Source organism: Stegodyphus dumicola, chromosome 4 (genome assembly GCF_044657685.1).
Source record: "Stegodyphus dumicola isolate Sdum_Otavi_A_Nest chromosome 4, ASM4465768v1".
In the NCBI taxonomy this organism is placed as follows: domain Eukaryota; kingdom Metazoa; phylum Arthropoda; class Arachnida; order Araneae; family Eresidae; genus Stegodyphus; species Stegodyphus dumicola.
Genome location: NC_140771.1, coordinates 212406292 through 212478380, shown reverse-complemented (window position 1 = coordinate 212478380; position 72089 = coordinate 212406292). Strand labels below are relative to the sequence as shown.

General features: G+C 32.3%; 1 protein-coding gene across 1 annotated transcript; it reads right to left on the bottom strand.

Annotated features, from left to right (window-relative positions):
- Positions 1–12981: 12981 nt before the first annotated feature.
- Rsph9 (Radial spoke head protein 9) lies at positions 12982–69339 on the bottom strand. The gene is made up of 6 exons (XM_035360089.2): positions 69203–69339; positions 61409–61654; positions 53814–53970; positions 26454–26583; positions 20356–20511; positions 12982–13668 (listed from the first exon to the last, which is right to left on the bottom strand). Exons 2-6 carry the CDS (start codon positions 61633–61635, stop codon positions 13508–13510), a joined length of 831 nt encoding a protein of 276 aa, XP_035215980.1. The 5' UTR covers positions 61636–61654; positions 69203–69339; the 3' UTR covers positions 12982–13507.
- Between the last annotated feature and the right edge of the window lie 2750 nt (positions 69340–72089).

The following is a 72089-nucleotide window of genomic DNA, read 5'->3' as shown; positions in this document are numbered from 1 at the left end:
AAGATATGAAGTATACAGAAGAATAAGAGGAAATACAGTTTCAGATTGTTGTATTTCTTGCGCTTTATGGATGATGAAACTAAAAATGCTATTGCCATCTAAAGAGAATTAATACCAAATAAACTAATTTTGTACTGAATACGATAGTACCGTTTAAGAATATAAAGCACAGGTTCTGACTGCTTTGTCGACAGCAAATCAAAATTATACAACATCGTAAATTAAAAGTTTATTTTTGAGAAGTAGGATAGGAAAATATTTAATACTATTTAGATCTAAAGGTGCGAATCCACATTAAGAGGAATGAATCTCTTATCTTCCAGATTCACCTGATCTAGTTCGCCTAGATTACTGTTTACTGGATCATTAAAATTATGTCTGCCATCTCTGGAGTATTTACATTTTTTCATGCAAATGTTATGCTTTAATGCAAATTTTCTTACTCCAGGTTTATCGCGTCTTATTCTACGCATTACTTTCTTCCAAAACGACAACTTTTACGCATTGCAAATATCGCTTGCTTCCGTAAGTTATTCAGATATAGAAAATGGTAAGTGCAAGATGTTATAAATTAATTTGTGACTGAATTAATATAATTTTATACGTTTCATGTAATTACGATAAAATGCGTAACTACGAAAACTGTGAATATTATGTAATTGTAACCGAAATAGTCATTACATTTTGTGCATTGTTTTGAATATAGAATATATATAGTGTATAGTTTTCAATACAGAACTTCCTCAATCATAGGAAAACCAAGCATTTTTAAAGATATTTTACAAACGAAGAAAGTAGCTCACATTTTAAGACTTCCTCTCTCGTTATTTTGTTGTTTATTTTGTCGATACAGCAATACAATCACAGAATATTAAGAGACCGATGTTTTCGTGAAGGACATCTTTAACGTCTTTAATGGAAACTGGCTTGTATTCACGTTATATATAGGAAGACTTCACGTTACATATAGAGAAGACCCTATATATAGGGACTGACTGTCGTCAGTTTTAGTCAGTACCAGAGTTCAGTGGTTACACTCGGAAAATGGAGAAGCGAATATCTTGTATATATGAACTTTGTATGCATGCTGAAATGCTCTACGGTAGACGTTAAATAAACGGCCTAAATAGCACTTGTTGCAGAAAAACTAAGTAAATGTAATTTTTCTAATATAAATTTTAATAATAAATGATAACTCATCTTACTTTTTATTAACTGATTGAAAATTATGAAAGCAATTTTTTTAATATTGATCCTAGAAATGTACTTTCAGTTTTGAAGTATCTCAAAAATAAAGTGAAAAGCTTTATAAAAACCGTCTCAGCAATGTGGGTAGAATTGTTTTTAAAATCAAAATTTAATATTTCATATAATCTTATAGAGAAAAACTTTTACATCAGTTATTAAACTATTTATTATACCTTATAAAAAATTTATGTACCTTTTGCTTACAAATTTCGTTAAGATATTATAACACATACTTACTTAAATCATCTTTGAAAACATATTTTCGAATAAAATTAAATATATCTTAAATTTTCCATGAATTTAAAAGAAAAGGTACAAAATAAAATTAACACATTTTAGTAATTAATGGTTTTTGTTTAGCAAAATAGCGCAATAATTATTGCACTAGCTACTAATGCTCCTGCCTCTAAAAATATCAATTATTTATATCTCATTTAATTTTATAAGTCAAATTTTGAAACTACTTAATTTTGGGGGAATGTGAAATATCTTAATAACGGCCTTTTTTCTTGCAACAGAAATAAACAAGAATTAAAATTTTATATTTTAAAATAGTTTTGTTCTCAGAAAATGTCCTCACAAAATTGTATAGTATATTTTGAGAAAATTTGTTGCTGGTAATATATGTCTAGCATCCATGTTTAAGAAACTAAAGTCTATGGCCATCTTTTATGAAACGCCTGCATATTTTTTTTATATTAGGCTATGCATGTGAACTAGATATGAATTTCAGAAAAGCAATTCAAGAAAAATCATTTCGTCTATTTGAAATATTATAATTGGTAAAAGTCCTGTAGAAGTCTTCGTGGGTACAAATATAAAATCGCGTTGCATTATGGTGAAATCAAATATGTCATGCAAAATCTTGAATTCAGAATTTCTTGTCACAATGGTTTCTTTGCTGTTGTTATAATGATAATTCCCTTAACCTCAATAAACTATCAAAACTTTCAGACATTTATTTCAAAAGACTTTTCTTCACTCTCTTAAGGTGCACATGTAAGGCTTAAAAGTTTCAATATGTTAACGTTAGTAATTCGTTTACTGACATATTCAAACCTTTTGGATTTTCAGAATTAATATTTCTCGGATTACATATTCCCATGAAAATTTTAGAGTTTTTTTTATGAATTCTCTTTTTAAAATATTCAAAATACAATTTTTAAGAATTCGCGTTTCTCAGATTACATATCGTTATGAAAAATTTCGAGTTTCCTTAGAATACATTACGTTCATTTGTGATTTCGAGAACTGCAAAGTTCATTACAATTCGAAAGTGGACATATGCAAAATATTCGAGATTAGCATTCAGGAAAAAAAACAAAAAAGTGTATTTCTGACAAAACAGTAACCTGCACATCTCCAAACTTTTCGTATAATTTTGTATCATAAAGATGACTCAATATAGAAGTATTTTTGAAAATAGTGTAATAAAAATATGTTGATGATGATTATATGTTACATGATTGAAGATGCTTATATGTTATTCCTGGAAAATGAACATGACTAACTGGTGTATGTATCTGAATATGCTTTAAAATGAAAAGGCAGCATAAACATTGTATAATTCCAGAGCTTTTACTCAATATGAAATTAAGACACTTTGGTGCTGTAAATATATAGCTACAATGTTTATATCTGTATTATGTGATAAATGTTTCGAAGTGATATTCGTGAAATGCTGTAAATATAACTGTCTGTGGGTTTTATTTATGAATGTATTTACTGTAATATGAGCTTTTACTAAATGTCTTCCCTTGTTGTATTATGCTTAGAATAAATTGTGAACTGAAATATGTTTTACATAATTAAGAAACACACAGACTCGGATAGACAACTTCTGATTTTTCTGAAGAAACAAGTATTTAATCAAATGTACACATAAAATCTGCACCTTTGAAATACTTATTTACTAATGCTTTTTTTAACTAAAAAAGTATTATTCTAATTTGTTTTTATTTTAAGCAATTATATTTCCTAAAACTTTTGATTTAATTTTAGGATATCTGTGGAGAACTTTTGAGAAATTAAACATTTACAGAAGCATTTCTCCTAATTCTCGGACTCTTGATATCATTTTAGGCTGCTTTTGAACGAAAAACCTTAAGCAGTTTAGGACTTTCTGAAACATTTTCTAAATTGATAGAATTTGTAATAATTTTGGTTCAAATTCGGATTTGCAAATGGGGACGTTTTAGCAATGAAATGATTTCTGCATTTGCAATATTTTTTTATATTTTATTTTAAGATATCTAAGAATTAGTTTCTAGCTTCTAAAGGTTTGTAGAAGCCTTTTCCAATGATACAAAACAAATTATATTATATCAAGAATAAAAGTGAATGATTATTGTGTTCATTTCTGTTCGAAAACAAAACAGAGCTTTTCTTTTTTACTTTTTCCGTTTCCAAATAAAAATGTTAGTTTTCACTTTGAAACAAATAAGGAAAATTAATTTCGTTTCTGTTTTATTTTTAATTTAAAATTATGTTGACTTTTGAAAGCTTAAATCCCCATTTCCTTTAGACATAAGTGAATAATCTGCATGGGCTAAAAACCAGGCGCATGTTTAATATTTTAAAGAATAGATTAGGCCTTTGAGCTATTGAGCTTTGAGTATTTCGAGCTATTGTACGATCGTTGGGGAGAAGGAAATTTCAATTATATTTCCATTATTATCATACAAATATAATTTTTGCACTTTGATTTAGCTAAAGTACAATTTTTCATCCCAAAGTTATGTTAAATATCCTTCGTTTTACAAAGCCTAACCCATTTCTTAAAATATTAAATACTTGCTTTTATTTTAACATGCACGAATATCCAAAAATCTCCTATGTCTTTACCTTAAAAAATCTAATCTCTTCGAGCATCCATGACTCAGCTTACCTCTGCTGTTATACTATGAATCGATCAAACAATGCTTTACATTATAAAAATTTATGATACCGAAATGTTACAAAATTATTTTATTCCTTTCGGTTTGGAACGTAGAATAAGCCTCAAACATATTGGAAGTTCCTTCAATGAACGTAAAAGTGAGTATCTAAAGGAACATTCTGATTCAAATCATATTACTAGAGCTGTTCCTTAGTATCATATCTCTTACTATGATGGCCAACTAGTCTTATAATAATATGAGATACGTTTTTGCCATCAGAATACTTAAATCTTAATTTAAACAAATAGCAAAACATATAAGTAACATTTATTAAAATATCTGTCGGTAATTTATAGCCCCTAATTGCATCCCCAAAATTTTACATGATGTAGACTGAGAGACACAGTAATAACCACAGGTCATGAAATATCAAATTAACAAATTTCCAACTCCTTGTCTTTGAAGATTATTCTGATTTAATTGAATCTTACCAAAACCTTCATCTACCGGATTTAATGAAACCCTAATCGGTTAGGTGAACAGAGGACACGCAAACGTTTGAGGGAAGTTATACTAATTTCAATAATTTCTTAATTCCTTTGCTTCCCTTTTTCTATGCTCATCAAGTAATTTGCGTTCTTCTAAAGGGAAGAATGTGATTCTGGAAACGAAGAATACTAAACTACGAAGAAAAACTGGATAAAGAAGCCTGTTTCTTTGATCAAAAATATGTCGTTTCTTTGCTCAGAAACAGTTGATCAGAAACATATAATTTCTTTGTTCAGAAACAGTTGATCAGAAACATATAATTTCTTTGATCAGAAACATATCTCCTATATGCCATAACGATCATTTTTGTTAGATTATTTTTCACCATCTAACACCACTGTTCTCTTTTATTTAAATAATCTTGACCATATTGTAATTTGAACTTGCTTCAAAGGTGACTAAATAATAATTTTTTTATATCTGAAATGGAATCACTTTGCAAATTTTTGAATGTGTCAGTATTAAAAACTGATATTCTAAAAAACGACAATACGACCAATTAATTTATAACAAATAAAAAATTTCCTAAATCAGAAATGTTGGTTTGAAACATCATAATAAAAGAATAACATCTTAAAATCTTTTCTGGACTGTTGTTTTCTCCATAATAATAAACCTTTCTTAAAATTATAGGTTTTTATGTTTATCAACCAATTGTCTTATTATTTCTTCTGTATTTGCCTTTCTACTTTCGTCAGCTACTACTAGGATTCAAATTAGTTAATGTATTTAAGCACATAAATCTTGAGTTCGAGAGAGAAAAATATAAAGCAGCTTATTACAAAAGGAAACCGCCTACGTAGGGATGAAAACAGAGTTAAAAAGCGTCAGCAAGATGATTAAAACCAAAATCAAGAAATTCCGTGATAAAAAGTGGGAAGAAAAAAATTGCAGCTGTAGAGCTAATACATTGGTACTAGAAGTCATCGCTCTGAAAGAAAAAGCGGATCGAATCAAATACTTTACTTTACTGGCAAATCCTTAGCCCCTGGGTTGTTAGCTTGCATTAATTTTAAATATCCTCTAAGGCAGTAGAAATCATGAATAGATGATATACAGTGCAGCGCTAGAGCGAAATTCTCTGTCACTGATGGCTACATTCCTTCAAAGTCCCAAATGTAAACAGTCAAAAAAACTGGAGAGGAGATGCTAAAAATGGGCACCCACCAGCTGAGAGTTATGGGAAATCGTTCTAGATCTCCTGAAAATTTCAATACATCGCAGATCATACTTTGCTTCTGATACTTTCTAAAGTTCAACAGCCCATTCTTTTGAAGAATTGGTGAGAAATGGTTAAAATGTAGCTATCCTTAAACTGTTCAATCACTTCTGTTGCCTCTTCTTTTGTAATACTTATGCATTTTTTAATGGTCCTATTTAAACAACTTTTCGGTATTCGCAATAAAGTGGGGCGAATGGATTTCAAAAACTAATTGGCTTTTCTGAAAAAGAATGAATTTTATTCCTTTATAATTAAAAGATAAAAACTATGCAGTAAATGCATTTTCGCTTTCGCCAAATGAAATAAGCAAAAAAAGACCAAGTTGTACAGAAGAATAATTGAAAAAGATTGAGGATTTGCAAAATGGAACGCAATAAGAAGAGAGATTTGCTATGTGGATTACGAAGATGATATAATTGTGTTTTCTTCATATAAATTATTCTTTTGAAGTGATTAAAACCTTCAGATATTGCAAATTAGAAAAAGTTTCATCTATCAGATAATTCTTGAGCAAAGCGTCTTTAAAGCTCTGTTTTGTATAATCATCATGATACAAAATCGATCGTTTGTTTCTTAAATTCTGTTTCTATGCAATTTAAAGCATTGAGCATTGCTAGATCTACTGCATCGTTCGAACTTATCTTTTTTCTTAACTTATTTTATTTATAGGACACTGATTTTATAGCAGACCTTCATAAATGCATCTTACGTTTTCTTTCAAATTTGTTATATGAGTTATAGCTAAAGAAAGAATGACTTTATAGAATGCTTTTCTTGGGGACGCGTAAAATGCTGTGGTAATGCAGTGTCAACGTTGTTATGCAGGCGTTTGAGCACAAATGGGTCTTTTTTTATAGCAACAGAAAATTTCTTCCAATATCGATAGTCCTATTGCTTAATGTTGAAGGAAAGCCCTCACATTTCCACTCCGAATTTATTCGTCCACTCTCTGTCGAAAACGATTATAAATAGATCGTTTTCGACAGAGAGTTAACGAAACGATTATAAATAGATCGTTTTTGAAGTTCCATTTCTTCTCGTGTGGGAGATCACCAAAGTGATAAATCCACGTGAGCCGGAAAACATTGTACATGCTGCACGATATTTCCAGCACAAACAGCGGAACTTGGAACTTTTTGCCTCTCTTATTTCCTTGTCCTTACCCTCGCACGCGTGAATGAAGGCTGCAAGAATCGTCTGGTAACTTTTTGTCCCAGGCCGATTCGGTGATACAATTTTCTCAAGCAAGTCCTAGTGCGTCTTCGTATAATGATTAATTTTCGTACTTGTGAACGAGATCGAGCAAAGTGAGTATTTTGTTGAAAGGCAGTTGACATTTTTCTTTCCTATTTAAGTTCTGTAATATTCTGAAAGCATGACCTCGAAATTTAATTAGTGCCTTTGGCAATATTTCAAGATTTCACTTCGATACTCTATTGTTCTACGACAAACCCTCGAATGTCTTAGGCGACTAGTGTTATCTAGGTTGTGATCAAATATATATCTATGTAACATATTAATGTTATGAATAAGTGCTTATTTCACAGATAAGCTATTACGCGTTCTTTTTTTGATGTAGTACATGGGATCAACATTTATCTTTTCCACAATTTTTGGTTATTAAGACACATCAGAATCAAATCTTAATATTCTTTTCTATTCGGGTTATTTTTTGTCTCAACGCTAACATTGTAAAAATCAGATTTAATTATCTCTTCTTTTTGGCTTATTGCCAGTACAATTTTATTACATTTAGTACAGTGACTCGTAAAATTTACAACAAATAGCAAAAATGTTATGCAAAATGTTTTTAAATTTCTCGTCACAAATTCGGATGGATCTGTCTTTAATTTTACATAAGCATTTTAATTCGCTTTAAAGGGAATTTCTGGAAAGGAAACTATTGAAGATTTCACTTTCTGTAACGTCTAGAAAACCTTCAATACGTACACCATTTTTGGCGACACAAATATCCAGGTATCCAGGCCAGTATCACTCTGCATTGCTTCATGTATGTTTATTATGACTATAGCCACATCACCTATTATATAAGCTTTTAGGTGCTAAAAATCATTGATCTTGATCTTGAAGGCAATGCTTATGAAGTAAGTCAGGAAACCAAAAGACTGCGTGAGTTAAAGTTCTTAAAAAAAGACTTCATGATCAAAAGCTTTAGTTGTTTGACATTCTAAGAAGTTCTGCGAGAACTTCGTCAGTCTGTGAGAAACTTTCCAAGCCTCAGTTTATTGCCCGAAAACGAGTGCTCTTATTTACTGAAAGTTGTTTCCATGCATTCATCCCAACAGCAGTAACAACACACAACACTTAGACTAAATGCATTACGTTGGTAAATTTAATGTATTAACATTGTTGCGAAGTATTGACTTTTCCTATTATACTGTCCTATACTTATATTTTTATGGAGCTCCCTATGGTAATGGACATGTAGTAGGTAACTCAGTTGCATTGGATAATTTGTGTTAGGGACACGGCAAAAAAAAATAAAAATTTCCATTTGCGATGGCCCTAAGGGAAATCACTTTGAGACAAAATTTCATTGTTTTAAGTACTTTCGCCCTGGCATTCTTTAATGTCGAACAACTAAAGCTTTTGTGAAACTTTTGGTTATCAAGTCCTATTTTTAAGAAATTTGTTTTCTTGGCTTTTAAAATTTCGCATATCTGAGTTCAATCAATAACTCTATTCTTGATTGGCATTCCAGTATCCTTCATAATTTTTTATTTTTGACTTTAGTATTTCAAACTTATATTTCAGTACTATTTCTAATTTTTTTAATCAAGAAAAAATTTAGAACTCGAGTTTTTGATTATCTGATTGCTTATTTCTAAAACCATTTTAATCAAAATGATTTAATAAAATTAATAAATAAATTGTCTTTAATTTAATACTGAGCCATATTTGAACGACCGAAGCATGTTCTGAATATGGCACATTATGTGGATTTCCATTCTTGATTCGCTGCTACATTGTGATTTAAATTCCATGTAAAATACGAATATCTTTTACATAAAAGTGTCTTTTGAGAATAGGCATGAAATGAATTATAATGAGTTTTAAATACATGCATTTGAAATTAATAAAACATATACAAGTTACATAAGTTCATAAAAAAAGCCAAAAGTATTTTAAACAGATACAACAGCTACATTTCCCAATAAAAACATACCTGAAAGTATTCTGTAATATGGTATTTTTAATTTATTTTTATTTATCAGCTGCACATGAGTGGTTAGTTACTTGAAATATTTGTTTTTAATAACTTGAAATATTTGTTTTTTTCCACGACTTGACATACATTGATCAAAAGTATAACTCTGAGATTAATTATTTCATTCTTTTGTTATTTTCAGCAATCTGCAGTCTTGAATACTGAAGATTTGGTAACGTTTAATAACAAACAATTTTTACTAAATGTTTTAAGCTTTGTCTTCAAAAACTTATCATTTGCCCTTTGAATTTACTGCAGCATATTGTCAATACTCTCTTTTTCAGTGCAAGATGAAATGTGATTTGGAAAATATTTTTTCGTAAAAACTTTCTCAGTAGCATTCCTGACGTTATGTAAAAAGTCTCATCTAGCTAATTAGAATAGTCATTTAGCTAATTAGAACCCGGAGAAAAAATAACTATCCATAGTCCCCTTAGTCGCTGATGAGCGATAACAAAGCAAAATGGAACGAATGTGTTACTGACTGCAGTTATGTGACGGCTTTTCCTTTCCCTTTTCTTCTGAATACAGCATACCTAGATAATGTATACCTAGACTACATTTTAATACAGCGCAGCTTTTATTAATGCATATGCAACGTGTAAGTACACTGATGCATAGCACTATAAAAAATAGAGTGATCGTAATTTCATCAATACAAATCAGATTAGCAAATTTGCCTTTTCAGTTTAAGTATATTTTATTTGAAATATCCTAGTCATGAAAACAATTGTAAAGTCTATGTCTCTTTGGAAATATACAATGTAGACTTTAAAAGGACTATTTAAGACTTATCTTCTAACTTTGTGAAACAAAATAGAAATCAGACGAAGGGTGTATTAGGCCTTTTTATTCAAACATAAAATTAACAAATGACCCAACTTGGATTACAAGAAGCCATGCACTTCTGGCTTAACAGAATAACGTAACAACTAATAATTTCAAGGTGCAGTAGATTAGCCTAACGGCTCACAGAATACATTAACGCGCAGTAAGAGCTCTGGTTTGTAGCAAACCGCCGAGACAAATAGCTAGAACAATCAAAGCCGCTAACGCAAGTCGCTAATAATCACAGCACAACGTGTCCTGGAATAGGGTGACACACTCTACAACTAACTTCTGAAACTCTTGCTTAATAGCACTTCATTCTTCTTTAATCTGAATAAATTCTCGCTATCTCATTTACATTCTGGTATGAAAAGCGTGGGTGAAAAGAGAGTAATAGGAAAATGTGTTTGAAAATGTCTTTGAATTTATTATCAGTTAAAAAGGTCTTCGAACTTATTATTAGTTAAAAATAAATAGATAAACCTCACACAGTCAGTCCAAATTTTATTTCCACAACTGTTTATTCAATAATACATAAATTAAAGCTTTTCAAACTGTAGTTGTTATTAATTCCTGCGTCAAATATATCATATACACTGGTGTGCAAAACTTAAGCAACAGGTGTTCTTTTGCCATAACTCCACGAGAAATCATCTGAGAGACATGAAATTCAGAAATATGAGACAGCAGTTTGTATTTAAACGATGACGAAACCATGGGTGCACAAAAATGAATACAATGCAAACAGTATGGAATCAAACAAAAAAGGCTTTATTGAACTCATAGTATCGTTATACATGACTGTGTGTACAAGAGGAAGAACAACAAGCAGATATTCCTTAGCATGGGGTATGCCCTCCCATTATTGCAATGGTTGCTTCGCACCGTCTCTCCATACTTAGCACCAGACTGGCCAACAGATCTTGAGGTAAGAGTGCTCATTCCTCAATCACCATCTGTTTCAGTTGTTCGGTTTTCCCGGAGAATGTAATCTTGCCGCAAGCCATCTCCACAAATTATGCCACACATGTTCTATTGGATTTAAATCAAGGGAGTACGCTGGCCAATCCTTTCGAGTGATATCTTCACTTTTCGGTAGCTTCTGAGCAGCATTAGTACGGTGCAGCCGTGCATTGTCATCCAAAAAATCAGTCTGCTCCAATGGCACCACAGAACAGATGCGTGTGGGGAAGGATCACCTTCTGACAATAGCGATCTCCGGTTACAGAAACGCTGTCTTAAATAGGGAGCTCTGTGCGCCCGTTCAGCATAATGCCTTCCTGAATGAAACTATCCTGGAATGAAACCATTACTGGGATGAAACCGACCTCTCTCCAAATCAGCTGGCGTTGAAAATTGCTTGTGGCACTCATCCATAAAGAGGACACTACTCCATTGATGAGATGCAGAGTTTTCGTGCTTCTTGCACCGTTCTAAACGGTCTCATCGATGGCAACTTTCAAAGGGTGCAGCATTAAGGATGGCGGGCGAATAGGCTACCTTTGTGAGGGCGTCTCGCCACAATAAACCGCGACACTTGTCACCCCGTTGCTGTATACAGTTGTTGAGCTATGGCGCTTGCTGACTAGTTTCGGACTCTTTTTACCTGAAGGACGATATATCGGTCATCCACTGCAGTTGTTTTCCTGGGACGGCCACCACCAATCTTTCTAACAGCTGTTCTTATGATTTGGAAGGTTTTCCAAGCGCGCGAAACGACACTTTTGTTCAACCCGAACTCTTTAGCTACACTGGTCACACTACGCCCCTCCTGCAGGTTTTCCATCATTCTTCCAGGTGTGAAGTCATCCATGTGATTTCTTCTAGCCATATTTCACGAAAGGACCCACCTGTATTTGCAGTGAATGTCTTTAATTGCGTCTACGTCCTTCCTTTTATTGTAGACTTGAGTTGAGCCCGCCGACCGCACGTGTTTTGCATATGCTTGCTTCGGTTGTGACATTTTGTTCCTGACATTTGCATACGTATGAACTTTCAACTGAATTGCGTGTTCATTGTACTTATCGCAAGAACCTCTTTTCTGCAACTTCATGGCTATATGATTAAAATTTATATTGTTGCTTAAGTTTTGCACACCAGTGTATACATTACTAGCGGAAGTACCCGATGCCAGTTAAGTTAGATTGAGAGTAATGTATCTAACAACAGAGAGATACCGCTGTAATCTTTTTCTATTCACGATGCAAAAATTCATAGTCATATATTTTTTAGCCTGATGCGATATGGAACCAACATAAAAAATTTCCATAGAAAAATAAACTAATTCACTCTTATGAAATCAGCAACGATGGCACGCAGTTTTTAACGATTTTCGTCTCTCTAATCAAATGGTCGTAAAAGCTCAAGTTCCAACCAATACTTCACCTAGATTCAATTTTAGTCGATTAAATGTGGCCAAAAAAATGTATCATAATTGATCAGAAATCAATAACGCGAACAAATAGACATTCTTCTTTATAAATATAGATATTGTAAAACTTACAAAATTTTGATTAATAAACTCTACGATTTGAAAGCGAGCAGTAGCAACACTTTTGGAAATAAAGCATTTTTATCTCCAACGCGCGAAACTGTTGCCACTTGGGAAAATGAGTACGAAAATTAGCGCTTTCAGAAGTTTTAATTAATACTTCGGCTGATTAAAGTCGTAGGAAGATGGGAATAGTCGAAATGGCTTCCCACGAACTTTTGGAATCGAGAATAATGTATTTAGTGTTTGGCAATGCTATTTTTATTTTATCGTAAAACTTAGAAATTTTTTATTAACAAACTCTAGGATTTGAGAGCGAGCAGGTGCAACAACTTTCGAAATAAAGCAGATTTTCATCTCCAGCTTGCGAGACTGTTGGCACAAAATGAGGACGAAAATGATCGTTTTTCCGAGTTTTTAATTAATATCTCGGATTTTAGCTACTTGTTTGGGGGAGAAGTGAACGTCGATCTTTTAGAGGACGCAGAAAAGAATTGTAGAAAGTTTGGTGACAATAGCTGTAGTAGTTACTGAGTTATTATCGAACAAACAAATAGACTTTCTTCTTTATATATATAGATTACAGACACAAGAATATCTAAAATATAATATTCATAATGTATTTTATAATTTAGGAATTGAGCAATAATGTGCTGCTAAAAATATTAAATACTGCTGGTGAAATCAAAATTAGTATTTCGAATCATGCAAGCTCATTATTTTCACTCCTGTATCACTGCATTACTAGAAGACAATAAAAACTGCTCTGCGTGTATAAGATAATGAAAATTAACCAGGTGCAAAATTACAGTAATTAAGTTAAGTGTCCATAACAGACAAATTTAAATGTATATTTGGATTTAGAAGTTGCCAACTTATATTACAAATGTCATTTGTCCGAAACTGACAATAAAAGCTTTTTTTCAGGCTAAAGTTTTAATTTCAAACTGACGAAACTAAATTGCCAAATAATATACAAAATCTATTTGAAAAAACTACATTATTCGAAGAAAAACATCACGAAGTGTCTGTTTAAACAGGTTAATAAATTCCTTTAGTCTTCACAACATGAAAGGCAAATCATCATTGCGCTCTCCATACCCTATGTAGATAGCGTTATATTCTTTGGTTTCGGGCTTGTGATAGAACGTATATCCAGGCCACCATAGGTTGCGTAGAGTAATCACTTCCATGAGAGGATCACCTTGTAGAATCCAACAGCCTAGCGTGAAAGAGGATAAAAATAACATTTATTAGTCGAAATCTGCTCATAATCCAAGTCTTACTCAAAGTAAGATTAAAAGAAAGAATTCCCTATGCAATTTTCATATGAATGTGGTATTTGAAATACAAAGGATTACTAGAATATGGAAGTTGAAAAGGTGCAAGCATGACCGGTTGTAAGATCTAGTCTTCTTTTCTATCATACAGTTAGAGTGATCTTAGAAAGAAGGCGACTAGTGAATAATACCAGCACAGAATAAGAGTAAAACAAACCCTTTATTATTCGTCAAACGCTTAACACAAATGCACTTACTTCGTGCTTATAATAACACCGACTACTTGCGGTGGGAACTTAAGAATACTTTAACAAAATTCAGAGATAAATAGTGGTGCTGGACTAACAATTAAGATGATTACTAGGCTGATTAACAACCTACCCGGCGATAGACTTATTAAATGGCCAAAAAGCGTATCAGCAACTCAACGTAACAGCAGCAAGGACAAAATAGCAACGTGCGCTAGACTAGTTAAAATCACGCTTTTAATAAACTTTTAACTTCGTCTGTTTTTATACTTTTTTCTCTTAACTTTAAATTTGCATCTTGGAGAGGAAATGCAAGGTTCAGTAAAGATATTAACCTTAAAATAACTTTTTATGCAAACTAAGGGGAACCCTACACAGTAATAATCTAAAAGAATATAATATAATATAGAATATATAATTGTCACATGAAGACAGATGGAAGATAGTTTAAAAGCATTAACTTGTATACTTTGTGGACCAAAAACAAAATTAATTAAGAGACTTTTTAAAACTTTATGCATTGTAAATTTACCCCTATATACATTTCGCTGCTGTTGAATACCTCTAATAAACGTTTCATGTGTTTTCATACAGCATATATAAGTTTTTAAAACCAAATAAACTCTTTGCTTTATTTTATGCTGCAACGACATTTGAATAAAAAAGAAAGAAGAGGCAATAAGTACTTATGAAATTTAAATTCTATATAAGATGTATTATATTGTATTAAAAACTCTATCATTTACACCAGTGATTAATATTTAAAGTAAAATTACGTATGAATTTGACGGGTAGGTAGTACCGTAAAAAATATTTATAAATATTACAAGTATTGGAGTAAGACAACTTCTTAAATATGTAATAGTAGCAGCTTCGCTGCCAGCCTTCTGTCTGGCTTTTAAATGTACCGAAAAAATGGCTGAAGGGAACACCAAACGTTAAATTTAAAAACTTCTTAGAATTTTACTCTGCAGAACAACTTCATAAAAAAGTGTTATTACGTATAACAAAATTACAATGAAATAAGCAATATCCCTTAATACAAATATTAATTTTCATAATAAATAAATTAACCAACTTCTCTTTGCAAAATCTTAAGTATTCAAATGGTATAAAGGAGGTTGTTTCCTAAAAAATTCACTTAAAACTTTTCAATATCTTAAAAACAGTGAAATGAGCAATAAATAACATAAAATACAAAAAACAAAAAATTCTGAAAATCAAAGTATAATTAATGATATTTTATCTTATATTTTCAAGAGAAAAAAATTACAATGAAATAAGTTATATCTCTTAATGCAAATATTAATTATCCTAATAAAAAAATTAACCAACTTTCCGTTGAAGAAAAACAAATCATGCAAAACTTTTCAATATCTTACAAACAGTGAAATAAGCAAAAAATAACATGAAAGCAACTAAAAAAAAAAAAAAAAATTCCGGGCAGAATTTTACTCTGCAGAACAATTTTATCAAAACAAAAAGTAAATAAATAAATAAAAATAAAAATGCATTATATATATAGTATAAAAAAAGACAATGAAGTATGCCAATCTCTTAAAAAACAGTGACATAAGGGAAATGCAATAAAAAATTGTTGCCAAACCCATATTTCTAAAAGAATGAAACTATTCAAAATGATGCGATTTCATCAAAAATCTATTAACAACAATACGAAAGGAAAATTGTTGCCAAAAGATGTGAGATGTGAGAAGTGTACTTGGAAGCTTCATTTAAAAATTTTTTTAAATACAAAATATTATCATTTTTCCAAAATTAGTTTTTTAAAAGCAGTCGCAAGGATGAAAGTTTAACGTGTCCAAAACTCAAAGAAAAATAAACTGTACATTTTTTTTAATTTAGAAAAAATCCCGTTGAAAAGGTTAAGCTCACTTTGTTAAATAAATTCGTATTTAATCGATTTATTGAAACACGAAATTTATTTTGAGTTCGTAAAATAGCTAAGTGCCTACGTTTCATGACGATGTGAAAATGGACTGTGTAGAGTAAAATCTCGCTTTCCTATAGCCCATTATGTCTCAAAATGACGCATTTCGTCACAAAACATAAAACTAAAAAAATTCGAATTCGAATTTCGAAAAAATTACTTCGAGGTGCACTGGCTCTTGTCTAGATGCACCTATGTACCAAATTTCGTAGCCGTGGGTCTATTAGCTTACGCGGGGCGCGAACGAAAGACACACACACAGACAAACTCTTTCTTTTATTATATGTAGAGATTCCTCACTTCTTTGTCTATGATAAAATGTCAAGGAACCTACTGAACTAAGCACCAACTTATCGCTGAATTCAAACACTTACTACGTAGACTCGAGAAGAGTTAAATTATCCTTTCATTGACTCAAAAAAATAATAACAAAGTCACTTCTCGTATTCACAGGAAAGCCTTAACTCAGGCTTTTAAATCCGGAAAACAAAATAAGAAACTATTCTAATACTAACTAAAATAAACTTAGCCGAAACTAGACGCAAGTACCTAACGTAGTTAGTCCTTAATTTACACTAGGAGGCAAATATCAACAGGCACGTACAATACGGCCAAACTGAATAGATTCAAGAACGAAGTAACCAGAATGCAAACACGCGCCTCTAAGGACACCTACGCACTCTCTTTCGAAGTAAGTTGAACTTCCTTTAAATACTTCTTCTAGTTCATTTGCATCCAATGCGATTCTAAAAATTCATTCTGCTAGGGAGTTGTAAGTTGAAAACAAGAATTGAAAGGAAAGCGTTTAAAAATTTAAAATAACTGTTATAAAATTAACATACACCTTACAAAGGATCATAGACGTATAGAGATGGGAAAATTTTAATTCTCTTAAACGTGTATTAATGTTTAAGAAATTATTTATTCTGCCACTTTACATTTTTACAATTGGGTACTGACTACGTTTTTTTGGCAGTTCTTGAAAAGACAGCATTTCCCTGTAAGAATTATGTTAATTTTATTAACAGTTAAATTTTAAGTTCCTTTCCTGTCAAATTCTTAACTTCAACTTACTACTTCCGGCCAGAACGTAGCCTTGGAATCTTGCTGAATATTTAATGAGGAGGAGCGGTATTTAAACCACGAACTTACAGAGTGAGAGAGAATCACAGTTTCTGATTTACGTGCGTCTGCCTTTTTGGCCACTCACTCTCTCAATGCTGTTATTACGCTCGGCCGTACTCAGGCCCTTGAAGCTTCGTAGTCAAATAAGTTAAGGGGTCAACGCGATTTGAATCTTGATAGCTTCGGCTATATTTGTATAGTTAATCTTAGTTTTAGTTTAATTCTTAGTCTCTTAAGTTCGAGCCCAAGTGTCGGCTTTGTTTGTACACTCCCAGGCGGAGTTTTGTTAAATCTTATTGGAATAATAAAGGGTTAGTTACCCTTCTATCTTGTTGTTTCTTGTCACCGGAACTTAAGCGATTATTCGCTATCTAGTTCTTAAGACTCGTCACTTTCTACCGTAACTGAGATTTACACAGTGAAAGTCTTACATCCCTAAAGAATGTTAAAGTTAAATTCAAGTTTTGTGTAATACCTTGAGATAATTATTTCGCTATTGATCAGAGTCTTCTGTTACCCTTGAATAACTTGGTCAATGATACCGTAATTACTCAGATTAATTTATAGTATCTTTTACACAGTCTAAGAGATCAAAATACCGTAATTCGAATCTTCTACTCAGTTTAGTTAATTAATTCTGCCCTGCTAAGTTCACTACACTAAATTCATCAATTTAAAATTTATGAAAGCTAATTTAAAAGACTTCAATTTATTTTCTTTTTTATTTTAAGAGTTTCCGATAGGAATGCTTCAGTGAAATATTCTTGACCATTCGCAAATTCATATCATCTTACAGGGCAACAATGCACTATTTTATCAACTGACTGAGACATATGAAAGAAAACAATGTTTGTTGGGAAATTATAGTTGATCTTCATGGAATCAGAGCGCTCTTCGAAATTGTTTCGGGAAAATCGAAATTACCTCTAAAAATATTCCTAATGCCAAAAGAGCGTTCCTTGGATACCAGCGCTTTAACCAAGCCAAATGAGGGAAAAGGAATAAAATGTCTGAAATAAGAATAAAGTTTTTTTAACGATTGTCCCATCACACGCTATTTCTGGGATAAAACGACACTTGGTGAAGACATCATCATTTCTTTACATCCTCCTTTGCAGTGATATACGCAGCATTTAATTGCTTTCACATCAGTTAGTATTTCCAAAGGGATATTTTGAGCTCTTTCTTAAACCGGACATTTCAGCAGTATCAAGAGAAAAAAATTATGACACATTTAATTCCGTTTTCCAATTCATTTTCCTGTTACAGATAACGAAGAAGAAACTCACATTTAAGAATTTCTCTTTAGAAATTTTGGGTGAGAATATCAAGTTAAATTTATTATCCTTTGCACTAGCATCATTGCACTGCAATTTTCACGCCTAAATAATAAGGAAAGTAATTTTAAAATGAAAGAAATATTAGTCAAAAATTTCATTGAAGTAAACTATTTTCGGTTGTAATGATCTAGACCACAGTTTTTCACACACTTCGGTATTTTTAGAGACCCAATTTTAGAACTGCAATTTATTGTAACCCACATGCAGATAGTTGCTTGAAGACAGGAGAAAGAGAATGAAAGTTTTTGGATATGAATTTTAATTAAGAAATAAATTAAGCGATTAAATATACTGTTGATAATGTCCTAAAATTTTAAGTTAATAAGTAATTATAAATAAATATAGTCGGTTCTTATATAACGAAATTTTAAAAAATTCTTGACCTGCCAAGAGATGGCTACAAACTCACTACTAATTTCAGCCCATAATTGGGAAACCACTAGTGTATAAGAAATAGAGTATTTCTTTGAATTTAGTGTAATAAACCTCTATATGTGCTGGAAAAATGTGGAAGAATGCCGTGAAGTCAAAATCAGAATTTCATGTCATCAAGCTGGAAGGAAAACTACACAGAAAAAAAAAAATCTGATGTGGCGAACGCATGATGTGCTGACAATTCCGTAACAGCAATGTTCTTTGGTAAAGCGTCATTCCAGGTTGATCTTTAGTAAAAGTTTAACTTATTTTTTTTTTCAATAACTACAAAGGTCTGGAGAAATTTTGGAATGTATTTTGTTCGGTATAGTTGGTTATATGTAAAAATTGGCTTTTCTAAATTTATGCCAACATAAATAAATACTTGCAGTTTTTTTAATAAATAAATACTACATAACAGTAGCTTACGTGAACTAATTTGGGGAACTTACAAAATAATTGATTTAGTTTCGTATTAAAGTTTTAGAAATTTATAACAGACAGGATGCCACGTAGAGTTGTGGAAAAATTGAGGATCCTTAACATGAAAATTATTAATTCCTGAAGAACTTTACATTTTTAAGATGTTACATTAAGAAAAGTATCAGCATCAGTCTATCCAGACAGGGAAGCGGACAGCGAATGTAACACTGCCAAAATGAAATCCGTTAAGATTTTGGTTTAGATTAAATTTGATTGATTAAGTTTCCGAAACTATATAAAGTATCTCTTCCGCTTTCTTAGCGTGTCTTGGTAGTGGTCTACACGCTGGGCGCCTATTCCAGAGGTCTGCGGTTCGATTCCCGGCGAAGGCTTTGCTCAGTTTTCATCCCTTCTGCTTTAAAAATAACTTAATGTCTCTACAACTATCATCAATTGAAGCAATATGCAAGTTTCGAGGGTCATTCATATATATTACTTTCCCAATCTCTTGGAAATTTTTTGGGATTTTCCAATCCCAAGTGAGCAGGACAACTGGATTTCAGATTCTTTCAATGAAAATTTCTTTGAATCAGCCTCAAAATTATCATTATCTGAAAAAAAAGAGCAACTTACTGATTATATTTGTTTACCTTATTCATTGCAGCTTATTAAATTTGTTGTAATAGAATAATATAATATTAAGATAATTTTTAGGAAACTAGACGAAGGTGGAGGTTCGTAGGTTATGAGGAGGGAGGTCAAGAATACTCAGATTATAAAGCTTTATTAATGGCTACGCGAAAGAAGTAACCGCTGTTTTAAAGGACCGTAATTAATGAGTTTAACGAATTGTTGTCTGAAACGAGTTAAATGCTGTCACAAACTAAATGCTGGTAATTCTTTAGGCCAATGAAAAAAACTGGTTGAAATAGACTTTTTTTTTTTTTTTTTTTTTTTTTATTCTGCCCATGCATAAAATAAGGACAGGTTAGCTTTATTTACATAAAGGCATCTCTTCTAAAACTGGTATATCCGAAGCGCTACATGCAGCTTAGTTGCTTCCAGTTCTGGTTATAAACCGAAATTTCATTACCAGACAATCACTAAGGATATTCAGCTAAACTTACTTACCTGGTGGATAATCGTGGCTAATAGGTTCCAAGAACTGCAGAGCTTTATCCACACCCGAAGGACAGATTTGTATCGTTGGAGCGAAGCTTACATCACTGTCAGGAAGACGGAAATGGAGATAAGAGCTAAGTTCTATGGCGTCAGTCTTAGATAAACCTGTAACGTATGTGTACAGTGAAAAGCCTTTAGGTTACAAAATGAAACAATTAAGCAAATTAATTTGCTTACTTGTTTTTTGTTTATTTCACAACAATTTTCAATACTTTAGATTTTTTTCAGTGCTAGGAGTCTGTCAAAATTTGGATGCTTTTATGTTACATACTGTTTATCATTCCAGTGCCCTGAAAATTTTATAATTATACGAGGTACAGTATCTTTAACTTAATTTCAAACCAATGTGAAAATCAGTCATTTTCCAGGTTGCTGCCATTCAATGTAATATAAGAGCATTAATTTGCCATAACTGCCTAACAGGCTGAGCGGTTTAAAAGCAATAAAATCATTTCTTGACAATTTTAATCTTTATTTTTTTAATAATGTTTAATAATATATGTAAATTAAAGTACGTTTAACCTATAAGGTATTTTCTCCCTCTTTCCCGCATACCACCATGGTGTAAAATAGCACTCTCGGCGAATATTCGAGAAGTCCAGGTTCGAGTCCAGGTCCAGGTTTAGCCCAGAATGTTCTCGAACACAGGCCGAAAGCTATATAAACCCTGCTGGTCCGCAGTCAGAGAGTAGGCGTGCTTCATCGAGAGGGCGAGTGAGTGTGCCTCGTCTAGTCAGTATCGTGTTGGCGTCTCGTCTAAAGAGTCAATCCCTGCGGAGTCGATCGAGTTGACAGCCGGGCAGCGAGTGCGGAGTGGGTCGTCGAGTGCACCACAAGAGTCCCGTAGTATATCGCGGTTGGTGCATCGTCGCGAGAGCGTGTTGAGCTCCGGGAACGACTGAACCGAAGAGTCGAGAGCTGTGCTCGTGTGTCCTCGAGTGCATCGCGATTTATAGCGTGGAGAGTCTTGAGAGTACGCGAAGTTCCGAGAACGACCGAGCAGAGTCGGCAGCTTTTCAGTGAAGCTGTTTCCACCGTTATTGCCTGACAGTGTGAAGGCTGTGTAGCTGATTGTTCCAACGTGTTTATAGAAGATCTTCGACGACTGTAAAAAGTGTTATTGGAGGCGGTCTTGATTAATACCGGCCAATAAAGTGTGTTTCGATACTTCATCATGTGTCGTCGTTATTCACTCCAAATCCACACGAGCCCCGTACGAACGTGAAGGAAGAAAATAACGTAACAACTGGTGTCAGAAGAAGAGAAAAACGCAACAATATTATTGTAATTAACAAAACGTGTTTACTAGTTCTACAAATTATGAACTTCATAATTCCCTCCTTCCCCCTTATGTCAAAAATATTTATAGGTAGGCTTTCCTTTTTGTTATATTATGAATATGTACCAACGAATTTATTATCTACACGGTCTGACAAAGGGCTATTCTCAGGAGACTGCCATTCTGCGTTCTGTAGGGTCCTTAAAATATGTTTCAAATTAAAGCATTACAGTGCTTAACTAGCTGAGCGATTAAAAAACAAATATACGTATACTTAATAATTCATATCTTAATCTAACTTTTAAAAATATCTTTAAATAATGAAATTTATAATGCATCTACCTATGTAATTTATATTAAATATATTTTAAACTTTTGTAAGCATTTTCACAGCTACGTATATAATAGAATAGTTTTTTTAGTCCAAAGGGATTTGAATCCCGAAGGACTATTAGTTTCGTTTTGGCATTTTGCGTCGGACGGATAAATGTCGGTTCACTTTTCAAACTGTTGCCATAAAATGTTAGAGTCCTGCATTATATTTGAAGAAATTAAATAATGAAAATCTGCGTAAATGTATGTATATTTCTCACATTGTCATAAAATAACGGTACATAGAGTCATCGAATTTTGAATAACGTAATCCTCCAACGAATATGAGCATGTGGAAGACCAAATTTGAAATTTGAAATTTGTTTTATGATCGATTTCCTATTTTTTAAAACTTTGACGAATTTTTGATTAACAAACTCAAGGATTTCAAAGCGAGCAATGGCAACGTTGTGCAGAAAAAACATTTTTATCTCCAGCGCGTGAGTCTCTGTATCGGAAATTCTAAAGATATGCTCGTTTTAAAACTATTTTGCGATATTGCTGTTGCACTGGATCTTATGGTTTAAGTGCGAGGAACATGATATTTAATAAAGAAAGGTAACACACAAAATGTTAAAAAACGCCCCTTTGGACGTAATTTAAAATCTGAAACATTTCAGATTTTTTTTATCCTTTTAAATTATGTATCTCGTGCAGAATAAGCTCGGAGATACTGCTTAAATATCAATTTTAACAACTTATACATAAACATAGAAGCATAAAAAAGGTAAATGTGCAAAAATGATTTAACTTCCAAAATCAGAATGTTGCTTAGAGATTTATTTCTTATAGCTTATTTTGGAAATAAAATAAAGTATCTCATCCAAATAAAATTCAAAGCACAGATAGCCACATGCCACAGTATAAATTCTCATTTACTCCTCTAACGTTATGACATTATTATTCAAGTTTAAACGTAAATAATTTTCAGAGCACAGTTTTAACCCCCCTTTCTTTCTATGAGTATGAGCGCACCATATGCTCCGCATTTTAAAAAGAACGAAATTTAAGGCGGCAAATAAACATTTTGCGGCAAAAAAAAAAAAAAAAAAATGTGGATCATTGCAAAAAATTGTCGATGGCCATAAGAAGCTGCTTTTCTGAAACTAAAAATTCTGGATGGTTACGGCTAAAGAGAATCTTCATCATAATTAATTAGCAAGGATGATTCAAGATCTAATGTGCACGTGCAGCCTTGCGAATAGAAGCGATAAAGAACGATCAAGATCCGTGTTTTTTCTTTATCCTATGAAAGGTAATTTTGGCGTAACGATAAAATTATATATTTATTTATTCAAGAAATTAGTAAATTCAGAGTGTAGCTTCTCAAAACTAAATTTAACATAATGCGCAAAAGTATGTTTCTCGTGTGTTCTGAAGCTAAGAAATGGCACTATGCAGGTAAGGTAACATGTTTTAATATTATTGAATGTTACAGTCGACAATCCCGGTATTTTAGCAGTTGGATTATTGCTTTTGCTTTTTATTTGTAGTTGGAATACATTGGCTTATTGGGCACATTCCATAAAATTAAGTAATTATTCTTAGAAGCGGTATGTTATATGTTAAATTTAACTTTTGCCATAACCTTTGACCTACCGTCACAACACGAGAACAGGACCCTCTCTCAATTCCAGCAATAGAGATAGAAGAAAGGCTGAAAGAGAAAAGTTGGTAAGAAATTTCGTTGATTTATTTGATGAGGAACAGGTTTAACGCCAACTGTAAACCACAGCATTGACATAGGAAATAGCCCACCCCTGTCGAGCAAAGCCCTACCTCTAATATAAAGTTAAGGGAGAAATGATTGAAAAACACATTCAAGAGGTGATAAGTAATAAGATTCTGCTACTTCCCATAAGCAGCCCTTACGCTAGCCCGGTAGTACTACATCGTAAGAAAAATAATTTTCCACCGACGACCCATAAAGCATGGCGTTTTCCAATTGATTATAAAATATTAAGTAGTATAACTGAACATCCAGTTTATTCATTTCCTATAATTGAAGAAATAACTAAGAAGGTAAAATCAAAAAATTATATGACAATGCTAGATCTTATGTCTAGATATTTTTAAATATGTTTAAAACCACAGATTGTGTTAAAAACCGCATTTATTACTAAGTCAAGCGTTTATGCCTTTCTGAGAATGCCACTTGACTTATGCTGATCACCAACCACGTTTCAGAAGGCTGTGAATGTTATATAAAAACATGTCCTCGAAAAATCTACGTTTATTTGTTAATTATATAGTTAAATTATATAGTTACAACCAGCGAGACTATAGACGAACAAATTCGAAATTTACAAGTAGTGTTTCACTTCTAATACAAAGAGGATTAAAAATAAATACATCAAAATGCAAATTTTCTGTCAAAGAACTTCATTGCTTGGACAGTAAGATATCTAAGAAAAGAATCGAAACCGGCTATTCTAAAATAGTTGTAATCAAAAATTATCCTCCGCTTAATACTACGAAGAAGTTGTCCTCATTTTTGGGCTATATTCTTATTATAGGACTTCCATAAAAGACTTCATAGAGATAGCAGAACTGCTATTAATAATAGAGAAAGAAAACTAAGTCTTAAGACCGCATTGATACAATATCCAGTTTTGAAATTTCCTGAAGCAAATGAAAAATCTAGAAATTCCCGCACATGCATCAGATTTCGCGGTAGTAGCAGTGCTTATGCAAGACGTTCAGTCAGTTGCATATTTTAGTAAGACACTTAATTCAAGTCAGGGGAAATATAAAGCAACAGAAAGGGAGACGTTAGCAATTCTTTAATTGATTCAGAAATTTGAGAAAGCACCTATAAAATTTTATTCAGATAATTCCGCCGTTTGTATTCCGGGAAGAATGTATCACGAAGATTCACAAGATGGGTCCTTAAACTGCAAGAATATAACTTAATAATTAAGCATACTCCCGGTAATGAAAATGTCATCGCAGATACTCTGTCAAGAATTAAATTAAATGATGAGGAGAGTGAACTCAAACGTACTATGTTGATTTCAAAAATTTTAGTTTCTCGCGAAGTAGTTATTTCTGAGTTAAAAACCGAGCCGAATTTTAAAATATTTATGGTTATTTAAAAGATCCTGATCATTTCGAACACAGAATATAACGGCTATCAGAAATAAAACCGCAAATTACGGAATTATTGGCAAACTTGTTAAGCATGAGACGTACATTTATGTTCCAGTTCTGACTTAATAAAAGGTTCGTTTTAAAGCCTCCATAAGACTCTGTAGTTCTGTCCAGATATAGCAATAATTCGATTAATGTCTGTTAGTTTGATACTAGTTTATGCTACCAAAACAAGTAAAACTTCATAATTGTATGTGGTGTAAATGAAAAGAAAGCAATATCTAATAGCAAAATTAAAAATACAAAAAAAAAGGTTGGGTTACCAGGAGTGAATCTAAGAACAGACTGGTAAGCAGCGAGAGTCAGCCAGAACATAAAAAACCATAACAAGCCCTCTAGTGCGACGTTAAATATGAATCAGCCTTTCAGATTTTTTTTTTCATTTTTTTTCAATCAGTAACACAGGTTTTTAAAATTTCTCTATTTTTATGTTTATGCAGTTTTAGATTCAGAAATCAAACGCAGAAACAAACTCCAGAACTTCAAAGACATTCTTTTGAGTTGCGGTGCTAATCTTTTTCAAATTTAAAGACTTAGTTTTATGTTGTGAACTAACTATAGGTTATTATTTTTATTTACGAAAAATAAAGAGAAATATACGAATAAATTTTTAATAACAGACTCCACTCCCAATTGTTAGACTAAATCTGAGTGCATTATATATTATGCTTATATAATTCTAAACTATAAGATTCAAGTTTTAATTAAATTCAGTTCAGAATTTTGTCGTTCTATTTAATGTATTAACGTTTTACATTTCTTTGATTTCTTAATGACTTTCCGAAGACAAAAGAAAAGTACATAGATAATTTCTATGAAGAATGCCACTCTTCAGAGCAGAAAAGTTTGTCTTTCTTCGCTAAAATTAACTGCTCTCATATAATAAAGACAGAATGTTTTCATTACATCTAAAGATTTTCCGTTTGTTTCACTATTAATCGATGAATGGTAATTAACCGAATTCTAACTCAATGCTTTACTAAAATCCTTTTATTCACCTTTATAAAAGTGAGATTACAGTTACTTCTATCCTTTACATCATGCCTTTCATAATCGACCTAAGCCTGACTTGCATCTCAATTAACTTAAAGCTTCACTATTAGCTCCAGCTGTTTAAGATTCTGCCTTTAAGTGTTCCAGACAACATTAGTCCGGACCAAATAATGCTACCGCAAAATGCAGCCGCATAGGAGTAATTAAATTAAGAACTCCAGCGCGACTTGGCGTTTATGGCGCCGCATATTACCTTCAAAATAAGGATTCTTCTTAACGATCCCCTGAGGATTGATCATTAGGGCATTCCTGGGGCCGATCGCCGTCTCGAAGTCCATCAGTTTCACCAAAGCACTCAGTCTGTGCTCTTCTTTAATGGCCGACTAGAACGAAAAGATCGTGCGATCAGGAAATAGTGCAATGCGAACGGAGCAATAAATTCAGACTGAAACTGCCGATAAATACATTAAGAAATTCTGCTGTGGTCAGAAACTTCGGAAAGTGAAACTTGAGGGCAAAATTCAGTTCTAAAAATTTGCTATCGAATTTGCGAGGTCTAACAAGGCAAATGAAATATAATAAAATGTTGTGTATTTTTTCTTTTACAAGCTAATAATATTAATTAGTAATAATAAATAAATAATAAAAACATTTTTATGTGTTAACAATAAATTAGACATAAAATCCAAAGTTCATTAGGTTTTTTTTTTAAACAGGAAGAAGTGAAAAATAAGCATCGACTTCGCCGAGAATCGAACCATGGACCTCTGGAATACACGCCCAGCGTGCAGACCAGCACACTACGAAGGCATGCCAAGAAGGCGGGAGAAATACCTTATACATTTACTAAAAACGTTCATGAAGATAAATATTGAAAGAAATCCACATTATATTTTATTATTAGGTAGAAGAAAAGCACAGGTTTGCGTATATAATTCTACTTGACAGAAAATCCTGTACATGATGCAAGACTGAAGTTTTACGGTATAGTTGTTTTATAAATAAACTTCTATTATTTCAATTCACAGTGACCATTGTTTCATCATTTACAGAGGGGAGGTAAATTTTCCCTTTTGACTTAATATTTTCTATTCGTTGTATTTATACATCAAATTAATTCACACAGTTGTTTATTTTGATTCCTGTAGTCTTGCTTATTGCATTCAAAGTATACTCTCTTTAAATACATAATGACCTATTAAGCATCGTAATACTACTCATAATCTTTGAAAAAAGTGAATAAAAAAGGGTGTGTAATGGTCAAAACTGATGTAAACCATTTTGTCGATTTCGCTGTTTCTCGAGGAAGTTTTAAACCAACCAAGGAAGCTTAAAGCTTAGCGTATAAAAAAATAAACACATGCAGTTGATAATTTGATGTACAGAGATAAGAAACTCCTAATCTACTTAATAAATAAAATGCCTAAAATAAAATTAAATACATGGTACCCAAAATCAAATGATTTTCTATCAGATTTCAGTGAAACAGAGAAACTAATCAAGTTCAGATCTGTATTGATTTCAGTTAAAGCTTCAGTGCTGATATCAGATATTTTTCTAGATATTTTTCTGAAAATTAGATACTTTAAATATCAGAAAACTGCAGGTTTAAGACTTTTCGAATCTCTTTACGGAAGACAATATGCATCTTTTGATAACGCTATATCGAAATCTGAGATACGCTCACCTATATACTTCTCTGAACATCCTCCACAGATGATGATGAAACTAGGAAAGTATAGAATATTATCATAATAATATATATAGTAATATCAACTCAAACGCACAGTACTGAAAAATACTAATCATATTCATTTAATTAATCTGATTATTAAAAATCTAACTTCTAAATGCCATTCAAATATGAAACCATATTTTATTAAATTGTAAAGTACGTTCTCCAACATTCCCTTCGTGTTGTAATAGGAAACGTTCGGCTAGCGATCTGAATGCCCTAAGTTCGAATCCTAGGGAGGGTATTGCACATTTATCTTATCTTCTGTTTCGATAAACATAATGGCTCTACAAAATGATAGATTAAACTTCAGTAGCTGCAAATTCAGCTTATTAACCCTTCATAATTGAGAGTTTTCGATGAACTGACTTTTAAATAGGAAACTTATTATAAAGTTTAATGCAAACAGAAAAAATAAATTTTGAAGGAATTTTATTATGATTAAAAGATTAAAAAACTAAGATGTCTTGAACTAAGATAAATTAAACACGATGTGTAAAGTTTTTGTGAATATTCGTACTGATTTCTTTTGAATAGAGGTTGTTCATATTCTTATATGTTATTCTTCTAATATGTTATCTTTGTTTTTAATCATATATATTTAGTGCATTTTATGCAATAATATTCTTGGACGTTTTTATTTAATTGAATATGTGACCACTTAATTGTGTTTGTAAATATTTATTTCATGCATTAATTCATAAATCTTCTAATTCTGAATTTATCAAAGTTTTAACTATAGAGATAGCTCAAGCATAACAAGATATTTGAATATTAATCCTTCTAACTGGATTTTGTCTACAATATGTTTCACTATATTGACGAAATTTGACATTTCTCACCTACTTGGTGACATCTGTTTGAATAAAACGTACTTTCGAAGATATGGGTACTCTTTCCCTTAAGGAAAGCTATAAATATTGGCTGCATTAGAGCCGTGAGTTAGTTAAGAGTCTGCAACTATTTTGATAGAAGCATCGAGCACCGTGACTGCTGCTTTAGATCTTGCTCTGTGGGTAATTTTGGAAATCTACGATATTCCTTCCATTTATGCGCTTTACGTCTGTTTTTCTCTTTGGGCTGCTACAACTGTTTATCTTATTGCGTGAGTTATTATTTAATTCGACAAAATTTCAATTCCCTCCTGATCATCTAGAATAGTGGTTAAGGCTTTCGCTGTGAACTTATAGCATGCAAAAACTATCAGTCAAACAGTTAAATCGTTTATCTGTGGAACTTTCAGGTGGTTAAAATTAATTTTCGTGTTCAAACAAATAACTGCTAGCATAAATTTTGAAAACACGTACGTCACCAACTCATTACTTTATCCCTCGACCAAACATGAGGTACATACTTTCAATATATATAAATATATATTGCAAAAGAAAATTCTTCTTTCATGCTAGATGGTTAGATTTATTTTATATTAAGCTAAATTGTGTTTAACCTTATAAGCTTGGAAAAAAAATTATCCTTCGAACCTGTAATAGGCAATCTTTCTAATTCTACTCATTTTGATAAACAAATTATAATAAAATTGCAATATAGGAAGGCACGAAATTAATAATAAGTAATCATAAATAAATAAAAGCAAATTCGCAATAAATAGGAAATTAGAAAGAGCCATTATAAGATAAAATACAGATAAATAAAGGTAAATGTACACAAACAAGTACACATTGGTGTCATTTTATATAAAACAGTGAGATAAAAAGATTTATATTTATGCTTTGAGTTACCTTAGACCACTTTTTCATAGTCTTTACTAAAGCTAGTTTCTTTTTTATTCCTCGTTTTATCTTGATATTAAAATAAAGCTGTCTCAAATAAATTACTTTTTGCTCCCCAGATAACTGCAAAAATAATGGAACGCGTTTCGTTGGAAAAATTTTAAATATTTGAGGACTTAACTTTAAATGTTAACAATTCCATGGCCTACTCCAATGGAGGACATGAATGTTTTTCCCTTTTTAGACGTAACAAAGTAATCTAAATTTAATACAAAGAAACGATCCTTGGAGCTCTTTCTTTAACTTTGAAGCAAGACTTGCATATATCCAAAGGAATGTTTAAAGATGTATACGGAGCAATGCACTTCCGCTCAGATATAGAACTTTACCCAAAAATCTTCAAAAGCAAGTTATATAGAAAAGAATAAAGAGATTTAAACTATTCTATCATCAAAAAAACTTCTTTTTCTTAAACTATTCTATCATCAAAGAAGTTTCTTTTTCTTACAAGTAAAATTCCAAAGCCGAGAACAAAATGTTACTTTTCTTTTATATTAAAGAAATTTTAAAATGATACTTCGCATATAAGTATTTCTAAGGTGACATAACAATTTTATAATTATTACTTTTTGTATACTTCCAACTCTACTTTCGATGGCTTCCACCAGGATGCAAATTTTAATATATATAAGCTCGGAGTTTATGAATTCGAGAAAGGGAGCCTTTGGCAGCTATCTCTGACCATCACTCTATTACTTTTCCCTGCGACTGAATTGTTTAAAATCAACTTTAGCTTTGCTAGCCGTATCTGCACAGTGAAAGGCAAAGTTTAGTAGCTGCACTTTACTTTGTATTTAATATTATTTTTATTTTACTTCAGCATCTATTCTGAATTTCTCGTAAACTGAAGGAATTTGATTTTCTGCTATTGTTTACATGCTTATGCTGACGAGTAAATGGAAAGGTTAAATTTAAACCTCGGTCTGAATTTATTTCATTACATTTTAGAACTTAAGATTGGACAGCAAATCATCTCTCTTTACGATCTCTCTTAATATTCACAGAAATATGGAACTGTAAGATTTTATATCTTGATTTCATTTTCTGGTAACATTCTCCCGTATTTCATAATTCTTTAATGTTTTCATAAAATTTACAGAATAAGATTTTTCATCAAATTAATAAATTATCATGGAAAAATGGGTACTGTTAGTACATATCAAATAATCGAATCACAAAGTAATATTAAAACTTGGTGTGAAAACTTACAAAATATCAATATCTGAAGATAAACAATATCTGAAGAAAACTGAACTATAGTAAAACACATTCTCCAGATAATAAAAAGAGTTGTTTTTAAGTTTTAAAGAGACTTCCATTTCCGAGCATAAAAAAGAGGAATTTATATATATAAAGCTTCTAATAAGTAATAATCAGGTATGCCAAATCGCCATTTTTTATCTAAATTTCAAATACCTGGCATATTTTTTTCGTTTCGAAAAATCTTAAAATTTTCAAAAGGTCATAACATTAATTTTACTATTTCTTTTTTCCTAATATTTTCAGCGGCAAAGTCGCTGAACACTGGTAGTTCGGTCCGAGGTTCGAATCCCGCGAACGGGCTGGCTGCATGAGCGTTTTCGTGGTTTTCCCCATGTGTAATGTGTATACGAGCCAGTTTCCCTTAGAAAGTCCTCCACGAAGGCATCCCTTCCCTTAGGCAGATAACCCTAGTGTGCTTTGCCATAATTAAATACGCCACGCCTAATATTTTCATATATTAAAATTATGTGTATAAAATAACCTGCAATTATTTTACTATCCAGCCTCAAAATATTCCTTTTTTTGGCATTCATTGAAACGAAACCAAAATGAACAAATCAGTAATGCACATGAAATCCTCTAAAACGAATACCTTGCAACATTATAAATACTCGGTTACCATTATATTTGCTTTTGAGTCAATAACAAACTGATTATAAAATTAAAATTCAGAATCTATTTTGTCACTAATCTTCGAAGTGTCAGAATACCATTCATAAAAATTATTTATAAAGTGCACTTACAGCAATGATTGACTTCTACCCACTTGCACATTGCGAAAACAAAATAGGACAGTTTTATATCTCCCGTTCTACTGGGCCGATTGACGAAATTCAACTTGCGTTTTTCTTGTCTCGAATGCGCGACTTAGAATACGTATATAGCATTATTCTAACATAAGTATTTTGACACAAAATCGAACTTTTTCTGAAATGGCGTGACATTTTTTTTTTTTTTTTTTCATATTTCGATTCTATGACTTAAATTATTCCAAACTGCCAAGATTGTAAAAATCGTACAAGTCGTTTTTAAAAAATTAGCTCTCAATGTTAATTTAATTTGAAATTAGCTCTCAAAATTTTAGCTCCTCAATGTTAATTAAGTTTGATCTATATTTATTAATATCTCTTTTTTATTAAATTATTTGATTCTTCCTTTCATATTTCGAAATTTAGGTTCATTCCAAATAAAATTAGCCCCTTTTTTACGATTTATTTTTAAAATTTTATTTTAAAATATTTTTATAAATTTTTCAAAAACAGTTTTGAATTTTAAACTATAAAATTTTTGCCATCATCTTAAAGTAGATGTATTTCTAAGCATACCTGCAAAAAAATTAAACCATAAAATTTTTGCCATCATCTTAAAGTTTTTTTAGTCAAAATTTCCTAAGATAAGATATACGTGAATTTACATTTGGGCGCGTTTTGAAATTCGGCGTATTTATTACAAGCCATACCCATAGTTACGAAAATGTGGTTTACGCACTTTGTCAAAATTATTTGAAAATATGAACGATGACTTTTTTGCGCTCGTGGACAATGAAAAAAGGAAAGGAAAATATGTTGCTATAAATTAAGAAGTTCGCCAAGTGAATTTTTCTTGGCCCAAACTGAAAAAAAAAAAAAAAAAAAAAAAAAAAAAAAATGCGCCAAGGTCAATTTTTAAATTTCTCATCAAAAATCTCAAAATTTAGTATGTGGGCATAATTTGAATCGTAGAATTTAAATATGAAAAACAAATGGTATTTTATTTTAGAAAAATTCCGGTTTTGTGTCAAAATAGCTATGTTAGAGAAGTGCTACATACAAATCTAACATACATCCTAAGTCGCGCTTTCGAGACATGGAAATCGCAAGTTGAATTTAGTCAATCGGTCTAGTAGAAGCGATATAGAACTGTCGCTCTCTTTTTTTTTTTTTTTTCGAAGTATACTTTTATATTTACTTTGTAACTCTTTCTTTCTTTTCTTTCGTAGTTTTTTATTTTATTTTATTTTTATTTTCTTTCTTTAACTATAATTTAGTCGAAATTGACAAGATATCCTCTGTCGTATTTTTAGTCAAAAGAAATGCAAGATGTAGTTTAATCTTCTTGAAGATGTTTCAAGAATTAGGGCGGACTGATGTTTTGGATGAATGAATACAAATACTGGACGAACGCATCTTTGGAAATAAGAAACAACTTCTGAAATGAGACAATATTCATTCTACAACTTCAACTTCTTTCAGAGGAGATGATGTAGCTGTTAATAACCACTAATCTGTCCACTAACCTTTTTTTTTTTTTAACATAAAGTGCCATGGAGAGTCATCGCCTGCACCAAAAATAAGAATTTACAAAGCAAATAAATATAAACCTTAATTATCAGTAATATCAAATAACTAAACTGTATCAATATATACGACAGTTTGTGGTTCAGCCTAAAAACAGCATAGAAAACAAAAGTCTTGCTGCTTGTGACAGGATTTCACATTAATCTAACTGCCGCTATAATGCACAAAGATCTGACTGGTCTATACAAATAGAGATCTGGAATTTTCCTAATCAAACTAAATCGTAACTACCATTTAGCCTTTCGTGGGGTTCTCAAATCTGCATCTAATAATAAATCTCGAACTATCTCATTTCAGCAACGAACACTTCTGCCCACAGTCAACAGTCATCTGTGATTCAGTAGCAGTATGAGTTACAGTCAAGAAACCACAGTATTTAATCCCTAACTCTTGCCCCTAACTGAAATGAGAATTAACGTTTAGATTATGCGAATTTGCGACGAAAGTTAAGGACACGATGCAAGGTGCAAGGTTAAAGGACACGGTGAAAGGTGAAATTTAAGGCTTCGGAGCAAGTTAAGGACGCTGGATAAAAAATTTAAATAATAGTTGCAATGATACTTAGAACCATTGACGCACCTTGTGCAGTAGAATTAGACTACTTTCATCGTATTATTATTAATAACACTCTTATATTAATTAAACAGTTAAAAGTAATAAAATGCGTGTAATTTACTTGTTTCCTGAACACATTATTCTAACTGTCAATTTTCCATGCTCGGAAATGAGAGGAGCGGGGTTTGAGTCGACTCTTCTTGATGACTGGGCTAATTTTCCCAGTTCCGTTAGGGTGAAGATAGGCGTAGATCTCTAAAGAAACTTAAATTTACCTTAAGATCTTTAGAAATGAAACTATTATATATTTTAGAGCAATATTTTATTTTAGCTTGAATGTATAAAGTTGTTCTATTAATACATGAAAGCTTTCGAACTAAGTTAATATTGTTGCAATAATTCCAAACTTTACACTCTGGCTAGGGATTCCCAAAATAAACCAAATTCCTCCTAACAAACCGATATAGAATACAAGCAAGCAAACAGCGTGGCTTAATTAGATTTAAAAAAACGCGGCCGATCAGCTGCTAACACTAAAAGGTATTCGCCGGAACCATTGTGAAAAAAACAAGATAAAAATGCCATAAGAGACGCAATGAGCACCATTGTATAAAATTATCATGGTAGAAAAGAACAGCGAGAAGCAAATTTAAAGCATCGTAGTAAAAAATCATAGTAGGAGAAGCCAAGTTGAAAACTATCATAAGAAATGTCGTTGTAAAAAAAGAGTAGCTTTGAAACATTAGAGATGCATCATGTGCATCGAAAAAATACAAAATTCTGTAAAACATACTTTTCGGAGAACAGTGTCATCTTGAGTACTTAATTGGATACAGAAACACACACACAGAAACATGCATTCTGGAATTTATGCTATTTATTGTACAGATCTAAATAATTAATACAGTAGTCTCGGACTCAAACTGCTTTTGTGCTGCATTCACAGTCCGAAAGCAGCTAGCAGGAGAGAACTATTTTAACAAAATTTCAAACTAAATTTCAAATAATTAACTAAATTTTAACTTAATTTCAAATTTATCTTAGTAAATATTTATCAAAACTTACATAAATATTAATAATAAAAAGTGAAAAAAATTCAAATTTATCGTTCTTATTTTCTCTTTGTAACACATTTCTGTTGGTTGCGCTTCGGAATTTAAATGTACTAATAGCTAAATATTAAATTTTTGGATTAAAATTTATTTCAAATAATTCTAATACGTTGAATTAACCACAGAATAGCAAGTTTTTAACATAAAGATAAAGTAAACAAATTACAAATACTTACCAGAATTTCAGAGAAAATTTCCTCGGTAGAACAAAACAGGAATAAATAACAAAAGCCTGTTCTCTTTCTTTTACGTATTTAACTTTTAATCGACACATGCAGAAAAAATACTCATGCTTCTATGTAAATAATTTTTCACTTCTTTATTTTTTACTACACTTTGAAAATTTACGGCATTTCGAGTTTAATAACGTTTGTAGCATTGGAGGAAAATTACTGAAAACTATATTCATTACGGATTGTAGATGTTCAATTAGTCAATCGACCCCTTTTATCAGACTTGTTAGTTTTCAACTGCGAGAAAAACTGTTTGCATATAAATGCATACCCAAACAAAGCGATTATTTTGGTTAAAATAACACGCTTAAGAGTCATTATTAGAGAAGCCAAACAAGAAGAATTTGTAGTTCGACTTCTCCAATAAAGCGATTATTTTTATCGCAAAATTTCATAAATGAGGATATTCATCGTTTGATAAGTACGTTAAGTTAATCAGGTCTGTATCTTCAAATATTTAAATAAGATTTAAATCACACAGTAAAGTAATTAGTTCCACCTGTGTTATTTTCTGTTGCGTTATTCGTGTCCGCTTTTAATGATAGTGAAAATAATTTAAAATCGGAGTCCAAATCATTAAATTCGTTACATCTATTTTCAAATTCGTTTTGTAATAATGCTATTTTTCTTGTGTGCTCCTGAGATTTTTCATTTGGAGTAATAAGGTGGGATTTAAGACATAGAAAATTTTTTGAATTTTCTTATTTCAGTTTGGTTTCCCACATTTGAAAAAAACTTTAAAAGCTTTACTAGAAGTATACATGTCAATGATAAGTTTATCCTTTCCTTTCAGTTCTTTATTGGAAATATTTAAATGGCTGTTTAAATTAATGAGAAATACTAAATCTGTTACCCATATATCATTATGTAGCTGGTCGAATTTTTTTCCGTCATGAAAATTTTAATTTCCTTTATTAAATCAGAACAGCATTTTAATATAGCTCGTAGACTTCATTCACCTCGTTAAAATGAATTATTTCTCCGTATTTGTGTTCAATGTTTGCAAGCAATGCAACAAATTCTCAATGATTCAGACCTTGTCCACTGATAACGTTTCCTATTTTAATTACTGTTTCCAGAATATCATCTGTTTGCAAAACTTTTCGCACAGAATGGTTCTTGATGAATAATGCAATGTATACCGCAAAACGTATTGTGGAAATTTTCTTCTTTCACAATATTTCTTAATTTTACCGCTACACCATTTTATATACCAACCGTGGCAGTTACACCATCACTTGGAAATCCAACCATTTTAATCCAACTTAATTTATATTTATCTATTACAGTATTTATTTCAGAAAAAATATTCTGCGCAACAATTTTCCTTTCATAAAGAATTTCCAGTAATTTCTCAACTGCTTCAGGTTCATCAGTAACACCTCGTAAAATAACGGCACGCTGTGCCATAACTGTTATGGCAGTACTCTTATCAAATGAAATTCAGAATTTTGCAAAATCTATAATGTTTTTTATTTAACTGATATCACAAATAAGTAGCAAGTTCGTTAATACTTTCCGCTATTGTGTTGGCTGTCAAACTAATGTTTATAAATAATTGTTTTTCGTCGGATTAGCAGATTTAATCAAATAATCTTTAACGAATTCACCATCACTAAACGTTTTTTATCTTTTTGCAATGATGTGTGCGACAGCAAAACTTGCGTGAACTGCTAATTCACTGGAATTATTTGCTTCCGTAAAATATTTTGCTATTCTTCCAAAATTTCAAATTTTTATCTTTCGTTCGTTTCGTAATGCGGACTAAGATGCATTCTTTTGAAAATGATATTTTCTTATTACAAATAAACTACAATTTTGTTGCGCTCAACACCACAAAAGTATGAAATTCTCATTTATCATGAAATGCACGTTCTTTTCTGTCACATTTCTTCTACCCTTTGTTAAAGACATGGCTCAACAAGATGAATTTTCATATGAAAGTACAACTCAAATGTTTTGCACAATTTCATATGACTGGTATTGATGTAACATAGGTCTAAGGACAAACACAAATAACAGATTTTACAAGCCATTTTTTTAAGAGTCCCCATCTATTTAGAAATATCAATTGCGCAGATGTACATCCAGCTTACCAGCTTGTGACTGAAGAAAAATCAACTCATTAGGAAAAGAAAACGGACACACCAGTATAAAATTTCTACCAACTGCCGCCTGGCGAATATATATATTGATTGTACTCAGGTGTCACCTTAGTCATGCAAGATACAAAGTCTAAATATTTTCATTTAACTGGCATAGTAATTATATTCATTTTGTTCTTTTTTCAATCAGTAGCATTCCCGGATATAAACATTATTCATGTGTATTAACAATCGCGCATGTAAACATAATTCGTAGGCGTATAATGTTGTTTATATTTATATTTTTGAATTGTCATTTCGCGAGGTGCGATGATTATTTTATAGCTTAGCTTCTTTTGCGAGTCGGCCAGAGCCTTGTTACATGCGTCACATACGGAATCTGAGGACTAGTGAAATATTTGGCGACGCAATTTTATTTTCTTAATAAACACTGAATTACAATCCCCTGTCCAATGAATTGCGCTATTTTGAAATCAATAAACACTGCATTAAAATAAATGCATAACTGAATGCATCGGCGGACCGCATAAAACTGTTTCGGGGGCCACCAGTTTGAGCCCACTGATTTAATATATTTTTTATTTAATTATTTAATACACTGTATGACAGAAATATTAATAAACTGTATTTTTGCACTTGAGCAATTGATAAATCATCCAGCAATGATTCTTTCGGGACTTCTCCCAGATCTAGGATTTTTTAAAGATTAGCGCATGTGCAGTGCAAATAAATAGGGATGTCAAAAAACAGTAATAAGTTATTTCGAACTGCAAATTAAACGTCTAAAATCAAAGGGGAAAACATAAAGTAAAATTTAAGAAATAATATTTCATTTACTTTTTTCAATTAAAATATGAAAAATAATACTGTATTTTTTTACCTCTTAAATGCAAAAAATTCAAATTTCGGTGATGTTTTTATAGCTACTCTCATGTTTATCTAGATATTTTATGCGCTGATGTTCCAATGCAGTGATGTTCAGTCGCGGCTTTATTTCTTGTCACAATATTTTCACCTTGAAGTTTTAAAATTATAATATTTCCTCCTTGCTTGTCTTTTCGACTACGATGTTTTCCTTCGTCTAAATTTCTTCGTAATATTTTCGTCTAAGATTTTTTTCAATGGTAACCGTATTATGTTGTGTCCTCGACTGAGAGTTCTACGTATACTTTGAAACCTTAAATTTTCAAGAGAAAAAACAAACTGTAACAAAAAGTATATTACTCATATTTCTCTTTTTATCCATTATTTCCAAACTAAATATTGTAGAGCTTCAGTATGATTAACTAGAAGCAGACAAAAACTCTTTCGCTGACATAATATTTATCTTGAAACAAATATATGTTTTTAAACGTAATTAATTGATTTATTTATTATCGCATCGATAAATTTTTTTAAGGTCTACCAATACTTTCATTTTTAAATTCGGAAATTTACTCATTATTATTTTTGTTCGCCTTCGCATTTTCGTTAAAATATTGTTTCTTTTTTCTAAGGCTCGTCTGAAGAGCCATAGCATGCCATAGGTGAATACCTGCCTTCAGTGTAACAAGAAAATGAAACATACATAGAAAGAGGCAGAAAAATTAGTTATCCAAACCTTTTATAAGCAAGTAGAAAACGTGAGGGAGCATGTAATATTTTTTAACAATATGAGAGGGATTTCTGAAGGATATGGTACAGTTTCAAAAAGAAAAAATTGCTTCTCCCATCTTTGAAATTCACTCTTAAATTGAAAAACTTCATAGTTCCTCGATCAAGACAATGTTGCATATCCTTCTACAGCATCGGTACTAAAAAAAAAACCACCTTTTTTAGAAAAAAGTCTTTATAAAGTTGTTGGGTCCGGTTATGCCCCAACATGGCCATACAACTGATTTTTTTTTGTTTATTCCTCTGATTAATAAAGCAAACGAAATCCACTTGCATAGCGGAACTCTGGCATAATGATGCCAGCATCTCTGTAAAAATTGCTTTTTCAAAACAAAACTTAGGCTTCAACTTGAGCGAACAATGAGTGACCTGCATAAAGATGCTGGCATCTTCGAAACAAGGCACGCTGTGTTTCTGTTCATATCTATTGATTTTCTGTCTGGATAATTGTTAGCGTTATATTTTTACTTGTTCTTCCAACTACAGATATATCCTTCCGAAATACTTGTTCATCCAGCTTTAAAGAAAAAGAAAGGAAAAAGGAAGAAAGAAACTATAGTTTTCGTTATGATATCAGAAAAGCACTATTTCTGCTGTAGAAGGTGTTTTTTTTTTTTTTTTTTTTTTTTTTTTTTTTTTTTTTTTGTGTGTGTGTGTGTGTGTGTGCATCTATCTAACAATGACTTATATCAAAGTAGTTTTTTTAGTATATCTTGTTTCCCCCATCCCTTAAATATACTTATAAATGCAAAAAGAAATACTTCCGTCTTCTCTTAGATAGTGTGAGAAAAAGTTTTAAATGGAAAGTGAGGAAAAGGAAAACTTTCGATTATTCTGAAATAAATAATTTACTTACTGAATTACAATTTTTAAAAACAAAAATTTAAAATGTCTGTGTTGCACTTTGCGACACATCTAAAATATAGGGAATATTCAACAGTTTTTGCTTCAAAATGTAACATTTTGAACTAAAAATAAAATAACTGTAGCAGAGGTATTCAAAGAATCACATCTGTACTTGCAGAGCAATTTAAACAAAGAATAAATGAAAATGAAAGGTAAAATTTCTTCGATAAATTTCCTTTGAAAACATGATTTATTGAATTATGGAGGAATAAAGAGGAACACAAGAATTTGGAACCCTATATTTTATTTTGAAACGCAGCTTAAGCTAAGTATAGATAAAAAATCGAAAAACATGGAAGAGGATCGTAAATGATTCCGTTGGAAGAGGATCGAGGAATAAAATCTACAATGATTAGTTTTACAGCATAGCTAGCAAAAAATAAAGGAAATGCAAGATATACTTTTATCATAAAGCTCTCTTTCTATGCTAGAAATGGCCTCGTTTTATTAGACTGATTCACAATTATAGTAAACTACTATTATTTGTCTGAAACATTTTCCAAGATATTTTGGAGAATCTTTTACTTAACATGGAAAGTAAAGAGAGCTTTTTCGCAAAACATTGTCAGGGCTATAAAAGACAGCAACTGTTTTATAAAGGCATCTAAACGTATAGAACTGCCGTTTCAGTACTTGCAAACTTAAAAGAATAATGCATTGAGGCTATTAAAAGCTAAATAATAAATTCAGAATAAAATGGAATTTGAACACATTATGCAAAATAAAAAATAAAGAAAGGTAATAAAAGTAATTTTATAGAAAGCATCATTAGTTGTTATGCTTTCTATAAATCTTTAAAGTTACTTTAATATTTTCTATAAATCTTTATCTTAAAATCTTTCTTATAAAGCTTTATCTTCACTATATAAATTAAACAGAAAACGTCAGTGGAAAAGCTCATCTCTTCTAAAAAAGTGAAAAGAAAAGTGAATTTTTCTATATAAATACATCAGCGCTCACATTAGTAATACTTTATAATTTTAGTCTCAAGTGATACAAATGAGAGTTCATTTATTGGGTCATATAAAAAGTCTCCGCGTTTTTTTGCCACTAGATGGTGTTGATGCCTACACTCACCCGATTGTCTCACAATACGGCAACACTCACCCGATTGTCTCTTTTACGCACGTTTCAACGAACATGTGCATAAAAGGTGACATTCAACCTCCACTGTTCGTGAAAATATTTTTCTTAATCGTTGTTTGTATAAAAAGTTATATTTATTTGAAAATTAGTCAAATATCTGAAGAAATATGTTATGTGATGCTTTTTCACTATAAAAAAGGTAAAAAGGCTACAAGAAAATGGGAAAATTTTGTGAAGTGTATGTGATAATGCTGTGAGTGAACGAAGGATACAGGAGTGGTTTCCTCGATTTCGTTCAGGAAATTTCGATATCAAAGATGCACCTCGCTCTGGTCGGCCAATCATGAAAAAGGTCTATGAAATTTTGAAAATGGTGCAGCAAAACCGACACGTAAGCTGTCGGGAAATAGCAGAGGCACTAAACATCAACCACATGACAATTTGGAATCATTTGAAAAGAGTAGGTTACAAAAAGAAGCTTAATGTTTGGGTGCCACATAAATTGCAACCTGGTGGACTCTGGCGAAACCATCAATTCGGCCCTGTACTGCGCACAACTCGACCGTTTCAACGAAGTAATACAGAAACAGCGACCAGAACTGACCAAAAGAAAGAGAGTTGTGCTCCATCATCACAATGCGCGGCCACACACATCTTTGAAGCTTTGGAACAAATTGACGGAACTTGGTTGGGAAGTTTTGATGCATCCACTTGCCTGAACTTTGCATTGTCTGACTACCATTTTCTTTGGTCCCTGCAAAGCTCTCTTGATGGTAAAAAATTGGCCGACCGAAGAGCTGTTGAAAATCACTCGCCCAAGTGTTTCGACGATAAACCACAGTTCTACACAGATGGAATTATGAAGCTACCCGACAAATGGCAAGAGACCATAGATAATAATCTCTTATAATCTAATCTTTCAATAAATCTTTCAATAATCTTATAATCTAATCTTTCAATAAAGAAATTTTTGCTAAAAAATGTATCAAAAAAGCGCGGAGACTTTTCATATGACCCAATATTTTTATTCATAGTAGAATCTCAATTATCCTACTTTCAAGTAAATGCATTTGCAATCCATTTGTTATGCGAACATTTCTAATTTTCGAGCTGAATTCACAAGTCAGGAAGATTTAAGCAAGATCTCGATGGTCTCAAATTACACCATAATAATAATAAACACATAATTAGGTATCTATTACATTAAGGTAGACCTGAGATCAAATTTTAAAAGAAAGACGAAAGGGATTATGAAACTGTATATTGTGTTATGGAACACTAAAAGAGCTAAACAGATTACCTAAGACAGTGAGGAAGAAACCTAAATGGGGATGAAAAGGAAACTGTTGGAGAGGGTTGCATTTAAAGCACACTAGGATTTTCTGCCTAAGGATGCCTTCGAGAGATACTTTCTGAAAACAACTGGCTTGTATTCGCATTACACATAAAGAAAGTGATGAAAATACCTTTTCCAAAGGACATGATTCAAGAACAAAAAAGTACCCGTGGTCAGTGGTCTACTGGGGTAGCCGGAAATTAATAAGTGGTTGAATATTGTTACAAAACATCTTTGATATCAAAATTAAATGACGCAGTGATATCATTAGTGATGATGTTCAGTATTAACAGGAAGTCAGGAGTATGAAAAATATTGTTAAGGTGATGTCCAAGTGTTGAAAGTTTAGAAACAACTGAGAAATAAACCATTTGATTGGCAAGAAAGTCCTGTTCTTTATAACTTCTATTTTTATATGCATGCAAAGTTAGAAATGTGATCGTATGTAAAAATGATGGAACAAAAAAAAAAAAGAGTTTAAATTTTCTTCTTTAGTAATTAAAAAATAAAATTATTTAAACCTCAACTTTAATTTAAAAAAGCACATGCATGTTAATGGCATGAAAGACAGCAAATGTTATTTCTCCGAGTAGCTCCTGAGTTTGCCTTGTCAATCTGAAATTAAATTTTACATTGTCTGCGTAATAATTCGGATATTTTTCCCCTAAATAGGTTCAGACCTAGAAAAATTCATTTAACCTTTTTACTAAACTTTTACTTTTTAATTAACTCATATACTGAAAAGTATCAAGGTTTTTATTGTCTCTTATTTTTATATACATGTGCATTTATGAATACATTGGTTAAATCATCTAAAGTGCAATCCAGAGATTAACAACTGCTGCTATCTTTATCTTTATGTACAGTGTGCTTTTAACTGTGGAATAATCTCATTATTTCATTAAGATTTCAATTTCATTCAAGAGGGAAAAGTTTATTTAAGCTCACATTTTTTTAATTAACTTATGGAGTAATTTTCATGAATTTAGTTTTAAACGTTTTATATTGGAGTTAACAAGTTTGTATTAATATTTTACATCTTCTATAGCAACCATCGTTATTTTTTCATTTTAAATGTTTTATGTTACAATGTCATTTGTCTTATTTTCTTATTAATGTTTAAAGATAAGTACCTTAAAAAACGATAAACCTCTTAGATGCCTGCGGGTGACTTTTAGACATAGGAGAAAATAGGTACTTTACTTTATTTAATATTATGAATGCAACAGAAGAAAATTCTGATCCAACAAAACTTTCTTTGTTTACGAACTGAATTCGAAGATATATTTTAAATAATTTAAAAAGGGATATAGAGAGTTTGCCTCTGACCTAAAGGAATGCGTGTCCTTACTACTGGACATACACTGCTCTGCAGGAAAACATAAAACTAATGGGCGATCTGTATAATTTAGATGCCGTTCTCAGTTAAATTAGTTTTAAAAACCTTGTGTCATCTAATTTTTTTTTTAGAATTTGTTCCTTTTATAAGGGGAACTGCCATTTTTTGTTGCAGTTTATACAGTATCATTGAAGTAAAATGTTTAATAAGCCCATTGAGAGACATATGAAATAAATATATAAATATAAAACGCTATTTTGTTATATAAAACGCTATTTTGTTAAATATATAATCTGCGCTGACTTATTCATTATTGTGGGCAGATTAAATAAATAAAATCAGATTCTTACAGCAGCCTTAATTTTTAATATTGCCATCATTGTTGCATTCCCGGGATTAAAATTATCTTTGCAGGTAACCCATTTTAATTGGCAAATTAACACTCAGACATGTCACCTTGATAACGAACTGGCAAATAAACTTCAGGATTTCTTAATTTTAGTGATCAAATTTGAGCCCAAATATATGCCTTTAGATACGAATAAAAAGTTCTAGAAGTAATATTTATGGAGTTAGCATCAAATTTTCCAAAGCTACCGTTAACCTTCAGGCGCGTATTTACCAAGGCGTTGAATTTTAGTGACTTGTGTTGTCAACAAGTTTGCGTTTTCAATACGAGTTAGTGAATATGAATGATTTTCGAACTCACCCTGTTCAAAGCAAAGAAAGGCACTTGTATAAGAATAAAGTTTTGTATTTTATACGGTAAAGCAATACCTTGGAACATTGTATACCCCCATAGAGTTTCTGTTACACATGTGATGAGATCATTTTCAGAGCCCAAAGGCAAAACATTACTGCTTTAGTTATAGAAGCTCGTGAATTTTATTTTGATTTAAAACTGTACCAAGATAAACAATGAGTACCCGACATCTGTTATACATCATTATGTATTTGTAGTGGTGTATTTGGTGAATGAACGGAATAGTGGTATGCGTTTGGGAATTTTGATGCACTAAAGGTAATGATGACTTAAGGATCATCAAAGCGATAGCTATTTTTGCTTGACTATTTTTTTCTGAAATATATTCAAAATGTAGGTATACAATTATACACTTTTACCTGTTATTAACAGTTAGACAGGGACTTTATTTCTTAGCTAATCACAATGCTTATCTAATCCAGCAGATTTCTCAAAGCGTAGTGATGAGGTTGGGAATGAGTTGTGTTATGAAGAATTAAAGGCACCAGTATTTGTAGTTGTTCTTCCTTTTCCTGAGCCTCATATAATGTATCAGTCAGATAAAAATGATCAGCTTGTGATTTTTTTATCTAAATTTAAATTAGAAATACTCGTGTCAAGACTGAGATATTAGAACTTACGTAAAAATTCATCAGCATCGAAGTTTAAGCACCTGAAGTTTTTCTAACAAGAGATACAGATTTTAAAAACGCCATCGAAGATCTATTGGAGTTACAGGAACCACAAGTCTAAGAAATTACGTCTGTTTAGTGATTTTTGAAAAGCAAACTCGAAAGCAGTGCTGTTTTAGACTTTGAAATAATACCCATCGATTCTTGCAGACCATTAAAATTACCATCCGTTATTCGCTATCCATAATGGAAAGTGTTCTTGGATTATACAAGCAAATTTGAAAGTGATAACCCTCTTACCGGGATTGAAACTCTAGGATATGTAAAATTATTCTGCTGCTTATGCACGAAGGATAATTGGGGTTAAAGGAACCTCTGTGAGATTGTTTAAGACTTTTCCTTCCAAACAAGGCTTGTTTAAGAATTTTGTGAATCTTGTAATGAAGATGCATTTCCATTTCTCTACGGGCAATTTCCAAAAGTGGTGAAGCTAAAATAAAGGGAAAGCATAACCTTAAGTCATCAGTTCAAGCAAATGATAAAAGATACAATGCTTAAAAGCAAGCGCAATAGGAATGAAATATTGCGTGGTTATCTTTCAAAAACGTAGTCACAAGCTTTAAAGGAAACTACAAGCCTGAAAATTACAGGAAGCATATCAATGAACCTCTTCAAAACTACTTGTAACATATCTCTAAAATACAATTTTTTTCACTCTCAGACTTTCATTTTGATTTTATTCCCGAAAATCTCGGCGTTAGCTGTGATGAACAAATAAACTGGGTAAGAGAAAAGTAGTTTTGATTGACGTATATTTTACTTTAGCAGAAAGTTTGTAAGGATCTTAAGTTTTACTAACGTTTATTTTATTTTAAATCTTTACTATCACTTCTTATTTTCTACTTCCGGCCAGAATTATAAGCGTTAAAGTTTTTATGCAAAGTTTGTCTGGCGAACGCCAAGTATTTAAGTTGTGGCCTTTTGCCAAGCGAGAGAGAGGAAGCAGTTGAGTCAAAGCAAGCCGCTTACCTTAGAAGTTACGCAGTTGCTGTTTGCCTTCCAAGCCAGAGGTTTTAATCCTCTTGATAAATTTAAACGTATTGTAGTGTTCTCAGTTATCTGTACTACATAAGCCTTATTCAATAATATAATATAAGGTTAATATAAGGCCAATCTTCCACGTTTATTAGTTTAAAGTTAAATTAGAGTTTAGTTTTATTTTTATACTTTTACGTTAGACCCCAAGTAGCGGGTCAGTGTATTCCGAAGTACGGAAGTTATTGTATATAGAGAAAAATAAAGGGTTTTGTATACCCTTCATGTGTATCCTGTCTACTTATCACAATTAGTGAACATAGCTTTAGTAAGCTCTCTGTTCCGAGTCAGGTCCTTGTATGTTCCCGAAGAAGGTAAGAAGGAACATGGAACCTGATAGTGGCGCCCAACGAAGAAGAATAACCATGGCCGAGTTTCAAGAAGAACCTGTGCTGCCTGCAGAAACGGCTCAGAATCCAGAAATGCCAGCTGCCGCCCTGGAAGGATTTGGTTACATCGTCCAGACCATGCGCGCTTCGATGAAACCAGAAACAACATTTAATGGAAACTCACCGGTAACCAGTTTTTTGGAAAAATTTGATGACCACTTCATGCTCTACCCCGTGCACGACTTTCAAAAAGTTACTTTAGCTACCAGCGCTTTGAGGGGCCAAGCGCTTAACTGGTTCAAATGTATAGGCAGAAGTCTCTTGGATCAAGCAGGAAGTCCCACCTATACTTACGAAAATTTCAAGACTGCCCTACTAAAAGCCTTCCCTGTTGTAAGGGATCGTGCGAAATTAGAAACGGAACTTTTCAGTATATATCAACAAAGAATCGAAAACCTCTCGAGCTTTATTTTAAGAAAAATTCACGTTTTCAAGCTCTTGTATGGAAACCGTCCGGATCCTGAAATAATTCAAGTGATTTTGCCGAGGTTACTGCCCCAAGTGCAAGACTTTATTGAATTAAGAAATCCGACTACACTGGAAAAGTTATTTGAGCTAGCAATCCAGTTTGAAAGTAGAAGAACGGCGGACGTCGAAAGAAGACGCCAATATCAACAGCGAAACCAATTTGGTACGCCAAGACTACAGCAAACTCAAACACACGGCTACGGAGGCAAAGCGAATCAGTGGGCAAGGAAACCCGAGCATTCAAAAACAGCCGGCGAACGTCGACAGTTCAATAGCAACCCAGGAAAAAAGTCTCAAGGCCAGTGGAAAAAGAAGGAAAGCACGGAAAGGAAAAATAATTTAAACTAAAACGGATTTCTTCTGACGAGAGGGTGCGGAAATCCGAAGGCCACGAAAACCCCTCTTCCTTCAAGTTAAATACAGTAATGGTGAAAAATTTGACTCTTCCGAAGATTGAAGTCTTGGTGAATAATATCCCAGCCACCGCACTCCTGGATACCGGCGCGCAGTGTTCCTGTGTGGCAGACGATTTTTTTTTAGGAAATATTTTCGCAAATACCGCATATATAATGCGGATAATACGACAGTGTTAGCGGCGCAAGGAGAAAAATGTAAGTGCGTAGGTAAAGTACCTTTGTATATTCGTATCAAGGACGAACAAGTAAAGGTGATGTTTTTTATAGTAAAGAATCTGCAAGCACATTTAATTTTAGGAATAGATTTTCTTTCAGAAGCACAAGCTACGCTGGATTTTAATGAAGCGTCCCTTAAGCTGACAATGAAACCAGTTCGTACAGAAAACGCTGAACCGCCGATGTTAAAACTTGACCACCTCCCTAATGACGAGCAAGGAAGAATCCGACAAGTGGTAAGTGAATTTGCTTCGTTATTTAGTGATATTCCATGATTTACTCAGGTTACTAACCATAGTATTGACACCGGAGATGCAATGCCAGTTCGCCAAAAACCATACCGGTATGATAAGAATACGGAAAAAATTATAGAATGGCATATTACCGATATGCTACGTAAAAAGATCATAACGCCCATCTCAAGTAGTTATGCCAGCCCGGTGGTTTTATGTAAGAATAATAATGACTATCCTTTGACGCATCCAAAAAGATGGAGATTCGTTATTGATTACCGTAAATTAAACTCCATAACTAAATATCCGGTATATCCGTTACCGATTATAGAAGAAATTCTAAGGAACATAAAATCAACCAAATTTATGACGACTTTAGACTTACTTAAGATGGAGATGGAGATTCGCTATTGATTACCGTAAATTAAACTCCATAACTAAATATCCGGTATATCCGTTACCGATTATAGAAGAAATTCTAAGGAACATAAAATCAACCAAATTTATGACGACTTTAGACTTACTTAATTTATGACGACTGGTTATTTTCAAATAGGGGTGAGGCCTGAGGACGTGCCTAAGACTGCTTTTATAACCAAGTCTGGCACTTATGCATTTTTGCGTATGCCGTTTGGCCTTTCAGGGGCCCCCGCAACATTTCAGCGATGCATGGACATTGTGTTAAGACCTGTTCTTGGAAAGTCCATATTTATCTATTTAGACGATATCATTATTACTAGTGATAATCTCGACCAACATGTACAGGATTTAAGACAGGTGTTTTCTTTATTAAATGAGGCCGGTCTAAAAGTTAATGTCGAAAAGTGCAAACTTGCAGCCCCTGAATTAAAATATTTAGGTTACAAAATATCACAAAAATGGATCGAGACAGATGAATCAAAAATAATCGCTGTACAAAAGTATCCGACTCCAAACACGGCAAGGAAGCTCTCTTCTTTTCTAGGACTTTGTTCATATTATAGGTCCTTTATCAAACATTTTGCAGCTATTGCTGAACCATTGTTAAAATTAAAAAGGAAAAAGGCAAGATTCTCGTGGACGGCCGAAGCCAATAGTGCTTTCGAAAAATTAAAACAAGCATTAACGCAAGCCCCTGTGTTGAAATTTCCTGAAAAGGATGAGAATTTAGAAATTTCAGCGGATGCTTCGGATTATGCGGTAGGAGTGGTACTTTCGCAAAATCAGCAGCCCGTGGCATTTTTTAGCCGAACTTTAAATCAAACACAAAGAAACTATTCCGCGACCGAGAGAGAGGCACTTGCAGTTCTGTTAGCAGTGCAAAAGTTCCGAGTCTAGTTTGGAAAGGCGCCGATAACAGTGTACTCTGATCATGCGGCGGTAACTAGATTGTACTCAGGAAAAAATTTATCCCCAAGGTTAATAAGATGGGCACTCAAGCTGCAAGAATATAATCTGGTAATCAAGCATACCCCCGGAAAGGAAAATATCGTAGCAGATGCCCTATCAAGAATTAAAATAGATGAACAAGGGAATACCGTAAAGGTGGCAATGCTCACAGCATGTACAATAAATTCCCGAGAAACTGTAATAACTGAACTGGGTAAGGAGCCTGAGTTTGGAAGCATTTATGAGTATTTGAAGGATCCTGAAAATTTTAGCCACCAAGATATTGTAGCGATAAGAAATAGGGCGGCCCATTACGAACTAATAGATGGTCTATTATTTTATACAAAAACTACGAATTCCAACAACGAATTTCGACCTGTTATCCCAGCTAGTCTTAGATTAAATATCCTGCAGGAGCTCCATGACAGCCCTTTAGCTTCTCATGCTGGTATTCGAAAAACTATCCAACGCGTACACGAGGCAGTCTACTTTCCTGAACTGCAAAAGTTAACAAGGGCGTATGTCCAGTCCTGCCCAACATGTCAAGCAGTTAATTATATTAATTTCCGCCCGGCCGGGTTTCTAAATAGTATTAAATCCGAATTTCCAAATGAAATAATCGGCATCGATTTATTGGGTCCTTTCCCAAAAAGTCAGTTAAATAAAAGTCGCTATCTCCTTGTTATGGTTGATCATTTTAGTAAATGGACCGAAATTGTTCCCTTAAAACGAGCCTCCGCGAAATTATTTACTGATTCTATTTTAAATAAATATATTTTAAAATACGGGGCGCCCCTAAAAGTTATATCGGATAATGGTCCTCAATTTGTAAGTAATATATTTAAAGACATGTGCCAAAAACTGGGCATACGTCATTTAAAAATGGTCCCGTATCGGCCGCAATCAAATATAGCGGAACGGGTCAATAGAAATATAGTGAAAATTATCCGTAGTTATGTTAAAAATTTTCATAAAAGCTGGGATAACTATGTCAATGAATTTGCTTTCGCCCTTAGGACCGCAAAACATGATACAACGGGCAAAACTCCTGCTGAGTTATTTCTAGGCAGAAAGACTATAACACCGTTAGATAAATTATTTTATGTGCAACAAAGAGCCCCAGAATTTAAAATGGGTGATATAGAAAAACTAATTAAGGAAGCAAAGAAGAATACGGAAGTAGCACAAAGAAAACAGAAGCTCTATTATGATTTGAAACGACGGGGAGTAACTTATAAAGTAGGGGATGAAGTTTTAAAAATTAAGCATTCACTTTCTTCAGCACCAGAAGATAAGACTGCCAAATTTTTTCCACGATTTGAAGGACCATATGTTATAGAAAAAATAACTCACGCTGTTGTAGTGTTAAAGGCCAGAAATGGTGAAACCTGCTCCGCAAACATTGATCAAATCAAGCCCTACTTCGATCGTAATAAAATGCAAATATTTTCAGATCTTTTGCAGGATCCGGCACGGCAGACACCGCAGGCACAAGCTCCAGAGATGGAAAAACGACAAGTACAAGGGCAAGCCAGTAAGAGGCAGGAGCAAGTAAAAAGAAAATTTCCCCTCGGAAAAATTGAAGGGAGCAAGAAAAAGAAGCCGTTCCACCGTCCAGAAAAGAGAGTTCACGAACACCCCCAGAATGAAGAAGGGAGAAGAACGACGTATGTGAAGAGAACCAGGAGAAATGACGGCAACTATAACCCGGCTCTAAAACGGAAGATCTACTCATCCGACAGAACTCTCCGCAGCAAAATTCGCCGAACTGCGGAAGGGCCATCAGCGGCGGAGGAAAAAGTACAAGGAAAATTTGAACGGCCAGCAACGAGGTCCAAGCAGGAACACGACAGAAGTTTCCCGGTTTCGCCAAGACCAGCTGCCATCAAACGGCCAAGACCACAAGCAGAGGAGAAAAAGAAGGTATTCAAGGGTGACCGAACTGGTGAAAAAAGGAAGCTTCCAGAGGAAGGCACTGAAGGGCGAGCCCGTACAAGAAGGAGGATAAATCAAACTACGATCTGCAATACCTTTAAAGACTGGGCCCAGAAAAGGATGTCCGAATATCACAAAGATAAGTAAAATTTTATGTTACTTTGCAAACTTAAGTTAATCTTTCATTCTTACTGCAAGTGGCAGATTTCAAGAAGTTTTACCTCATGTGAGGTCTACCTTTATCGCCAAAAGGGCGAGAAATCAGTTGTTACCGATTTTGGTATTATGTTTTTTCAATTACTCGCGCGTAAAACTAAAGTTGATGTATAATAGCGTTGTGTAAAGACTTAAATATTGTAAAAAGTTATTGTATAAATTTTATTTAAAACATTCTAGCAAGAGAGAAGTTTTAGTCTGAAAGACTTTTTGAAATGTAGTATTTCAATGTAGAAAGAATTGGCACTTGCTTTGAAAAGAATAGAAGTTAACAATGTACTACTAATGTATGTTTTCAAATGTGTAAAAGTAACGGCATGTTAATATGTTCTTATATACAATGTGAACTGTTATTTTAAATGTTAAGAAATACCGTGATATGGTAAAAGTGAATGTTAAAATTTTTTTATTCGTGTGACTGTAAAAAGACTAAAGCATGGCGAATATGTGTTAAAGGTTGAATGATGTAGTTAGGCTCTCTGACGCTACACTTTAGAGTTAGCCACTTTTAGAATAGTACCTCAGGGTTTAGAGTTGAAATTAGGGTGTGTTAAGAGGTCTGGTTATGTTGAATTTTAACACGTTAGTGTTTTGATTGTAGGAGGAAGTGTGGAACACATAGACAGAAACACATTCGTGTTTGGTGTTCTTTTACAACACATGTCAGAGAGCACGGGGAGAGATAATTAAAATAGTCATGAATGAAATAAGAATGTTAAGAGAAGTATAATTGTATATGTTACTTGCCATTTCATTGTGTAACATTTCATTAAACTAGTTCCAGATCTCTGGAAGGAACCAGAATTGAATAAAAGCTCCTGTTTAGATGCAGTACAGATGAAAAAAAATTGTTGTATATCCTGGGAGCTGCTATCGTAAAAAAAAAAAAAAAAAAAAAAAAAAAAAAAAAAAAATTCTTTTTTTTTAAATTTCTAGTTTCTAGCGAAGTATGTTTGTAAAAGATTGGCCTCGCGTTAGATTCTAGAGCTAAAAGTTTTCAACAAGGTCGTTTTAGACCTCAGTTTCAAACTAATTAACTCTGGCGGGAAGTATGTAAGGATCTTTTAAGTTTTACTAACGTTTATTTTATTTTAAATCTTTACTATCACTTCTTATTTTCTACTTCCGGCCAGAATTATAAGCGTTAAAGTTTTTATGCAAAGTTTGTCTGGCGAACGCCAAGTATTTAAGTTGTGGCCTTTTGCCAAGCGAGAGAGAGGAAGCAGTTGAGTCAAAGCAGGCCGCTTACCTTAGAAGTTACGCAGTTGCTGTTTGCCTTCCAGGCCAGAGGTTTTAATCCTCTTGATAAATTTAAACGTATTGTAGTGTTCTCAGTTATCTGTACTACATACGCCTTCCTGTTAATATAAGGCCAATCTTCCACGTTTATTAGTTTAAAGTTAAATTAGAGTTTTGTTTTATTTTTATACTTTTACGTTAGACCCCAAGTAGCGGGTCAGTGTATTCCGAAGTACGGAAGTTATTGTATATAGAGAAAAATAAAGGGTTTTGTATACCCTTCATGTGTATCCTGTCTACTTACCACAATTAGTGAACATAGCTTTAGTAAGCTCTCTGTTCCGAGTCAGGTCCTTGTATGTTCCCGAAGAAGGTAAGAAGGAACATTGAACCTGATAAGTTCTTTCAGCATTTCAGCTCTATCGAATTTTCAGCTGCAGCTAAATGAAAACCAGGTACCAGAAACAGAAACAAATGACTGACCGGGAACTTACCAGTCGTTAATTACGATGGCTACTACAATGAAGAGGAAAAGGAAAGTATCAAAATGCAGCAAAACAAAGTGTCACCTTTGGTGTGAAAATAAAAAATATTTTATTTATAAATGGGTAGTAAAAAAGGCGTCAGGATTTGAGTCTCTGATTATGTAAAAAGATTATTATTGATACAGAATGCTTAGGAAATCTAATTCGCCAAATGAAAAGTTATTTTTAGATAATTTTGTCTGATGTAAAATTGAATCTGTGGTCTTCAACCTAAAAATGCTAGGTAACCTAAAAATGCTTCAACCTAAAAATGCTATTTTATTTCTTTTTTCAAATTTAAGACACGTGATCTCTGATGTGAAATTTTAAAGCTCATTTTGTTTTCCCAATGTATCTTAAGTCGCACTGGCTAGAAATGCTACAAATGTCTCCAGAACTCGTGTCAAGAATAGGGTCTTTAAAGACAAAATATTTCATGATATGAGAAAACATAACGCGGCAGTTGAACTTCTGTAAAATGCACAGGTTTGTAATTGAGAAAAGAAGCGAAGGGAATAACAAATAAAATATTACTTGCGACTGGACAACTTACAACAACAACTGTCGTTGTTGAATAGTTGAAAATGCATAAAAATAAAGGGGCATAAGCTAGATATCATGAACCTAGCATACTTATCCAACAATATTCCTGGAAGAAGCAAGACATGAATAAGAAAAGAAAAGGCTTTACCTTTCTATCCGGCTTCATATAATCCTCCTCAGCTGTCACATCATAGAATCGGTGAATCCAAGATGGATCTCCTATAAACCGGTTTCGTACAAGATGAAATTTTGAAAGAATCTCTCTGGACGGCGGAAATAACACACGCCAAGAGTTGCCGTCAAGACTAAACAACAAGTTAACATATATTAAGATATGAAAGTAAAGCATAATTAAAAAAAACTTGGCTTAATATTTTAGAAAATTTTCAATAATCGTCTTTTTACCGCAAAACAATTAATATAATTTCAACTTTAACGTCCACCTACCAGTGCGTCTGTGAAAGACACAAAACGCCTTTCACATGGATATTGGTGGGTGAACTGATAATTTTCATGGTGTGATAATTCATTCAGAGCTATATTCTTACAATCCACTGCAAGGATAATTTGTGGTTTAGATCATTATAGCTTAAATACTGGTCAGCCAAATTCTCACGAGTACTCCAAGAAGAGGACGACAAGTACACGTGCGTTTTTGTTTCTATTTTAAGAGGCAGATAACTTTTAATTATTAAAGTCAATGACTCCTGATTTTGAGAAACAGATTTAACTAACCATCTTCCCTGGTTAAACTAAAGGCTGTTAACAGCATCATAATATTATTCTTACAATCCAAAGGCTGCAAGAATAATTTGTGGTTTAGATCATTATAACTTAAATACTGGTCAGCCAAATTCTCACGAGTACTCCAAGAAGAGGACAAGTACACGTGCGGTTTTTTTTTTTTTTTTTTTTTTTTTTTTTTTTCCTATTTTAAGAGGTAGATAACTTTTAATTATTTAAGTAAATGACTCATTTTGAGAAACAAATTGAACTAACCATCTTCCCTGGTTAAACTAAAGGCTGTTAACAGCATCATAATATTCTTGGAAAGTATGCTTTTATTTCAAAGAAAATTTTTGACAGCATCGGGGAAAACTAATTTATAGAAGTATGTAAGGTATTTTTCTCCCTTCTTACTTCGTGAGGTAATTGAAAATCATGTCTGGTTAGCAGGTGGAAGGTCCCAAGTTCGTGTCCCGGAAACAGCATTGCAAATTGTTCATCTCTTCTGCTTCGAGATAAAGCATACTCAGCATTTCTCTTGTAAGGTAACATTAAAGCACATTCAGGTTTCACTTATCTTTCACATCTAAAATACTAGGTCCAGTCGTTTGTTACACTGTTTGTTTGTTACAAACATGTTTGTTGTACCGCTTGTTTGTTGTTAACACCGCTTACAGGAACAGTTTTGCCAACAATCGGTTGAAATATTTTCATTTTTCGGATCTTAAAGACCGTCTGTATTTGGAACTTTCTGTAGCGGCGGATCGCTCCATTTGTAGTTATAAAGTATTTAATTTCTCTTTTCCCCGTACCTTCGTGGCGTATCTGAATAGCACTTCTGTCTAGGAATCCGGGGTCCGGTGTTTGAGTCCAAGGGCACTGATCATTTTTAAGCCTAATGACTACACAGTGTTTGTGGAAGTACATCCCCGTCAAATTATTCATGAATTTATAGACCTTAAAAAAACTACCGTGATATACCACTTTCACAAACTTAGTATAGTAAACTCAGATGCAGTTTTCCCACAATATGTTCGAAAAATCATAGACCTTTCCATCCAAAAGTAGCTGTTTTTCATGCAGTTTATCCTGTTTTTCAGAAGTAGCTGTCTTAACGCCACACTAATACATGGTTTGATTTCATCATCTTGGAAGAAAACTCTGTGTCAATATAAAACGGTAATGAACCTGGATGAATAAAACATAACCGTCATAACCTCAACTGAAAAGATAATCTTGCTTACATAAAATGGTGCTGATTTGAAGATAGTTGATGGCATTCTTAAGCCGAAATCTTTATAAACTGTTCCTGCTAGGCAGAAGTACTACTGCTGAAATGAATTATCAGTATCTACAATATCCTCCTTAAAACTATTTGAGACATGCCTTTTTATGGTCTGTTGCACAATATTACAGAACTGTTTATGTCTTGAACAGTCTTCCAAAAGTTATCATACTTATAGTGATAAGATTGTGCTTCAGTTGCATGGCCCAGATTTCAAATAATGCATAACCATTTTTTACAGTTATCGAGCGGCGTCTTCAAAGGACAAATCTTCATCTTCAAAGATCAGTAAGTTATTGAGTGATTATTTTCAACGCTTAACCGGTTCAGAACACCAAAATCTATCTGACCGTTTGCATAAAGATTATTGATATTAGAACACTTTTCGCATTGTTGTACTTTTTTTAGCGTTATAACTTTGCTCAGATTTTGGAAAATGAAAGCACACACTTTGATGTACACTGCGAAAAAAAAAAAAAAAAAAAGGGGGGGGGTGACAGTTCTATATCTTTCGTTCTACTGAGCCGATTGACGAAATTCAAATTGCATTCTTCATGTCTCGAAAGCGCGACTTAAGTTATATATTAGATTTATATATAGCTTTATTCTAACATACTTATTTTGACACGAAATCGGACTTTTTCTGAAGTAAAATACCAATTTTTTTTCCATATTTCGATTCTACTACTCAAATTATACCCAAATATGAAATTTTGTAAAATTTGGTGCAAAATTTACGGAGAAATTCACACAGTTTGCCCTTGGCGAACTTCTTAATATATGGCAACCTATTTTCCTTTCCGGTGAGAGGGGAAAAAATCACAACGTTCTTTCTTTCAAATAATGTTCTTTATATTATATTTTTATGTTATTATTTTAAATATTTGTTTTTCTTTTCCAAATTTCATTTTAATTGTTTAAGTTGCATGGTTTCTTTTGAATAACTGTTTTGAAAATTTCTATTTACCCATTCGAACTGCGTAGTTTAAATATAAGGTGCATCGTTTATTTTTATTTTTTTTTCAAATAGTTTTCTTTATAACTTATTTTTTGTCACAGTTATTATTTTAGGTAATTTTTAAATTTTTAGATATTTATTTTAATTGTTTGTGTTGCGTTGTCTCTTCAAATTTTCTATTTATTCATTCGAACTGAGCATTTTAAATATATTTACTGATATAAATTTTCCAAGATTTGATTTTATTTATTTGAATTGCGTTTCTTTCGGAGGAATACTTTGTGTCCCAGACTACGATGCACCTGAAAACTGAATATATTAAAAGAGAAAATACAGTAAAGCACAGTTAACACGCCTTTCAATGTTCCGTTCAGAAAAGATATATAAATGAGAAAAATGTATAACCGACAATTTAACTTAGGATGATTTGCATATATTACTTTAAATAGCTTTAACATTGTGCTCATTGCTTTACACAATTTCATCTCCTACATTTAGTTTCTTAAAATGTTATTCATATTTTAGTCAAATATTTCATTTTTGAAATCGCAAGAATGAAATATCTTAAGACTAAAAAGTTTTAAATTTAAAAAAAATACTAAATTTTGTGCAAAAATTTATTTTTTTCTTCTTAATGGCTTGCTCTTTTTCTTTAGGCTTTCTGCAAGTATATTAAAAAGCATCCGACTTTTCGAAACATCTTGGTATTTCCGACATTCATTGAGTAAAGTTATCGCCTTCCATTTCATAAAAATCCACAAACGACCAAGCGGTAAAGTCGCTGAACACTGGTATTTCGCTCCAAGGTTCGAATCCCGGCAAACAGGCTGGTTGCATAGGCATTTTCGTGGTTTTTCTTATTGTAACGTGTAGGCCAACTGATTTCGCTTAGTAAGTTCTTCACGAAGGCATCCCTCCTTTTAGGGCAGATAGACCTGCTTTGCCGTAACTTAATAATCCAATTCAATCCATTTCATCAGTACTTGGTCACAGCCTTTATCGGTCTTTAGAGGCTAAGCATTTTGAAGGCATGAGATGAAAGGAAAGACTAGTTTCATCAAGAGGGAAAATGTCTTTAGGTGACATCCACATACATCACTGTATAAATTTCTGAATATTCAAATAATTCGACTAAGAAATCGTGGGATTCTCCGTTTATGATCATATGAAGTTCTATAACGTAATTTAAATTTATACAAACATATAGTCGAAAACCAATCACTCTTCACTTTAATCTGCAAATGATATCGTTTTTGTCTTTTCCGTTAGCACAAGCTCAATTGATGGTATTTGCTGGTGTAGACGTCCAAATGTTTTCTCTTTGAACACCCAAATTCCTTGAAGTATTCTGAAAGTATATTCAAAAGCATCCAGCTTTTCGAAACACCTTGGTATTTCTGACAGCCAAATTCCCCTTCAAATTTTTGCTTACTTTTCTCCTTAATTTTCATCTTTCCTTCTACATTTATTTTCAGTGCTCACCACAAGAAAATTACGATTTTTCGATTGTTACACTTCCATAAATTTTGCATTCTTGTCAATTTTTTTTAAATATCAATTACATCATCTGCGTTTCAGTTGAAGACAGCTTTTCATTTTCTAGGCATTTTAACTATAAATAAAGTTTAAAGCAAATTCCAAAGGATAAATATTTTAATTAAAAGATTTTTCGTTAAATGACAAATAAAGAAAACAGTCCAGCAATGTTTATTCTGTACCACTGAGTCACCCGATTATTATATCGGCTACAAACAATCTAAATCGTATTAAAGATTATGTTTTTTATACAATCTATAACACGAGAAAAACTTAGCTACTTAAAACATTCTTTCGAAGAGGATTAAATGTAAAAATTTATACTTATATATATAATTTTCAAAGCTGGGGCTTGACCCAAACTATCAACGTCCTGTTTGCTTAAAAACATTGTGAAAATAAACATCAAACGAACTTTCTCAGTTTTAGACAATTCAATTTAAATGCAGTCAAAGTAAAGTAGCAGACGATAACACGGCGAAGGTAAAAATTTACTCTTACAAATATTAAAAAAAAAAAAAAAAAAGGGGGGGGGAAGAAAAAAGAAATTTAAAAAAAAAAAAAAAAAAAAATCTGAAATGTTTCAGATTTTAAATTACGTCCAAAGGGGCGTTTTTTAACATTTTGTGTGTTACCTTTATTAAATATCATGTTCCTCGCACTTAAACCATAAGATCCAGTGCAACAGCAATATTGCAAAATAGTTTTAAAACGAGCATATCTTTAGAATTTCCGATACAGAGACTCACGCGCTGAAGATAAAAATGTTTTTTCTGCACAACGTTGCCATTGCTCGCTTTGAAATCCTTGAGTTTGTTAATCAAAAATTCGTCAAAGTTTTAAAAAATAGGAAATCGATCATAAAACAAATTTCAAATTTCAAATTTGGTCTTCCACATGCTCATATTCGTTGGAGGATTACGTTATTCAAAATGCGATGACTCTATGTACCGTTATTTTATAACAATGTGAGAAATATACATACATTTACGCAGATTTTCATTATTTAATTTCTTCAAATATAATGCAGGACTCTAACATTTTATGGCAACAGTTTGAAAAGTGAACCGACATTTATCCGTCCGAGGCAAAATGCCAAAACGAAACTAATAGTCCTTCGGGATTCAAATCCCTTTGGACTAAAAAGTAAAAAATTTGAATAATATCATCTAGAATTTAAAAAAAATAGCTTCTCACATAGTATTAATAAATATTTATTACGCATCATTGAGGGAAAAAATTTCATATAATTAATTCTCCCTAAAAATTTATTTGAAATTTAAGGTTAAAAATAGCTGTGGCAATTCACTGTAACAAAAATCCATAAACCACATTTGGCGTTGTTATCGTTCAAAAAAAAAGATGCCAAATTTCAAAACGCGAAAATATGTAAATTCGTGTATATTTTAGAAAATTTTGAATAAAAAACTCTAATTTTTGCGGGTATACTTAGAACTACACCTACTTTAAGATGATGTTAAATATTTTATAGGTTATAATTCAAAATTGTTTTCGAAAAATTTATAAAAATTATTTAAAAATAGAAATTTAAAAATAAAACACAAAAAAGGGGTGAATTTTATTTGGAATGAACCTAAATTTCGAAATGTGAAAGGAAAAAATCAAAAACGTTTAATAAAAAAAGAGATATTAATAAATATATGCCAAATTTAATTAACATTAAGGAACTAAAATTTTGTGAGCTAATTTTTAAAAACCTACTAGTACGATTTTTACAAAACTTGGCAGTCTGGCATAATTTGAGTCTTAGAATCGAAATATGTAAAAAAATTGGTATGTTATTTCAGAAAAAGTCCGATTTTGTGTCAAAATACCTATGTTAGAATAGCGCTATACATAAATCTAATATAATGATGTCCCTAAAGTCGTGCTTTCGAGACATGAAAAATGCAATTTGAATTTTGTCAATCGGCCCAGTAGAACGAGAGATATAGAACCGTCCCCCCCCCTCTTTTTTTTTTTTTTTTTTTTTTTTTTTTTTTTTTGGGGGGGCAGAGTACATGCATTTAATTTTAAAGTCATTTAATGGGTATACTATGTTAACCATAAATTAACAGATATTATATGGCCACAAAAGTCTTCATCCTATCTTCACTTTTACAACAGTCGATTGATATATACTTTCAATGAAAAAATTTGTTGCTGGACACAAAGATTCATGTCTTGACATATTTAAATTTTTAAAAAAATCAGTTTTATAAAAATTGCGAAATCGAAATTTTCACACTTTTCACCGGTTCAGGAAAATTTTATACTTTCTGAAAAAATAAAACAGAAAAATTTTAAATCTCTACGACAAAATCTGACTGAGATATTTTATATCGAGAGTCATATCAAAGGGTCGTACGTCAGCTGAAGAGAGAAATGTTTGCATTTGTACGTAACTAAAAATAAAATTAGCAAAAGGCTTCTGATATTAAAAGATTAAGTGATGGGTTTTACTATGCAAATTATTGTGAAAAATATTGACCGATATAATTTTTGTCAAAATGTAAATCTTATTCTCGGAATCTATAGAACTTGTATTCTAGAAAATACTAAAATGCTTTAATAACAGCAGGTAGCCAAATTTAATATTATCTGTATTAATTAAAAATGAAAATGTATGTACTTTTATGAATTTTTTACAATTACTAGTTTATGTCATAAAATGATGTCATAAATCACTTTATGATATGTAAATAGCGTATTTTTAGACTTATAAATTACGTGTTTGAAAATTCTTTTGGGTTGCCAAATGTAATACGACTACAAATAAAGAGACAAGTAAATCACAAAAGTATATCATTCATTGACACTTGAAGGGGGAAAGAAAACCAACTTCGATTTATTCTAATTCATTCATTTATAAAATATCTTGGTCAATATTGGTCGCACGGGGAATCATATATGTACTTTTTGTGTTTTATTTTTTATGATCAGTAAAACATTTCCGTAAACATAAGTATAGGGACCGGAGGAACGTGTAAAAAATTAAATTTCGTATTTCATATAATTTTGTAACTTAAAAATGCGAAAATATAAATGTTTGCGTTATTTAAAATAGTTTTGTAACTCAAAGTATACGTCTATGATCGACGTTATCAAAGTAAAGACGACGTAAGAAACTTTTCTGAAAACGATGTATATGAAAGGCATTTTATTCGTTATATCTGCTTCTTAGCATTATGCATAGTCATTAAAGTGACTAAAGTGACTAGAAATTTCCACTACCTACCTATAAAACGACATTTTGTTCCGGATGAAGTCATTACCTCTGCCTTGAGCAATGTAATAATCATTTTTTATTCCAAAAATCTTTCCAAGAAAAGCAACTGAAGTAAATTTGTTCTCTTGTTGCAATATCGGAAGAGATAATTGAAGTATAGATTGTTCTTCAATGGTCAGAAAATATCCAGTTGAATAGAAATTATCCATATTTAAGTTTAGCCTATCTTTGAGCATTTTTTTACTTTTTGTTGACCTGCAATCGAACAAAAAAAGATTATAGAGCAAATAATTTAATTTTTTTACTTTAACAAAACTTAAAACCAGTACCGTATCCTCGGTCTGTGGCATCAATCGATATTTCATATGCAGAAATGAAAATTATATTATCCTGCTAGAAATCAATTTACAGCAATCATTGTGCAATGGAGTTTAAAATATTTGATAAATTTCAGATGGAAAAACTGTGATTATTATCAAGGCTATAAAACAATAACTCGATACCAATTATATTGGGTGGATGACTCAAGATAAACTGAATCTAAAGCAAGTGATATTTTTATCTCCGGTTTGGTCTTAGGCCACCAGATATAATATCGCTTTAGAATTCGAGGGGAAGGGTGTTGTTCTTCGCTTGATTTAGGTTCAGTTTGATTTAGCTTTAGTCTAGAGCAGAGTTTCCAAAACTTTCTTTTGCAGTAGACCATTTGCCGAGTTTTTTCTATTTTTCGTAGACTTCTTCCTATCGATCGTTCCAAAATGAGTCAGGTAGTGTAATATTTATACTCGAGTGTTCCAAAACAAAAAGAAACTGAGGGTAAAGTTCCACCCAAGGCGTTCCAGAACACTCAGGTGAAAGCAAAATGCATGGAAATATAGCGTGACTAATGCGTCTCTGTTTGGTGAAATTTTGCAATGTCTGATTGGTTTGAAGGGCTAGCTTGATAATGAATTTTTAAAAATTCATTAACAACAAACGTGTTTTTGACAGAGTTATTAACATTGATAAGGTTTACAGTAGAGAGAATTTTTTTTAAGAAAAGTGATCTTTTTATTCATATACCTTTATTAATCAAAATGGCATAAAATGCAAATCTAGCAGCATTCTTATGTAAAATACGTATACAAAACAATCAATGTTTTTAATGGGAGGGATAAACCTGCTGCTTTAATAGCAAAATTTTAATATTTACTTCAAATTATTCAGGCTTAACCTTAAATCTCCTCGCCCAGTGATTTCTAATCTGTTTCTTTCTATTTGTTCTCTTTGTATGAAGATTGGCAACCACGAGACATAAAGATAGAAAAGCTATCAAAACCTTTCTTGCGATATGTGCATAATGCAGGATAAATAATAGATATGTCTCTCCGTAACCAGATTTGCTGATATCCCTTTTAAAACTGCACCTTACATTCTTCATTAGTGCTTATTCCAATGAGTTTTTGTAACTTGACATCCAATTCTTCAATGTTTCAACATGAACTGATAACCCTCTGTGGTATTTCCGTAGCCAAACCAACCTCAAATGTGGCTTTAAAGTCTACGTAAAATGCATTTTGAACATAGGCAAAACGTCATCATCCTGGCAGTTTGTGACAAACTAGGAAAATTGGCACCGTCCAATGTTTTGCTTCTTTATGTCAGTTCTGACAAGAAAAAATACAATGTTGGTTTTTGTTAAATTTAGATGGCCACCTTCTAACTGCAAGTTTACCTCACTAATTTAGTAAACAAATCTGTTAAATGAGCAATGTCTGGTTTCCATTTGATTACATTTTCTTTTACAATGCGATCTTTAGCATCCAAAATCTTTAAACAGTCTCAAAAAGATTTTTTTAGAAAATCTTATCAAGCATAAGACTTTTGACAGTCAGCATACTTCTGTGTGAAGGAGTAATCGTTGAAAGATCTCTTCATTTTCCTCGAACAACTGCACAAATTACTTTAAAGCGTTAATCTGAATTTTATTTACTGAGTTTAGGGCGTGTTTATGGACTGTATTCCGCTAATGAATAATTTTATTCCTCTCCTCCTAAGTATATACAGAAAATGCCGCTAGAGGGCTGAAGTGCGTAGGTGTAGCTAATGACGTAAAATATACACCCTGCGTTGAAATTTCAATTTCAAATTCGCATTTACATTACAGTTCAACATTGATACAATTGACAAAGAAATACAATTTTTTAAACAAATAAGAAAATTAAATGAATAAAGTCTAATGCATAAAAAATATAAACAGTACAGATGCAAATACATTATTACAATCAATGCAAAATGGAAATTCATTCCTTCATTGAGAGCAAACAAATTTGGCTGGGGAAAAGCTAATTAGATTATGCAACATCTTTACTTTTGAATTTGCGTCAACAAAGTTACGAGCATTATCCCAATATAAGCAAAAAGATTTTCGTCGTCATGCGAAGAAGCGTTTAAAGCTGCAATTAATGCGGCTGCAGATAAATCTGTTACTAACTCTAAATGAATAGCCTTAGTGGCAAAGCATACAAAGATTGAGATATCCCTTTTAAAACTGCACCACGCCAAGGGCACATTTTTGTGCCCTTGCGTTGACCCTTGTATTTAATCAAAAATGGGGCATAGAAGTCGATTTCACAGTTATAAAATGGAGGACTAGGGTTAACTCTCTCTGCAGGTAAGTTTCCCAAAAGCTGCTCAGAGGATCTGGGTTTATTTTTAAAGCACGCTATACATTCATTGACAATTTTTCGAGCTAAATTTCTTCCTCCTATTGGCCAAAATTCCTGCCTCAGCGCTGTAATAACGTTTGAGGACCTATATGTAAATATCTCCTATGTAGAGATTCCATTATAATTTTAGTAAGTTTGTACCTAGAAGGCAAAGTTTGAGATGCTTTTTGTTTAGATCAAAGTCTGCATTTTGTAAACGTCCACCTACACGAAGGATCTCATTCTCATCCAAAAAGGGGTTAATATTACTTAAATTACTATTCTTAATAATTTTTTTCCTCTTTAAACAAGAAATTTCTTCACAAAATTCATTGCTTTGCACTAATCTTACCAAATCTGAAGCTTGGTTCAATTCTTCTACACTTAAAAAATTTTTAAAAAATATCAGATCGTGTTTAATTTTACCTTATTTATTTCAAAGCATCGCGTACTATAAATATTATTTAATTTTACTTTATTTGTACGCAAAATTAAGTTCATAAATTTTGTGCTTAGAGTTTTTACCGTTTTACCAAAGTAAAGATGTTTGTACAAGAATTACGCGTGAAAAAAAAAATGCGCGAAATGCAGTAAAAAGTGCTTTAATGAGATATATTAAATCCTATTTGGAAAAAACTGTGGCTTTCATAATCTCATCACTATCAACGTATCACATTTAATAATTAAAAAGAGTTATGTGACACAATCGCCACAGGTTTGAGTATTAAAGTAAACCAGATCGTCCCTATGCTTTCTTGCCGACATGTCGGTGACGCGCGCCCTGCCCACTGGGTTAGTCTATCTCTTATAACGTCCATGCCGTTCAGATGTTGTCGATGGATGATGCAGCTTTTAGTCTCTGCTGTCAAAATTCTCACCAAGAGCAATTTTTCATGGATTTCTTCGTCCATAACATAGCGAACATAATATGCTAATAATAGTACTTCCTAATCAGCTAAAGTTGACTAATCCAGCTGTATGGGTCGAATGGTCTGGATGGGTCGTTTGCAGAGAGTTACACATTAAGCTTTCTGTATCATCACTCATTTCATCAATACTGAACTGTATTGTTGCCCAAAGAAAGCCTGGTAATATCGTTGTTTTTTTAAAGACTTCACTATTGCGCATTTATCTAGAAGTAAATTTCAAGTAAATCGCTGTGAGTTTGAAGTATTCATCATTAATCGGTCAACAATGATGCTAACATTTTCCCGACTGTAATATCCCTCTCTCTCTCTCTAAGCTTTTATCAAGTTTCCATAATTTTTAATCAGAGATTTTGGTATCAATACCAGAACACTATTTTTTCCATTTTTACCTTTTAAATCGAACAAAAGTGAGTTTGATTTCGTCATTTAATTTGCATATTTCAAGCTTTAATGTGATGCTATTGAAGCCTTCTGAAGAATATTTCTCCTTTCATCAAATGATTCCATCAAAGGAGAATTATAAATAAAGTTTAGAACATCTTTAATACTATCTCTGAAAAGAGCTGTCTTACCCTTTTAATCATTAACTTTATGAAAGGAGCTATCCACCTCGCACCAAAAGATCATCGAAAAATGTTTGTGCTGTGATAAAAGTATCAAATGTTTCTTTATAAATGCTCCAATTCAAGTTTTTGAAATGCCAGACTTTCTTTTACGATACAAATCCTTTTGCTGACAATTAAATTCTGCTAAGACTAATAGGAGGTAGCTGTGAATAACCTTTGAAGACTTTGCAAAGGAATTTATCGCACGAAATTCAAGAGGTGAAAATTGCGCGAATAATTTAATTTTTGAAGGATGTAATTTACAGTAAAAGCATAACAAAGGAAAAACATTCACAGATAAACTCCAGATGACTATCATATTATTATTTATTTAAAAGAAACTTCCATTCCAGCAAAAATACATACTAATATTAACATTATAATATCTATTAAGATATTTCAATTTCTACTTCCAATGCATCTTAAATCTCGCTCACTCTTATTGTCGTCCACTGCTACTCCTTAGGTTCCAAAGCATCTAATGCTGCTGGAATTGCTTTTGTCTGTATCGTTTGCTACAGCGTGCAAGTCGTTACCATCGTCACCATAGTCATCGTCTCTCTCAACGTTCAGTCAGTCTTCCCAAGTGTAATGATCTTCAGAACTATCAAGAGCAACAGATATTCCCATTTCTGAAGCTCTCTACTATTATACCCAGAATATACTCAGAATCCTTAGCAAATCAATTAGTAAGACAAAAACCACGACTATGCGGATGAATCTATTTTAAAGTTTAAGGGTAGATAGCTTCCTGAAAGCTTTGAAGGGGGCAATTACGTGAATGCTTAAAAAATTTTCAGAATTTTTCACTAAAAATATAAGAAAAGAGGAAATACTTGACTAAATACGGTATTTATCAGAAGCTACGTCGAGTTGTGATATTTATAAATTTCAATTAATAATTACAAATTACAAAAGAACATACAGTATTTAAGTTCCAAGAAATAGTCCACTCTACTCCTTTGGAAATAACGAGATTCAGGTGTAATAACTAACGATGTTCGTAAAAAATAGTTAAATTTTCGTTGCAAGTTATTATCGATAAGTAATTCACCCTTTCATTTAATCGACTTGTCGTTTACCATAGTCATCTTCGTTTCCGTGGATGTTTACAACATTTAGCAACAATTAGTGCAAACAAAATTTGGCAACAAATCTCGAATTGCACAACTGTCATTCACTTTCTCGCCAGGGCCTTTACGTAAGGCAAATACGATCAGTTTTGTTTCTACTGTACTGATTCAAATTTCGTGGAGATCGCTTTAAGAATGGATTCAAAGCAATCATTGCTTTCCGAGATTTTACTGTAAAATACTATATTCCGCAGAATTTTATCGCAGTTTCTTTCATTGGAGGCAAATCTCAGTAGTGCTTCGTTTAAAACTAAGTTTGCCACAAAACAAAAAATAGTGTGTAATAAATAAAAAAAACTGTGTAATAAATAATAAAGCACAAAATAAAAACTGTGTTTATTGACACTGGAAAGTAAAGATACATAAATGGCGATTTTTAAACTGAATTTATGTCGTATCATTTTATTTCAGTGAAAAGTTTGAATTATTGATTCTTTCACTATCTTATAAATGTCCATGTATTGCTGCGATAACGTCATAATATTGATTTTTCATTATATATATAAAGAACATTCATTATACTCATTATATCATATAAAGAACCTATTCATATAATAAATACTTGAAAAAGGACCAAGAATATGTAAGGAAACGCGGAAAAACTGCTTACTTTACATTTATGAAGTAGATTTTCCTTGCTTTTAAATTCTTTCAAAACTAATAATTTTTAAAACTTTTAAAACCATTTCTTTGAAATTAAAACTTACTTGTAGAAAACGTTTTACTGAAACCAGCTAAAACTTTATTTTATAGAATTTTGCTATTGAATGAATAGAAGAAACCGTACGATGGAATACAAAATTTTGATTTATAAGTGAAGCTTTTCATATGTGAGTGAGAAATTAAATGGTTATTAAATACAAATATCAGCAAATCACTATCTAGAATGGAACATTTATAGGTGCTACTTTGGTAGACGGTTGCACGGATTTGGGCGATTTTTTTTGGCGAGCGATACGACTTATGGTAAATCCATTGCTGGACAAGTTATTTATGGTAACCAATACTTTGTTGCCATTTTATTTTTAAAATAATGCGTTTTATTATGCATAAATTCCGTGTTTTAAATATTATTTATGACTTCAAAATAATAAAAATGAATTGAATTTTGAATTTTTTTTTGAAATAAAAATTTTATTGTTTATGATATTTTATTGAATTTAATGTTGTGAATGGTGTAATGAATGACGTCACATTATTTTAAAAGTAATTGGTTTTAATATCTATAAATTTAATCTAATGTTTTAAACATTATTTATGTCTGTTAAATATTAAAATACAATTTAATTTTGCATTTTTTTAAATATGATTTTATTATGAATGATTATTTAAATAATTTTAATTCTATGCGTGATCTAATCAGCTCCCTGATTTATTACTGAATATTTGTGCATTACCGCGCATTTTAAAATTTTACTATTCATCTCTTCGAATTCCTCAGATGTCAAAGCGAATGGATGTGTCCGTTTCGAATATGAATGTTTTTATTGGTAATTACCAAGAATTATTGGTATCGGAATAAAAAAATTACCGTTTGAGACCTTATTTTGGCCAACCTTGCTTTCCTAATTTATTTATTGCTACAAGGGTCAGAGGAAATTTATTTTAAATTTTTGGAGGAAACCTCGCTAGTTGCTTCTTCGATGAAGTGCGAGAGACGTAGATCACAGATGAAGATCTTTTTTTTTTTTTTTTTTTTTTTTTTCTGGTACTTATCAAATACATCAGGTAAACTACTTTAAAAACATGTAAGTACATATTTTTCTTTTACTTTATAATTGTATACTTCAATTTTTATTAAAAAATTAATACACTGTTTTCAAAAATTTCTGAGATATTTATTGCCACATATGTTTTAATGTTAAATAATTATATCCTATAAAACTTATTTTTAAAGGATTTGAATTTAATTAATTGAAAATTTTTAATTCTCTTAAACGTTGGTATGATGTTTTTAATTCAATATTCAATTTAAGTAATATTTTATTGCAATTAAATGTTGGCGCAATGTTTTTATAGCGGTGTTTTTATTCTATTATATGAAAGAAATAATTTAACCTTACTTCAGCATTTTATACTCTTAGTAAATGTATTTATTTACATTTGCCAGCCATCTTAAAAAACAACGTTTTCAACAAAAAATTAATCCATTATTTTTAACGATATTTATTTTTTTTTAAGTTTCGAATACTTTACTATGCGTGAAATACGTAAAAACGGCGTTTTTAAAGATGGCTGACGACTGTAACAACCACGCCAACAATAGCGCCAATTTAAATCGCCCAAAAATCCGTGCAACCGTCTACCAATGTAGTTATAAATATAACATGATAACAGATTTTTGAGAAATATATGAGCATAATTTTCAACAGAGTGGAAAATCTCTGGTATGCTCAAGCAATTGCTATTACATGTAACGAAAAAGAAAATTTGCTTTTAATAAACTTACCTAACTTACCCACAAATCACAGTTTTTCACTCAAGAAATTATAAAGATTATCTATTAGCTTTATAAATATTCAGTTCAAAATCTTTCTTGTAACTTTTATCCATATTAACTTAATAATCCGCAATATTACTTTCGATAAACGTACAATTAAAACTCTTCCAGGTGATGCCAATTTATGCATAACAAATATTTTATCTCGTTATAATTAATTTTTCAAACTAATGCTGAGTGTTAAAATTTTATGAGAATGGAATTACACTAAATTACACTAAAACTAGCTGAAGGTTAAATCTTCCTTACAAAAGAATTTTTTGATGAAATAATGCATTTTCATTTCTAATTACGCATCGCTGCTTTAAAGGATGAACTCACTTTAACAGACTTATTATATATATAAAATCTGGCTATATGAATATATATTGTTGCGTGTGTATGGGTTCGTAATAGATTGAATGCAGAAGTCCGATAAAAGGTTCATAAAATTTATTTATACCAAGAGAAATATAAGAGAACGCTGGAATTCTCCTCTGAGATATTCATACAAGTGTTCACAATATCACGCAGTATAATCATTAGCTATACTTCAAACTACTAAAAAAAAGTTAAAATACAACGCAATGCAAAGTGTTATTAAAGAGAAAGCTAATTCAGATATCTCAGTTCCCGCGGAACTAAACAAATCGGAATAACAGAAACTAAGCAACTCAGAGTTGATACTCTCTCTTCAGCTTTAAATAATTTCCAACTGGCCGCGCCAGATCTTTCTACTAATTTATGTTTCTCGAGATATCTGGAAAGAAAAAAGAATGCGGAATTACGGTTACAGCTAACATAGTAGTCAATTACATTAATTCAATTTCAAAACAAATTACCGAGATATCCATTTATTCAACGTTAAATGCACGTGCTCCTGTATTTTTATTTTTCCGGTATAGCTTTCTCTTAAAATTTGTCTCGCGCTGCATAGCACAGGGAAATAAAACAACTTTAATTATAATTCTACTAAAATTAGATATCTAAATACAAAATTCGTAATACTGTCCCTTCCAAAGGATTGGACGTCCCGGGCGAGTAATGGCAGACCGCACATTGAGTTGAACAGTGTTAAACGAATGTCGCATACTGCGCATGCCCAGAAAACAATTTGGCGTAATTACTATGTTGGCGTGATTTGAAAAGAAGATAAATACGGTATATGGTAGATGTACCGCCACCTGATTGTAAACAAATCTGGCGTTTAAATCTTCGTAGAGTATAATATAAATGTAAATTAATTACTGTGTTAAAATACTATTTTTTGCTGTACTGCTCAAACAACTAGAAAGCTGAAATTATTGCGAAGTAATGTGAAGCAGTGTTTGCATTCAAAATGTAAAATATAATACTAATGAAATTCTGCACATTCCTTTGGAACTGTACAAATTTTCGTTCAGAAAAAGACTGAAATTTAGGATATATTAGTTGAAAATTTATTCATTATACTTTTAAGCAATAACAACAATTCAGGATTTACCATACGTTCCATTCGTACATACATAAAGAAACACTGAGGAATGTAACAAGTACTTACAAATAACACTGAAGAAATTTTACAATTCCTTAACGCTAGTTATTAAATTCTTTGAAATGAGAAAATAAAAGCGCGAATATACGCTAACAAACTAAGTGAGATACTCCAGTTTACAACTACTGAATTATAACATGTAAACAAATTACATTTAAATAACGAATTATTACGAACATATGTTAACAAATATTAAATGCACTGTTATTGACAAATTACAATGAAATATATATTAGAAAAATAAGCAAGTGCAATTGGTATGGACGTTAAAATAACTAATAAGCAAAGTTCCACAACATTATAGTTGTAAACATCATTCGAACACACTCGACAGCCATGGTGATCACGAATAAGCTAGCGTAGGGTTGCTTTTAGTCGCCAATATTTCTCCCCGCGCCAAAGGTACACCATCAAGCATGCGCAGTAAGCGAAATTTGCTTAACATTGTTCAACTCAATGTGCGGTCTGCCATTACGCGTCCCGGGCAGTGCATTACTGGACAGGAAGCATTACTTACAACTAAGGCATCAATGCAACAATAAACATTACAGTACAACAGCAAATAACATAAACAATAATTTCAATAAATAAGTTTAAAAAAATCTACTAAGTGGATAAATGAGTGCATAAATTTACGAATTTAGAAACAAATAGGACCATGGTCTTATACTATTTACATTATATATACTACTATGGTTATTCTGCAGTTCCTTCCTACGTGGCCTTCGACACCGCAGTCAGTTTCTTCTCACTCCTATTCTGTATCAAAGCATTGACTTGTCTGGTTAAATGATCTAAACGAGCAGTCATTTGGTCCACTGGCCCCTGGACCTTGAGCAGCTCTGAATAGGTGGAGGTCTCTACTAGTTGCTTGCTGGGCTCCCTCGAATTTCATGACGTACACCAGAGTGCGTTTTAAATCCTTGACATCCGCCATTCTTAGAGCTTTCTGTATTTCAGGATCCTAGATGCCGTCGATGAAGTACTGCAGGGACAGGATTTCTTTTGCATTTGTCGGGCATTCCCAAAAGAAGAAATGAGACAACATCCGTGGCAAGTTACTGGAGTGTTTCAGTGGGCTTCTATTGACAGAATTTCAATTGAATCCTGCTGTAATCTTTCAAATATTTCTTCCCAAAGCTCCAACGCACTGGATACAGCTTCGAAATTTAACCTTCGCTTTTCTGGACAAGGTGAGATACCCATTTACTCAATGTAAAACGCATATGTTCCTGTATCCTTATTTTTCCGGCATAGCTTTCTCTTAAAATTTGTCTCGCGCTACATTACACAATAAAATACAACAATTTTAATCATAATTCT

Excerpts from the sequence above, each read along its gene's own strand:
- Rsph9 (XM_035360089.2), bottom strand. The coding sequence starts at position 61,635 with ATGCTCAAAGATAGGCTAAACTTAAATATGGATAATTTCTATTCAACT. Across the intron at positions 26,584-53,813 it reads ATATGAAGCCGGATAGAAAG|TCGGCCATTAAAGAAGAGCA; the intron begins GTAAAGCCTTTT and ends TTTTCGTTCTAG. Across the intron at positions 20,512-26,453 it reads GAAGAATCCTTATTTTGAAG|GTTTATCTAAGACTGACGCC; the intron begins GTAATATGCGGC and ends CATACGTTACAG.